A 70,789-nucleotide genomic window follows, 5' to 3' on the forward strand; every position below is an offset into this window, starting at 1 on the left:
TATCAAACGCTTTATAAGATTACACATCGTTATAACTAAAACCATTAAATAACAAAAAAAAAAAAAATAAATTCGCTATTATGTTGAAGCTTAACTCTATTAAAGTTCATTCAAACACTCGACCACACTGACAGCTCGCACTATAGAAACGAGAACCGGCTAGCCATATGGGTGATTTTGGAAATTTTTGAACGGTTTCGCTTTACGATTGATCGTCCTGAATATTGACTGAGTGCAATTTGTCTTGAAAAATTGTGAAATACTGCATTCTGTCCGAGGTCTGTATGATAAATAGTACTGTTTCACCTCAAATGTGATGTATAAAAATTATAAAAGGTTGGTTTAAACACCCCCAGATTTGTTGGCAAGAATTTGTAAAGTAAACCTGTCGAACGCAAAAAAATTCGGGGTGATTTGTTTTCCAAGAATTTGTTTTCGAGGCCTAATCTACTGTGATCTTGAATGTGATCGAAGATGTTTGCTATTTTTTGGGTGTACATATAAGGTTATCAATTCGATGCAAGATGTTTCACTCTAAAATAACTTAGCCTTTCCCTCAAAAGTCACATGAATGTGCCCTTAAGTTAAATGATTTGTGGATTAAAAGTTTATTTTTTGATTTAAATTATAAATTTATTAATTGGAGCTTCGCTTTTAGCTCTGGCTAAATCTATATATTATTCTAATTAATTAGTTGTGATGTAAACAAGAGAAAACGTAGTGCCACCACAATCATTATTTACCCTTGCCAATGAAAATTGAGGTTCGCAACAAATCTGGTATCATAGCGGGGCTCTCTCGCGCAAAGCGCACCAGCGGAGCACCATGGGTAAGAAAATGAAGTAATCTATCCATCCGAGAAAATTTGGTAATCACGTGACCGTACACCGACCGACCGCCCGAGCGACCGCCCGTCCGCACCACAGGCATACCAATGTAAAATAACTCAATCAACAGGTATGGCAACCCAATTGCAACTCGAGGTTATTTTGGCGGGAAATCGCATAGCCACGTGCGTCCTGTAAAGCAGAGACAACTAAAGAGTCAATAAAGACGAAAACGAAAAGCGGAAATTGTTTCTGTATCCCTGTTGTCTAAAGTATTTAGTTTAGACTAATTGTCATGTCCACAAATTTGGAATATAGAGCAGGAGAAAGACAGAGAAAAAGAGAAAGTAGGCGGTAGGCCAGCGAAGCTCAACGAGAAAAAGGGCGACAAAGGTCTAGAGCGAGAGATAAAAAACAAAGGAGACATTTTTTATTGGAAGAATAACATCAAAATTTTGTAGCGGCGGTGACAAAATGGGAAATGCTAGCGGCCACTAATGCAAGGTGAAAATAAGCGGCAGTGAAAAAAAGTGAACGAGAACACGTACGAGATTTCCCCCATAAATCTTGTAACTAAGAAGTTTCTGGAAGTTTCACGTTGTAGTAGTGCAAAAAAAAAAAAAAACGGCAAAGAAAAGTACAAAAAAAGTGTGCTGCACGTGCAAAGTTGCTTTTTTTTTTTGCTAATTACACCAATTGTTGTTTTTCACCATTCTCCGGCGTTGCCTTCGCCGCTTAGCATTACACGATTTTATATTTTTTTGAACAAACTATAAATATTATCGAGAGCTTCGCTTTTAGCCCTGGCTAAATCTATACTTAACTATGTTCGTTAGAGACTGGTGGGGGTAAAATAAGTGCTTCAATGTACGAAGATGTCTTATGGCTTATTTCATAAATAATTCCATTTTTTCTTGTTTATTGTTAATTTTTCAGTAATACTGCTGCTGACACTTCACATTTCGGTTTTTATATCTTTTGTATGTCAAAAATTTTCTCGTCGCTTTTCCCACCCATTCCACAAATCAAAAAGATCAACATGCCTATCTTTCCGTTCCGATAATTTACTGCATTATTTACTGGCAAGAGAAGACGATTAACTTGCACTGACATTCTCCTCAGCTGATCACTGCAAAAAAACCTGCTACTATAGTCTGGCTTCTCGCCAAGTTTTACTTAGCACTCAGTCACCCAAAATACAACTAGTTAATAATATTGTACGCATACCCAGTTTAACGACGGTCGAACGCCGCAATTCCCCGTGTATAGTCAAATCAAGCGCCCTGTAAGAACGTTTAACATGTTTAAAGACAATTATTGGTTTGTCCTTCTTTTCACAGTGGTTTGTTCCTGTGATCCCAAAAACAGTTTTATAATCTGTTGTTCCCTGAGATTTGTTTTCCTTTTCCACCTTTTCTCAGGTAAAATTGGCCAGTCCCCTTGTTCCCTCAAAGCCCCACATACTGTATCTTCCTGATACAGTTCTTATCTCTGTTGCAGACATCCTAAATAACTGCGCTCTGAGGTATTAAACACTAGGTTCCGCAAAACATCTATCTTGTTGAATCATCTTTGAACTTTATAGTGTTTAAGTAGCATCGTACCCTCTTTCAATTTGAGCAATCAAAAATTTCGAGCGAAGGAACTAGCGGTATACCAAAAAACCTTTCAGTTGAATTTAAACTGTACTGAACGCCAGGCCTGGTGTTCTACTCCATCAGGCTGCTGATTGTCATTCACTGAACTTAACGGACGACTTCGTTTAACCTTGGCGTAAAACCCCCCGCAATGTTTTAACGTAGCAGGCAACCGTTGGCAACCACCGAGTAATAAGCATGATAAAAAGTTCTAGAAAAATCGGAATATGTTTAACTACAGAGATTATTTCTTTTCGTTTAAACATTGAGGATGAAGCTTGTCGATGCCTCCTTATTTTTGTACACAAACGCAAGTTGCACAACGATTATTTAAGAAAAGATAAGATTTCGAAAACAATAGATTTGGCGAATGGAATGACGTCGACGAATAGTCGTGGATTATCAATATCAGTAATTACACAAGTAAGAGTTTCATGGACAGTACCGCTCAAATGAACACATGGTTTGAAAGTGTACCCCTTTACTTTTGAAACACTGTATGTTCAATTGACAAACGTTTAAAGTTAGAAGAAAACAAAATCATGAACAGGGCTGGTTATTGCTGGCGTTGCGAAGCACCCTGTACACAACATTGTTCACGATGTGGGATGGCGTATTACTGCTCCAAGAAATGTCAGCAACAAGACAAGTGGCGACATAAACCCGACTGCGATGCAGCAGCGTTGAAAATGCAGTGCTCCGGCTGCAACGCTAAACAGGAGGGAATGTTGAAGTGCACCAACTGTTTGAACTCCTACTATTGCAACGCAGAATGTCAGAGAAGTGACTGGGAGAGACACAAGACTTTCTGTCAGGAGGCTGTTGACAAAACGGTGGTATTAGCTGGAGATATGAAGGAATTACTTGAGATCAAAAAGGATAACCCCGGCCTTCGATTTACTTATTACTGGGGGAATGCGCCTGCTGTTGACCTGCTCAACTTGTCAATGAATGAAGGGGAAGAGTATTCCAATCCACTGGCTTTGTTGCTTTGCGGAGTCGGTGATCCAAGGAATGTTCTACTTACGATTGCTTCGCTGCCTGGTGTTTATACTCAACATGTGAGTTTCGTTTTGAATGACATCTGTCCTTGTACGTTGGCAAGAACAGTTCTGCTTCTATACATATTATACAAAGGTATTTTGGATTGTTCGTTGTCTATTTTTTAACAGATCTACTTGTATGCGTACTTGTCTGACAGTGTCCCTTAGCACCATTAAACAATGTTATTTTCAAATTATGAGATTGACATGACAGTCATTGACATTCTTGACAGCCAGTTAAACTGCCTCTATCTAACCTCCACTTCCTTTTGATACATTCTCCTCACTTCATATCAATATCCGTGGTCTACCAAAACACTTTGATGACTTATCAGAATTTCCTCTTACATTGAACAGGTCTTTCTCCGTTATTGCTGTTTCTGAAACGTGGTTACATAGGTCTAATTCTAATTTATTCCATTTTCCAGGCTATCATTTTATCTTTAGTCACAGATAACATAAAGCGGGTGGCGGGGTTGGTCTTTATATTCAGTCTGACCTAAAATTTAAGCTTAGAACTGATCTCCAATCTTCTAAAAATACACTGTAAGAATCAGTCCTTGTGGAAATACAACCGCATAGGAAGAATATCATTGTTGGCTAATTTAATCGACCCCCTAATGCCTCGGTTAGGCATTAGGGGGTCTCAACAACTCTCTCGGTGGCATCTTATCAACTATTAGCTTTGAGAATAAGCTATCTTATCTCATGGGTGATTTTAATATCAATATCCTTAACTCATAATCCCACCAACCTTCTAATGAGTTCATCAATCTTATGATTTTTAATAGTCTATTGATTTCTAAGCCAACTCGCATAACTTCCTCAACTACAACTCTGATTGATAAAATTTTCACAAACAATCTTGAACACAGCATGAACAGTGGCATTCTCTACACTGATTTATCTAATCATCTCCCAATTTTTCAAGTCATTCATCTAAAATTAGATGCTGAATCATTTCGCCAAAAGAGATTGGCACGCCCCATTAACTCCGCAACAATTGCAGCATTCAGGTCTAGGTTGGAAACCACTGACTGGTCCCTAATCTATAACTCTGACTCTACTATTGATTCCTACGACACATTCTCTAGTCTTCTTATTTCAGCATATCATAAGTCATTTCCACTTAAACTTGTATACCCTGAATCGCGCGTTCTTCAAAACCCTGGTTTTCAAAAGGTCTCTGTACCCTGTAACAGGAAGAATTCTCTTTATAAACAATTCCAAATAAACCCTACATCAATTATTGTAGTTTAATATGGGCATCTATATACTTCATCTATATACTTCAAAAGAAAGCCATTCGTATAATTACGTTTGCTCCTCCGCGCACACCCTCTAAGGCCCTTTTCTCTAAGCATTAATATTCTTCCACTCCACTCTTACTATCTATAAATTCCATGTTGCTTGTTTTGTATTTTCACATTTTAATAGCATTTTACCTACTCCTGTTTCCTCGATCCTACATTTTAATTCTGAATATCACGATTATATGACTGTTCACGCCTTAATCTGCATAAAATCTGTCATAAGTATCAATTTGCCATCACTTGGCAAGCTCCGATTATTTGGAATGATATTCCGTTAACTGTGCGCAATAGCCTTACAATAAGTAACTTTAGAAAAAAAGTTAAGACTGCATTTTTTGAGTACTTGAATTAGCCTATGCATAAATTGTTGAAGGGCCATAGAATTTATATTTAAGTTTATATTTTTATCTAACCTTGTGGGACTATACTAGGTTTATTTGTGTGTATGGTTTATAGGAATATATTATCGAGTATTTGTTAATTTAGTAGTCATAATTAGTTGCTAAGTATTTAATAATTACTTGTTGGTTTAATAAATCTTAAACTTAATTAAACTTGTTAATAATTTAATCAAGTCTCCCGTCACCAATTTTGTATACCTTGTGAAAGGTCGAACCCAGAAGTCATTTCAAAAGTAGGTTGAGTTTTATTGTCCGGGTGAATGTAGTCCTAAATAGGACTGTTTTTTTCAACCCGACGATCAAACTCAAACTATTTTTGTATACCTTGTGGGACTATACTAGGTGTATTTGTTTGTATATGGTTTGTAGGAATATATATTATCGAGTGTTTGTAAACGAACGACAATTTTGCTGCGAGATAACTAGTTCGTCCAATTAAAACTGCAAACCATATTTCTTTAACATGTACGAAAAGTCATTTGTTCAAACATACGTCACAGCAGTTTCCCATCTTTAGGTGGGTACGTATTTGTATTGCGCATGCCTGCTCTTTACAGCTTGCTTTGCGATCATTCAACGAAAAATCCTGTTGTAGGAAATTTATTATGAACAAAATATTCTCCTAAAAAATGAACAGCGCAGTCTAGAAATGTATTAGAACAACTTCGTTTATTTCATTGTCACAAAAGAAGGCTGTAGAGAGTCTTCAAAACAACAATCAAAAGTAAACATGGAATTACGTATGAACATTTTAAAATCTGTTTTGTTATGTTAGCTTGATATCACTGAGGACAACTTTGTATTAATTTATGGCCTTGTCCAATAAGGAATGCAAGACTTTGATTTGTTTAATATCAATAGTTTTGGAAGGAGAATAATTATGTTTTTAAAGGCTTATTTTCTTGTGCACAACTTTCAGAGGGAAATGAGGTCGCTTCTGCAGCATCCTCGGAGACCCAGGGGCAGATAGTGGGGGCGAGGGAAAGTCTAAACGGACGGGAAAATATGGCACAAAAGAAAAGTAAAGAACGGCCAGAAGAGCCCCTGGGGACAATGTCTTACCAGACCAGTTCCAAACGGTTGCCGCCGTTCTGGCTTCTGATTGGTGCCAGAAAAACACAAGTTTTCTGGCACCAATCAGAAGCCAGGACGGCGGCGACCGTTTGGAACTGGTCTGGTAAGACATTGTCCCCAGGGGCTCTTCTGGCCGTTCTTTACTCTTCTTCGTGTCTTATTTTTCCGCCCGTTAGGACTTTCCCTCGCCCCAACTATCTGCCCCTGGGTCTCCGAGGATGCTTCTGCAGTGGTCCGTATTTGGTATTCTGTCCTCATTTCTGAACAAGATTTCACTCTATTGATGTCAGCCCTTCAAGATCTCGTGGCCACAGCCGAACTCAGCACCATCACTGATGGCAAGATGGAGATTTCTGCTTCCCAGCTCAGCCAGCTTAGGACAGTTTGGGCCACCTGGCTTCGTTTGTCCGAACGCAAGGGACCTTGGGTAGCCAAACTCGCTGGATTCAGGGAGAAACAATGGCATACGAAATTATATGCATGCCATCCCCAAAGAACACAGGGTTTCCGCACAACACTTTTTTGACACAGGAATCTTTCATTCCACTACAAATGCTAAGGAAGTAACGCGACAAAATCCTACGTTAACTGGTAGAGCAATGCTTCAACGCTCATCCCCCATGGAGTTTCAGTACAATATTCCATCAGATGTGCTTCCATTCACGGGATGGGATTACAAGGCAATCAAGAAGGTCTACTACGATAAATCACTGCCTTATATGTACACCCTCTACATCTCAAATATCCTGCAAAAATCCTTTAGCAAAATGACCAGTGATCGGCTGAAGTTTCATTTTATTCTCTGTGACTTTCTAAAGATCGAATCTTTCCTTCCTGGGGGACTCAGATATGACCGCATTACTACTTCAAACTTATGGGACTACTGCCTACTTGGAGATTTGCTGACCAAATTCAAGAGGTTTCTAAACAGTGCCAATCCTCACACGGTCATGTTGACAGAAACGCACAACTGGTCGCTAAACTATATGCATGAAATCATTCACATTTTGCCATACTTGAAGGGAATAGATAAACTGAATGAGAAAGCTTTTGAAGACACACAGAATATGGAACTGGTGAATTTATCGGGACTTACCTCTGTTGTGGAATATCTTAACTTGACAGAGGAATTTCTTCGTTCTGTACGCGCATCTCTTTTAGCGACATATACAGATGAGCAGTTTGCTTTCTTTAAAAGAAAAATTAAGATTCCATCTGTTAAGTACCTGGTTCGTTCACTGGGGCTGCATCTTCGAGACTTTGTACGAAACGAAAACACTGTTGCTCCACATAGATGGGCGCTTAATTGTCGTCGAGTTGTCATGATGAGAGGTCATGAAAGAGTTCTGGAGTGGAAACTTGTTTCTGATTCTGTTACTCAGAGCACAGCAGAATGAATTCAATCAAACTGTTTTTTGTATTAGAACAGGTGGGGTTTACAATGTCCCACCAGTCACGAGTGATAATTTTGTCCGGCTGTCAGCCATTTCGCTTGTGTTCTCAATTTTCGCTCTTCCTCAATATTGTTTCCAAAGAAACTTCGGTATTGCATTGTATAACCGCTCTTTGCACTCTATAAGCTGTTAATACTGTCCTCACCGACCAACCAGTAACTTCATATTTTTTTAGTATATTTAGAATGAAATATTATTATCAAATGAAGCTTATAATTGCCAGAGGGTTGTCACCACGAGTCATGCGACCTTTTTTTTAAAAATTTGATAGATCACCTATGCGTTTCCAGTATACCATACCGAAAATTTTATCAATAATATCATAGGTGACGAATTACTCCTTAATTTTGGCGCGAAATTTCAGCGATAATTTGTAATTTCACATGTGAAATTACAAAATTGCCATGGCAACCTTCGGTACGTCTCGGTGTCAAGAAAGCGACGAAGTTTTAAAATGTCATGAATGAAGATGCCAGGGCATAAAAAGACGCTTTAGAAAACCTGAACACACGAAAGAGCACATCAAGAAGGATTCTAACTGGTATTTTGTCGAAAAATTCTGAACTTAAGCCAAATTTAAGCTCTAAACGTTCGAGAGAGTTGAGTTCTCGATCGATACGATCCAGGATAAACATGTCAAAAATCCAAGATTGCTAACGTAATTCGTCACCTATGATATTAATAGGTAATCAAATGGTATACTCGTGAAATTAGGGAATAATTTCATTTGCGTTTTGTCCAAATCCTAATAATTCCCTCGCCTAAAGGCTCGGGAAATTATAAGGTTTTGGACAAAACGCGCGTGAAATTATTACCTAATTCCACCCGTCACCATTTGGTTACACATACTTATAACCAAACAGTATGTACGTATCTTCCTTGTATGGGTAACGAAGGCGCCTTTGGGAATGAGGTTACGGGGTAGGGAAGACTCTGTATTGCGTGCAAATTCTCTTACACAATGTCTTTTCTTTCCTAGATTCCAAATTCTAGTCCTATTTCTCTATTTTTCAACCTGGGGGGACCTACCATAGACTCAAAAAGGGAAAGAGACGAGACAAGGAAATAAAACATGTCTCTGTTTTTTGTTCCATTTCCGATCCGGCGGCTCCCGGCGGCTGGATATTCAACATCGTTCCCAGGGTCCTCTCAGACAGGAACCCTGAATCGAAAAAAGGTCAACTTTTAATTCTTTTATACAGTTACAGTCGAACCTTCAGTAATAGACGCGTCTCTACAACGGCCACTTGTTGCTGTCCCCAAGGCGGCCATTGTGGAGAGGTTCAATTGTAATTAATTAGGATTCAGGTCCCACCACCCATCTAATCTGCCTAATAGCTCACAGCACCTAACGGATAGAAGGGCTTTATGAGGTTATTGTGAATGATTTATGATCAGTGAAAACTTGTATATATTATGTCACCACAAAGCTTAGTGACGAGGAGGCCCAAGGAACCAACTGGGCTTTTAGTCGATGGGCTCCCTTTAACTTTAAGTAGAACTTATGTCTAACGTCTCCAAATACACACCTCTCTCGATTCATACTTAATGCTGGAGAGAGACCTGTCCTCCATTAATTCTAGAATATCTTTAGGCTGAAGTAAAATACGTTTGGTCTTTCACCCTCGAGTAAGGATTCAGAAACCAGAATTTCCCAAGTCCGATGGTTTTGGTAAAACTGGAACCAACGTATGGTGTGTAATTCTCTGGTTCAGTTCAATCATTTCAGCGGTAATGTAGGAGCAGTTCTTTTTGGAAGAAAAATGTATTGAAATAGAACTTGAGCATATTTTACCAGGGAACAGAATAATTCTCACTCACTAAAACGCGCTTAGCCTCCCATCAAAGCTTCCCAGCTAGCAAAAGAAGTTAGCGCCAAGTCGAATTTTGACGACAGTTGGTCGAACTTTATGTGTACGTATAATTTAAAAAAAAGGGAGAGAGCCAGAGTGAAAGAGAGCGGCTAGCTCACAAGGCACTGGAAATGACTTCAGTCTCTGCCAGTAACAAAGACTTTAATCTACGTGGCTCTCAAATACGCGTTTATACCTACGCTTTTCAAATAAAGCGGAAAGCAACTTTGCATAAGATTTATCGGGAATGTAATCTCTCCCGGTCTAACTTCTAATTTTCAGTTATACGGCAAAAGGAAAACTCTCCATAGTTTTACTAGCCCTTTAAAACAAATAGTGAGGCTGAGAACAAGTAATCAACTATTGAGATGAAGTGGGAAGCTTCCACTCCAAAGTAAATTCATCTCCCCTATTCAAGTTGACTCTACGGCAGTTCACAGCCCACTTGAAGGGAAACACAGTGTTTTCATTTCTCACATAGTCACGTAGCTCCAGCCCCAAAACAGAAGAGAGAGTTTTTATGGATGGAACCTTCTGCCTTTGTTTCCTGAAAGACTCCAATTCTGTTTCAGTGTATGACTCAATAAGCGCGGCACGGAGGTAGAGCTGGAAGTCTGGAATAATGTTGTGGTATTCAATTAAGCTCGTCAAGTGCCCTGTCGCCACAAGCAATGGATTGTTTGTGTCCTTCACAGCTTTCGGTGTGAGTTCAGGGGCCCTCAAAAAAATATATCAGCTTTCACTTCGGGCAAATAGTCATCCACCCAATTATGCATTTCAGTCATTAAGACTGAATGACTGTTGCTGACATTCAAGTACCCCTTAAATTTTGTTAGTAAGGAGGGAAGGGAAATGTAGTCGCTTAGATTTGATGTTGCGATACGGTCGTATCTAAGGTCGACAGGCAGGAATTGATCAATCATCATGCAGTCACATAGTATCACCTGCAACTTCACCCGACCACTTCTCATTTTGTCAATGCACTTGTTCATGATATATGATAAGTAGGTGCTGAACATCTCTGGAAGCGAATCATTGTAGCAGACACTCGTCACGGCTTTGTAATCCCAGCTTCAAAAGGGAAGATTGCTGGGTTCTATGTTGAAGTCGTAGTCGTCTTGTTCTCCAGGCTCATACTGGAATAGATAACTTGTTAGAGTTACGTTCTCTCGCGTTAACTTCGATGATGTCACGCATTTTGAGGCAAAAAGCCCATCTTTCATCCACAACTTAGCAGATCTTTTGTGGTCTTTTGGGATCGAGTTTAGATAGTTAAAAATCCCAGCTTCTGATCCAGTATCGCTATCGAAGGCGTCATTCCTTTGTTCAGTTACCCAGGGTCCTGTCAGAGAAGACAACTGGACCCAAACTTGCCACACCTCCTTCAGCTTACCCAGTTGATCAACTGACACCATGTTCACGAAGCCATTCGTTAGCGTGTTTAAATCACTAGCGTCCAAAAGGTCCTGCAAACCGGACATCAGCAGTGAAAAATCGCTTTCTGAAATTCGTAACGAATACCATATCCGGATTACAGTACCAATGCCGTCATTTTGTCCTGCAGGATGAAAAATATTCAATTTTAATTATAATATAACCATGCAAGTAGAAACAAGAGTCTCGGAGGAACCAGTGTTCTTTTGCTGAGATGGACTCTGTTTGGTCCATATTACTTGTCTTTCCTTTGCTTTTTAAAGGCTGCGTAATGAAGAGAAAGCGATCACATTGTCATGACCGTCTCATAGTAAAGCTAATCAACGCTTGCGGTTAAAAGAAGTCATCTTTAAGACAGTTCTGATAAAACGTAGGCATAGGAGTACTTGATAACTGATCCAGATAGCCTCTGTTTTGAAAACTGCAAGCTTATTCATTGCGGGAGAAAAATCATGTCAAAGCTTCAGTTTTGATCTATATCATCCTATATACGTTCTGTGAAATCAAACGTTTTCAAATGTGCAAAAAACCTTCTTAACAATAGACCATCATAGCATGTATGTTTTGTTTTCCCAACTCAGAGCACGTGATGTTCCCAGGGAATTTGCCTTTTGTCTCTCCATAATTTATGCATACATATTCGCTTGGATGCACCTACATAGGACTCCATTAGGCAGAAACAGTTCTCAGGGGTACCATTACGTGGTAAAAAACGTCTGTTAAGGTGGCTCGATACAGTTTTTTAGGGTCAATACCTCCCAAGTTTGAGCATAAACTACGTCGCCATAAACAAATATTTGGAAAAATGGCCACTACAGTTGTATTAGATAAAGACGACAATTTGTTATGATCAGGGTTGCAATGACATCGGAGTTGTCATAGCAATGAAATGACGCTATTACCTATTTTACTTGCAGCAGTATATCTCGGCACTGGGAAGTGTCTTCCAAAATCGTTTACGAGACCTTTTTTCTTCAATAGCGGCCTTGATGTTCAAGTTTAAGCGAAATCGGTAAATTCGCTAATATTTTGTCAGTAATTTTGTGTTTACAAGTGAGAGCTTCTGATTATTCAGGGTATTGTCTCCAAGTTTCTTTTTTTCGTGCACAACAATAGCTAGCATTTTTGCATATTTCAAATTCATTTTTATTTACTGCTGTTCACGTGAAAATGAAACTTGGAGACAATACCGTCAATAACGACAGGCCTTCACTTGTAATGACTAAACTTCCGATAAAAAATTATCGAATTGTAGCCCTTATTTTACTGACTTACAATATACCAATAATCTTGAAACTAAAAGGTAATATAAAAGGAAGGTTAATCTCATGAATCTTAAATTTTTTAAAAAATCTATCGAGCGGTTTAAAAATTATTCGCTAATCTGTTAAAGAGGACCAAAATGTTTACAAAACCGCTAACAAGAGTGCTTCGATACGTACTAATAAACCCTTCTTTCTAGCAATCGGCTGGAGCTATCTGCATGATCTTTCACACACGTTTTTATAAAGATTGAAACTACTATGAGGTGAAAATTGCACGTCAAAAGCGCTTCGTTTTCTACAGAAAACGGCCAAACATCAAGATTTTTCTTTAGTTACTGTGCATGTGTTACTAACCATAAAAACTACATCCCAAAATATCTCGATAACGCTCTTACAGATTTCGCTTAAACTTGACGAACATCAATCGTATTGGAGGAAAAAACTCTCGTGAACGATTTTGGAAGAACAGGTCCCAGTGCCGAGATATACTGCTGCAAGTAAAATAGGTAATAACGTCATTTCGTTGCTATGACAACTCCGATGTCGTTGCAACCCTGATCATAACAAATTGTCATCTTCAAAGACTGTATCGAGCCACCTTAATGAGTTGCTCAATCGGTGTCTCACTCAAGGGAATGCAATCGACGTTTTCAAGGATTAACTAGCAGACGAAGTACTTCTCTTCCGATTTAATATGGCTCGCATTGAACGCAATTATTGTTTTTCATATTTGACCGGGTTGTTGGTAATTTTCAATTATCATCTAATTGAAAAAACGTTAATGTTTTGGTGTTTTTTTGTTTTGTTTTTGTTTTGCATGATGACACTTTGTCATAGCTATTATCTGTTCTTATAATGTCACGATTTTGACTCCAATTAATTTGATTTACAGGCAATTGGTAAAAATTTCTAAAGATGGAGGCCGTCCAGATAAGGAGTGATATTTGGCCCATTATATGACTTATAGCGACTCAACGACTATAGACCTTTTTATCTTGGTGTGTTTATCGCATTATTTCAATTCATGTTTTTTTTAAAAATTATCATTTTAATAAATTATACGTTCCCATGCCTGCAAGTGAATAGGGTGATAACTGAAAAAAAAAAAGTTCAGTGGAGTAATAGCGCGTGTTACGAAATGTAAAAGCCAACAAACCAAGCCGAAATGATCTCTTGCCGTGTTCATGTAGTGAACGTCCTTGTGGACAAGAACAGACAAAAGCTGTCATTTGTTTATGTTTTAAGAGTGGTTGCCAGAGAAAACCGGGCAAAATGTCAAAAAATGTCAACGGAAGGGGGTCAACAGAATAAATAGATAGGTCTGGTGGAGTAATGGACAAATATACGAAACATAGTTTCTTCACTGCTCTTGTATTAGAGATACGAGCATCATTTTATTCGACCCCCTCGGACGCCATTTTTATAAGCAAATTTTCACCATTTTCTGAAACTCACAGAACCCTCAAAAATTTAACGAGCGAAGTTTATTTTTTGTATGCGATACAACACATCATAGAACTACTTTCTAAAACCATAAGATTTGTTAAGTAGCCACGGACAAGACTAAAATTTTCTTATTTTATCTGACCTAAACTCAGTGTCTGCAAACGAGCAAAAAATCAGGCATTTTTGAATTGATCTACAGCGCACAACTAAAACGACAGAACAACTCTGACAGCCAAATTGCAGTCTACTATTATCCATGTAACCAAAACACTGATAATTTTGGGCTATTGAAACAGGAAGAAATTAGAAAACTCACAGTTGTTATAGTTTCCAAGCTTTTTCTTGCAAACAGGCCGATCCCTTCGTGTCTGTTTTAAGTCCTCTACAACAACAACAACAACAACAATGTATTTATTTAAAGAAATATAAAGTTTACAATACTTCATGTCCTGCAAATAGCTACAATGCTAATCTAGGAAGGACAAGACTTTCATATTTCGCTGTAAAGTATGTTCAGCAGCTGGAGAACATATCAAAAACCTCGAAATACTGTCTAGGTTACATTTTGAAAGGGCAAAAAGTGCTGAACAATAGGATGAAATTAGAAAATAACAAAGCAACCCCATCTTGAAAATTCAGCACTCAGGAGGGACTGGCACTAGTAGCTACCTTGTCCACAAGTGATGAATTACCAAACAGATAAAAAGCCAAAACAAACCAACCGGCGTATCAGCGACCTATTACGGTCCTATTTCTTCTTCAATTACTACTTTTAGTTAAATTTAGCTCGTTTTGTGTGGTCGTTTTTTTTTTTGGCGGAGTGATGAGGTGTGGTGAACAGGTGACCAACTGGCATTACTTTATTCAGTCTTCATTTGCTCTTCATTCACTTCATTTTGAGTTATCCCATATAAGTCTTAGCGTTTCTTTGGACTCTTAATTGTATCATCTATTTTTGCGTCAGTCTGCAATCGCCGTCAATGTCCGAAGGTCCACTCATCTCCTGTTCATGATTTTATGATGCACAGTTTCATAGTCTGGAAGGCTTCGCCCGAGGGGTACCTCTTTCAAGCATCAGGTGTAACAAAGGGTAGGAAAATCACAAGTTGAAGTATATGAAAGGAGACAAAAATCTTTAATTAAGTATTCTAAAGGGCCTTTTATTAAAATGCTTCGAAGAAACACGCCTTATGGCTATATCATTTACATGTTAAGGTTACTCGAAAATGACCCGAAGACCTCCTTTCTTACCGATTTATTCTCACGAAGCAGATATATGAGAAGGGTACAACTTTTCAATGGAAGATACTAGAAAGGGGTACCTTTTGTCAAAAATAGTATATTTAAGGGTACTGGACCTCGGGGCGAAGCCTCTCTGGACAAAGCTTTATTGAGTAGCCTCCCACCCCCCCCCCCCTCTCCTTCTCCCTAGGGCTTTTTACAAGTTGCTCGCCAACTTTTTGGCAACTTGTAGTATTTCGAGCAACCTTTTTTTCGTTTCAAGGAACTTTTTCCATAATTTCTGAGCAATTTCTCTTACTAGTTTTCTTCCAATTCTGAGATATCGGAGCAGCTTTTAGTGCTTAAATTGACCTTGCTTCCATATTGCACAGTGTTTTAGTAGACAATTTATGAATTTCCTTTGAAAAAGGAGCCAGATCCTCTCCCCTTGGGGGCAGATGATGGGCGCAAGATGCAGCCGTGCTGCTAGGTCAGAGGTTTTTTTGAACAAAATTCAAAATGGCGGACGTCGATTTACACTTGACTGACACGAGTGTCTGAGGTGAAGAAGGTCATTCAACAATTTTAATGGCTCATACTAGAATTTTTACAAGATTAATATTATTATTGATGTGTAGTCTTTACTCATCCATTTTTTTGTTTTAATTGTGGTTTAAGGGCTCCTGATGGCGGACAGAGTTATCTTGCAACGCTAATTACGCTGCCAAATTGCACAAAATTACTTTTTTATACTCTACCAGGAGCCATCTATATATAACTCGAGGTAGTAGACCGTAACTGGATACCTTTTCCAGGCATGGGGTTGACCCCATCGAAACAGATATCATAGCCATTAAATGTACTATTTTTAGCACATTTTGTGCCATCTCGTTTGACTCGCTCGCGCATTTTTTCCGACTGCGCCGTGGAAAGGATTAACAAACGAAATGGCGTTGGAAATTACCTCCGTAGCAGATGAATAAACTCCATTTCTGTTATCATTGCCTCCTCTGAATTTAGGGCAAGGCCTTGACGATTACTCTAAATGTGAGGACTGTGAACGTGATTCTGCTTGTGTTAAACACCGTAGTGAGACTGTTTTTGACAAATCCAGTGACGAAGAGATGTAGGAGATGTCAACTCTTTCACGGCTACACCAGTAAACAAAAAGGAACCTAGTGGCTGTAAACTTCCAGGTGTACGATTTCTATCAATGATCAATATGACGGAAAAGGTACCAACTCGAGTTAACACTATGACCCCTTTTACAAATTTTTGAACTGCCAAAAACTTGCATGGATCCTTCTTTTCTTTACATGCGACCCGCGGAACCGTGAAGTTTTTGAGCTGCAAAAAGTATTGCAATCTGCAAGAGAATTTGCACGTTCCCTCTAAACGGATTGCACAGGTAAAAAACTCATCCGGACCCGTGGCGTTCATCTTGTGTGGACCCGCGCAAAGAGCATACTGAAGAAGAGAGTGAGCAGGAAAAACAATGAGGGGAAGGTGTACGGAGTGAGAGCCGTAGGAACTCCTATAATGGTACTCTTTAACAAAAGCTCCTTCCGGATCCTTCCGGCATACCAGATTCTGGTAAACCCTAGCAATGGTTTATTTTGACAGCTCTTGTCAACAGTCTATTACCTTATGGAAATGCGAAGTGACAGCGATGAGATCATCAGTTAGAAGGCTATCCTATCTATATTAGTGAGTTCACTAGAACTTAATAACAGTGTAACATAGCTATTTATCTATTTAGTTCGCGTACCATAGAGCTAAATGAGTATTTACCACTTACTTAATGCTATACATTCTTATTAAAAATAACTAACGTATTTGTGGCTATTTTTCCCGTAGCTACATGTAGTTTACGCTCAATGAACTAATGTGTGGTCATTGAAGTACTGGTGTGGTTATTGATCTGTTGTGTACTTATTGAACTGCTGTGTGGTTATTGAACTAACAAAAACAAAACAGGCGGTGTGCTTCACGAGATTCGACCACTCAGAATTCGTTATTTGTAGAGTGATTTTCGCGCTTGGAAAGAGCCTTTTTTAAAGGTATATGCGGTGAAATTTTCGCTTTATGTCGCTTTGTGTTGGTAATTTCGACACTATCCCGCGGTGGAAAGTTGTTGGAACACTTTATCTTGATAGCAGTTGCGTTACTTTTAAATATTTTGCTTTCTTGAGCGTTTGTGACAAGTTTGAATTGCTCGGTCATGTGCGGGCCGCCATGATGATTTGAGTGTTGTTTTTGCCGTTCTTCTTGGATTTATTGCTGGTTACTGTTAGCCGTTTTATCGAATTATTTTGGCTCTTTTGTTACTTCAGCCATTCTTCTTTGCAAATATCGGGGTCTACCCGGGTCTACCCCTGTTAGTTTTCCGGTTATGAACCGTTGAAAGTGTCTTGGAAGTAAGACATCGTCTCAGCCAAGTGGCACAACTCCCGGGAAACGGGCTGAGAAAACATGCCGAAGCGAACGCCGACGTGAAGCGAGTAACGCCAAATCCAGGAAGAGTTTGTTCTGTTTTAAACCAGGAAAGGTAAATAAGTTTGAATATTGTAATAACCTTTGGAAACAAAACATTTTCATAACCCAGTGCGGAAACTGAAAGCGTGACTTTAAAATAATTTGCATGCGGCGTGTGCTATGTGTATGCAACTCTTTATGTAAACTTATGTGAGGGAATAAATTGTTATAAATCTCTACCAAAACACAAAACCGTTATCTAAGATTCAGACAACATCATACAGGATTTTAAAACGGTGAGGTTAGGTTTTACTTTATAACAAAATCGATATACTGCGCTCACTTCAATGAACGCACAGACAAGATCGTGGTTTATTTCTGCGGCTGTAGCTTCGGTGAAATTCCGATTGTGCTGTAGCTGATCGGCTCTTTCGGTCTGTTTTCCCCTTGTCTGATAGAAGATTTATTTGCGCATAAGGATTTCAAACGGGCACTGTTTCAAAATAATATAAACTTGTCGATGAAAATAAAATTGTTATGAGAGACGATTTCTCACCTTGCTCTTTGCTCGCGCTCCCCCTCCTCGGCCGGTAATAAAGTCCATCAAATATATAAACACTTCTAATGGACCTTTTTTTTTTAGTTAAGCAAATCCAGGTATGAACTACAGATCTCTTTCACTATGAGATAAAAATATACATATAAACCAAACAGTACATAAAATCTTATAAGAAGCAGGAAATTAGTCGCCGCTCATTAGTCGGCTAGATCGCACGATCGTCTCCGAATCGCTATAAACTTATTGAAATTGTCTTGTAAAACCAATAGCAAGCATCTAAGGCCACTATGAGATCTTGAAAATTCTCCAAATCACTCTCTTCCGTAACGTTTTTCAGAAAAGGCATCAGTGTTTTGATCCCTGGGTTTGATTCATCTCTCTTACAAAATGCGAACTCGACCGTGTCACGATTGAAATGAGGCACAGTAACAGTTTTACCCATGAACCTTTGTGGATCGTGACGTACACCGCCTGCTTTCAAAAATTACTTCGTCCGCTGTCTTGGCCCCTTTGTGGCCTAAAATGCCCGCTCCGCACGCTGATTCAACTGTTTATGTTACAGTTGGTAATAATTAAAAAATTATTGCAAATTTTACAGCAAGCAATATCCACTGCCCGTAGTTAGCCCGCGCGCTTAGAAACTCGCGAGGTTGATATATAGCAAGTCTAGCTAGTTCGCATGAGAGCGAAGTTAAGTGATTCATAAAGAGACAAAATAGATCTTTAATATTATCTACATTCACGGGACACCTCGAAATGAGGAGGGAATGAAGCAATGCCAGTTAATCACCAATTAACCTGCGATCAGGAGTTCTTCTTGTTTTTTCCTTTGAAAGAAAAACAAGCTAATTTCAACTAAAAGAAGTAATTGAAGAAGAAATAAGACTGGAGTAGGTCGCTGATAAGCTGGTTTGTTTGTTTTTTGTTTTTTATCTTATTGGTAATAGGCTTCTGGTAATAGTTCGTAATAGCCCCGGGGGGGGGGGGGGGGCACTTGGTTATTTTTTGGGTGGGTATGTGCCGCCCGGGACTCCAAGTTGGCACCCCGTTCTAAAAAAAATTTCCCTTAAAATTGATACCCCGTTCTAGAAATGGGCCAATTTTTTATACCCCGTTCTAGAAATGGGCCAATTTTTTATACTCCGTTCTAGGGTGCAACAAGAGTATAACAGTTTGCTTTTTAACGCATTGAACCGTATTTTTAAAAGCAATCTGTCCTTGAATAATTTCAAATGGCTGCTTACAAAACTGGAGCTTTCGTGCGTTCGAAATATTATAACCCGTTCTAGAAAACGCCTCTGAAATGGATACCCCGTTCTAAACTAGGAGCTTCAAAATCGCGACCCCGTTGGGCGGCACATACCCGTATACTGGGAGTACCCCCCCCCCCCGGGGGTAATAGCCAACGTTCGATAAAGAAAAATTCTAACATGAATCCGAGGCTTTCTGGTGACATTTCTATATTAGGTTCGGTTTTCTATGTGCTTAAGTCTCTTTTGGGAAAAACGGAGTCGTGAAAAATTGGCAGTTTTTGTCCGTATGTTAGATATCGAACGCAGCTACTAGTGCCAGTCCCTCCTGAGTGCTGAATTTTCAAGATGGCGTCGCTTTGTTATTTTCTAGCTCCATCCTATCGTTCAGCACTTTTTGCCCTTTCAAAATGTAACTTAGGCAGTATTTCGAGCTTTTTGATATGTCCTCCAGCTGCTGAACATAATTTACAGCGAAATATGAAAGAAAATTCACGAAGAGGACTTAAAACAAACACGAAGGGTCGGCCTGTTTGCAAGAAAAAGCTTGGAAACTATAACAACTGTGAGTTTTCTAATTTCTTCTTGTTTCAATGGCCCAAAATGATTATCAGTGTTTTGGTTACATGGATAATAGTAGACTGCAAGTTGACTTTCAGAGTTGTTCTGTCGTTTTAGTTGTGCGCTGTAGATCAATTCAAACATGCCTGATTTTTTGCTCGTTTGCAGACACTGAGTTTAGGTCAGATAAAATAAGAAAATTTTAGTCTTGTCCGTGGCTACTTAACAAATCTTATGGTTTTAGAAAGTAGTTCTGTGATGTGTTGTATCGCATACAAAAAATAAACTTCGCTCGTTAAATTTTTGAGGGTTCTGTGAGTTTCAGAAAATGGTGAAAATTTGCTTATAAAAATGGCGTCCGAGGGTGTCGAATAAAGTGATGCTCGTACCTCTAACACAAGAGCAGTGAAGAACCTATGTTTGCTATATTTGTCCATTACTCCACCAGACCTATCTATGATGTTAGTATGAACTTATTCTGTTGACCCCCTTCCGTTGACATTTTTAACATTTTGCCCGGTTTTCTCTGACAACCACTCTTAAGCAACAAGATCTTTCAATGTTATTTGCTAGTCTTCTGGCATTCAAAGAATGATTAAAGGAAAAAACGTTACATTTCGGGGATGTCCTTTTTCCAAAATATTCCTACATTTTATTTAAGGAATGTCTTTTATCTCACCTTTGTATAACATATATAGAAGTAGAACGGTTCTGGCCAGGGTACAAGGACAGATATCGTTTAAAACGAAGCTGACTTGCTGTGTATAAACATCAGGTAACGAAGCAGTCGTAAGTAGAACATTCCTTGGATCACCATCTCCACATAGCAACAAAGCCAATGGGTTCGAATACTCCTCACCTTCATTCATCGGCAAGTTAAGCAGGTCCACAGCAGGCACATTACCCCAGTAGTAAGTATGTTCCATGCCAGGGAACAGCCGAGCATTTATGTGGTTCATTTTCATACTCTTCGCCACCTGTATTGTTTTTATTACAACTTCATGACATTGTTCCTTGTGGCTTTCCCAGTTCTTTCCCTGGCAATCTCTATCGCAATACCATGATCTAAGACAAGTAGAGCATCTTAACATGCCTTCATCTGTTCTACCGCATCCCATACACTGCTTTTTCAGCGCTGCTGCATCGCAGTCGGGTTGATGTCGCCACTTGTCTTGTTTCTGACATTTCTTGGAGCAGTAATACGCCACTCTGCATCGCGAACACAGCTGAGTGCAGACTGCCTCGCACCGCCAGCAATGACAAACTCTATTCATGATTGGGATCTCATGCGATTTTCATATGGTACACCGTTATTGTTTCTGCGTCGCAGTAATTAAAGAAGAAGCTTTACAGCTTTACAACTCACTTGTGATCGAGTCTTTTCATGTTCGTTCGTTACGCAACGCTTCTGCTGAATCACCCTTGATTAATGTGATATATATAAATGCAAATTTTCTATCCTTATTGTGAGAAGGAACCACTATGAACCCGGAAGCAGATCACTGAGACGTCAATATATTCTGTTTTCTGAGAATTTCTTAACATATGCTAATTTATTCAGTGGTTCATAGGGTCACCTGTCTTATTTTTAGAATCGCTGCGTAGTTATAGAACATCTCTGCCCTTCATTAAGCACAGCCTTGCGATTAAAACATTACAATTCAACGGCAATCTTCTCAGTTAGTGGCCCGTTGGACAGGACTGCCATGTCGCTTAACAATGCAAAGTAACTCAAGTACTTAGTAGTCTGGGTGGGTGGAGGGGGGGGGGGGGGGGGCAATCAACAAAGTTTTATAGGGGGAGGATCCACCCGGCGGTTCAACCCATAACCTCTTTATTTACCATTTTTGACAGAAAAGGTGCCCTTTTAGTTGGTATACCTATTATTGACAAATGCTACCCCCCCCTATCATATACCTAGTTTAGAACGCTGCATCCCATGTAACTGCTGTAAATGCACTGTATATTTTTTTTTTATCAGAACAAAACACTTTTTCAATAACCAGATAGTTTTCTTGGGTCCTTTACAGACCGAAATGACACACTTCCTTCGCCTTTCATACTCTTCAACGAGTAAAATTTCACCAGAACAAGGTCGCAGTTTCTGGGAGGAGCTTTCCCATATAGGCCGTTATAAGGAGTATCCCGGGTCTGGGACGGCAGAGAAATTCTTCGACGATGAAGGATGTGTTGGCCGGAATCGTTGAAATCGTGCGACAACGGGAATACAAAGCATTCTAGATTAGTAACAGCCAAGGAAATATACTTTCATGGCAAAACGTTCACCAATCACTCCAAGTCTCTTTCATGAAAGAGTCTCTTTTTGATGATTTAAATATATTCATGATTGCGTGAGCTCAGCATTTAAGATCACCAGGCCGAACACCGGGGATTAGCTTCAGTTTTCCCTCTATGAGAAGACAAAGCTCATCCGAATCGAATACTTTTGAGAAGTGCAATTTAACTGTGTTTTTGATGTTACAGAACCGCCATCTTTCCAGTTGTAAATAAACTCGAATGTGATAGCTTCTACAATATTGCTTTGCCACTCGAGTCTGCTTGCACTGCTAATGTATGCTGCAACTCAAGTTCTTGGAAAAACCCGCTCTATTCTCGGAAATCCCTGTGTAGAATGATAAGAAAGCTCCTTTATCTCTCTCTCTTTTTTGATGTGCCACTTTTGTTTTGTTCTGTCGAGTGAATTATCACCCGTATTTACCTCTTGACTTCGACTTATAAAAAGTCTCAAACGGACCCTGTGCCTGTGATAAATGTTTATCAGACATGTTGTCACGGAATGTGGGGGGGGGGGGGGGGGAGGGGGGTAGTGCGGCTTTGGTCTTTCTAGTTCCCAATTCGTTGTTGCATTGATGACTACGGTAACATGGGTAGCTTGATATCAGATGTCATGGTGCCCTGTTACAACTGACATCTGACCTAGGAGTATCAAGTCATTTGTGTGGCATAGCAAATGCGTCATCATCATTTCTACTGAATGTCAATATCTAGTAATGTCTCATCTTATTAGTGATGAGAATATGAGCGAATGAAGGAGGAAAAGAAGTGCACACTAAGCCTTGAAGAAGAAGAGTATTGGTTAGGTGTCAGCTGGTTTGCTATATAACGGTCACGCGAAGACGATATCTCCCAGATTATTTTTAGTAAGTTTAAAATTCAAGGAAAAGATAAATATACCAAGGTAAGTTATCTGATTGAGTGTATTCTTTATCCTTAATGGCAACAAATGTCTTTGTCACTACATCTTGCTAATGATTAGTCTATGAAGTATGGGTAATTTGAGACGCCCAATAACTGATTCATCTTGAGGAAACGATCCCAGTAAGACGATATAAAAGATAACCATTGCCGGCAGGAAGTATAGGTTTGTTTGCATTCCCGAGTATCTTTGAAGGCAGTTGCTGACTCAATGCTCTGCAACGAGGTAACCTAATAATTTCCCTAATATTCCAGAGACAACACGTAGCAGCAAAGATCATGAACAAACCCAACCATTGCTGGCGATGTGAGGCAATCTGTACTCAACAGTGTTCGCGATGCAAAGTGGCGTATTACTGCTCCAAGGAATGTCAGAAACAAGACAAGTGGCGACATCAACCCGAATGCGAGACAGCAGCGTTGAAATTGCAATGTTGAGCGTGCGATATTGAACAAGAGGGACTGATGAAGTGTACCAACTGTTTGAAAGCCTGTTATTGCAGCGCGGAATGTCAGAGAAGCGACTGGAAAAGACACAAAACGTTCTGCCACGATGCTGTTGACAAAACATTGAAATTAGCACAAAGAATGAAGGAGTTTCATGAGATGAAAAAGGATAACACAGGCCTCGGAGCTACTTACTACTGGGGTAATATCCCAGCTGTAGACCTGCTCAATTTGTCAATGAATGAAGGAGAAGAGTATTCCAATTCACTGGCTTTGTTGCTTTGCGGAGTTGGTGATCCAAGGAATGATCTACTTACAACTGCTTCGTTACCTGATGTTTATACCCAGCAAGTCAGCTTTGTTTTAAATGACATCTGTCCTTGCACATTGGCCAGAACCGTTCTGCTTCTATACATGTTATATAAAGGTATGTTTAATTATCAAGATATAAGTTGCTTAGGGTATACCGTAAATGATCGATTAAGCGCTGCAGCGCTTATTTAATTTTTTCGTTTCATTTTTTGTTATAGGTGCGGCGCTTATTTCAACTACGGGTAAAACACTGAGGGGAATATAGAGAGTGTTAAATAGGGCGCGTACGTAATAGGTATGTTTAATTTAGTATAAAATATGTACACCTAGAATTGTTATGTAAACCAGGTTTGAAAAGTTTCCACATATTAAAACTTTAGAACTCACGATTTGGTCGACGTCTTATTTCTCAAGCGATATGGTTTTGATATCTCTTTATATCAAGCGCTGTAACAAAGGTGGCGCGATAATTTGTAAATACCCCAATTAGCGCTGCGGCACTTATTCGAGTGTACGTAGTGGCGCTTAATCGATCATTTACGGTATTTTACTGGGCATGAAGCCTTTTTTGTACCTCAAGCTTTTAACTTCAAAAGGAGTGCCCTTAGAGCTTTCCTTCCTAAAAACACTTGATTTATTGATCTGACATTTTTGTTTTCGTAAGGATAATTTTTTAAGATCCAGTGAAAAGGGACTGTAGTGTACCTTGAATCAGTGGGATGGAAAGCGCCCTTTTGTTGTGGGTAAGGGAGTTAATGAGACCAAACGCTGTATCGACAGTCCCCTCCTTACGTGCATGGACATCCTGAAGCACAGTATCGGATTATTTTTTTAACTGTTTCGCAAGGACGTCAATGGCAAGGTTCCAGCAACGGGAAAATTTTTCTAAAGTTTTCTAACTGCTTTACCAGCATCAAGTGATTTTCACGTAATCGCAAACACAAAGTGCAGCTGTAAGTGCCATACGGGGTTATTTTTTCAAAGAGGCTTAGCGGTTGAAATGTATAATTCCGTCATTGCGTATAATAGTTAATTCATTTGTTTTGAGAATTTACGCATTTATTCCTTTTTTATTTATACGATGCCTTCATTGATCATTAAGGGGATGGTGAATGTATCCCGGCGTCGCCAATCGAACGTTCGGTAATCGAACCCCGATTGAACGCCAATCGTTTGATTGACTTCGATTGGGTTCGGTAATGGAACTTATCGAACTCACCCCAAAATTTTGCAATCAAACACTGCAACAATTGAACATAAAACAAGTTTCGTCTGGTTTCAAAGAAGGTGTTGCGTTTAAATAAGTTGTATGTATTGGCTTCAATTTCAAACACGAGTACGCAAAACAGCAAAGAATTCACCGAGGACGCAAAGCGTCAAATGCATAATTCTGAAAGCGATGGTTAAAAGCTACCACGAGTGCTCTTTCGCCGTCGGTGTCGATGAAATATTTAGTGGTCCTTTATAAATTATCGAAACTTTATGGAAGAAAGTTTGACTTTTCTGGTATCCCTAAGGACATCACGGTCGGTAAAGTCCCATTTCACATGGTTTTTTCTGTGCCGTTCATGTTCCCAGTATTGATTTGAGTGTGAATTTATCGATTTTGAACCACTTTAACAATAAGAATTTTAGTTCCGGGTTAATTGAAATATTTTTGTTTTCAAACTGCTTCACATACATACCAGGGAGATCTTTCCGATTCAATTTAAACTGGCTACGTTTTGTCTTTCTGCCAAACAAAATCGAACTAATCGGGTCGATTGAGTTCGATTAGTTTGATTGAGTTCGGCTATCGAACTCACGATTTCGATTAATCGAGCTTACCGAAAAGGCCCAGTTCGATTATGTTCGATTACCGAACCAATCGAACAACAATCCAGCTGATTGGGTTCGATTGATTTTTGGTTCGGTTTCGTTCGATTACCTATCCCGGGATGTATTCATAGGCTACAGCTGAAAAGTGTCTGCACATTACAAGCAAGCTCTAAGTTTATGTCAACAAAGTTTTTTGCAATTTCATGAGTTAACGTAGCCTGTGCCAGGTTTTCAGATAGTAGGGTCCTCACGAATATAAATCAAGCCAAGCAAAAATAAGACGCGCGCGATCTAGGGAAGGGGGCGGTGGATCACTTTTTGCTGCACGACTGCACTACTATCTTTGAGGCTGGAACAGACCATCGTAAACGGTAAACAAATGTTTCACTAGCCTTTAGCGAGAAATATTCCGCCTTGGTGCTCGATATTAACCAGCAAATCTTCATCTCTAGTTAAAATTAGGTATTCAAAATTACTTTTAACCCGTCTTAGGAGGAGCTGACGTCACTTCTGCAGTGGTCCGTATTTGGTACTCTGTCCGCATAACTAAAAAAGACTTCACACTGCTGACGTTAGCACTTCAAGACCTTGCGGCTACAGCTGAACCGAGCACCCTCACCGATGGCTTGATGGAGATTTCTGCTTCCCAGCTGAACCAGCTTAAGATCGTTTGGTCCACGTGGCTTTGTTTGTCAGAACAGAGAGGACCCTGGGTAGAAGATCTCAGAAAAGTGGCGATCAGGGCGGATTCAGGAAGGGAAGATGGTTTAAGCCATTACCTGCATGCCATCCCCAAAGTGCACAGGGCGTCTGCACAACACTTCTTTGACACCGGCATCTTTCTTTCCACCAAAACGTCTGACGAATTAACGCAACAAAATCCTACGTTGAGGGGTCGCGGTTTGCAGCGACTTTCATCAACCTCTGAATTTTACTACAGTATTCCTACAGATGTGCTTCCATTTACGGCGTGGGATTACAAAGCAGCCGAGAAAACTTGCTATGATAAATCACTGCCAATAATGTACACCAAATATTTGTCAGAGATCCTGCACAGATCCTCTGACAAAATGAGCCGTTGTCAGGTAAAGTTTTATTTTATTCTGTGCGACTTTCTGAACATCGACACCTTCTTACCTGAAGGTTTGAGATATGATCGCGTATTGACTTCTAACTTGTGGGACTATTATCCCCTAACGGATGTGCTGACAAAATTCAAAAGACTTTTAAACAGCACCAATCCTCATGCCGTCATACTAACTGAGACACAAAACTGGCCGCGTAACTATATGCCTGAAATCGTTCATCAATTGCCGTATTATCACGGACTGAACGATCTCTTAAGAAAAGCTTTGAAAGACACACAAGATCCAGAACTTGTGGAGGAATCGGGACTTACCACAGTTGTAGAATATATCAACCTATCAGATGAATTCCTTCTAGTACTGCGCGCATCTCTGCTAGCCTCCTGTACAGAAAACGAGCTAGCCTTGTTTAAAAAACAAAAGAAGATTCCATCCGTGAAGTCTCTCGTGAATTCACTGGGGGAAATCTGGAGGCTTCGAGTAGCGTGCTAACCGCTTGGCTGCGATGCTCCCTAAACGGAATTTACTGTTCTAATTCTCAGAAATATTTTGCTTTCCGAGAATTCATGTTAAATCTCCTAGGGGGAGGGAGTGCGTGGAGTAGCCTACTTAAGTATTCTGTGTTCTAGAATTCATTTTACCAACTAAGAAGGTAGATAAATCTGCTTAGTTTAACTTCTCAACAATATTTTGAGAGCTTGTACAAGAAGATGTTACCTAGTTGGGAAACCTCTTCACTGCTTACTCAAAAAGGTCACAGGGTCTAGAGGTCCTACTGCACCCTCAAGGCCGGTATACTAAAATTTCTCGGAAACCATTTTGTGTTTCCGAGAACCGGAAATGTCATCATTTACATATATTTATACTAAATTACAGTTTAGGACATTGTCCATAGCTCTCTGGTTTAAGGGTTGAAGTTTCAAGTAACTGGGTATAATGCTCAAAAGAGATCAGTGTTGGCGCTGTAATGCTATTTGTTCGACTCCGACTTCGAAGATCCTTTGCAGCAGATGCGGTGTAGCGTGTTATTGTAGCGATAAGTGCAAAGGCAGTGATGAGTTTCGGCATCAAGTAGATTGTCAGACGGCTGCTTTGAAGCGGAAGTGCTCTGGATGTAACCAAGAGAAGATTGGGTTGAAATCGTGTGGCGGCTGTCGTGAAGCGTGGTACTGTGATAAAGAATGTCAGAAGAAAGCTTGGCCGACGCACAAGCATCTCTGCCGACAGGTTATAGCAACGATCAGCGAATTGTCTGAACGGTTAAACGATATCTTCGATTTCAAGAAGAGCACAAACTCGCATGGGGTTGGAACTGTGTATTACTGGGGGAACACCCCTGCCACAGACGTTATCAATCTTCCCTTGAATGAGAGATGTGAATATTCCAAACCTTTGTCGGTTCTTGCCTGCGGTGTTGGAGACCCAAGAAATATTGTGCGTTCTCTGTGTGATCTTCCTGAAGCTTATAAAGAGGAAATAACCTTCACTTTAAACGACATTTGCGCCTGTACACTCGCCAGGACCGTTCTGATTCTTTATTTTCTTTATAAAGGTAAGTGATGAAGGCCGTCCCAACGACAATGTTCAGTATTCATAATTGCAGGGGGCGGTGGAGGGAGTTTGGGGGAAGCATTTTTTGTAATACCTTTATTTGCAAAATTTCATGACGTAATGCCTTTATTTTCAATATCTGTATGACCCCCTCAGTGCCCGTTAGGCAACAATAAAACTTGCCTTATAACCTCCCTTTCCGCCATACTTTCCATTTTCTAAGAGAGAATGCCCCGGAGACGAGGTTAAACCCCTGCCCCAACTATAAATAATGAAAACCCCCTTAAGGGTAAAAAGAATCCTGTCCGTACTCAGCTGAGTTTATGATGGCCTAAAGGTATGTCGATTTACCTAGAGTAGTTTTGGAGGCGTGGAAACATATCGATGTTTATTTTTCGTAGGAGGGGAAGAGGTTGCAAGTTCAGTGACACAGATTTGGTATTCTTTGCGTCTCAGCGACATGGTCTATCGGCTAGTGATTTCCATGTTGCAAGAGCTGGTCGAGGCATCCAGTCTTGAGGAACTGACAAAAGGAACGATGAAGATGAACCAGGGCCATTTTCAAAGGCTTGTTGAAGTGTGGCGCACCTGGCTTGATCTCAGTTCACGCCAAGGAGACTGGATAACAGAGGCTCGAAACAAGCGATTTACAAGTTTTGACGCACAAGAGGGAATGGATCTCTACTTGAAAGAAATTCCTAAGAAACATAAAGAATCGGCATCTGATTGGTTTGCGAACGGAATTCTTTCACCTAAGGAATCGCGGAAAGAACTGTTGCGAGAAAATTTTACACTCACCGGTTCCGATTTCCAACTTAACCGAAACAAGGGCGCCTTCTCTTACTTAATTCAGTCATCTGTCCTCCCATTTGCTGGCTGGGACTACAATGAAGTACGCCAATGGGGTCAGTCAGCGTCGCTCCTGAAAATGTATAGTGAGTATGTAAGTCACCTGCTCAAGAAATCTGCCTTGAAGCTGGCCACTGGGCGAGTCAAGTTTCACTTTCTGTTGTGTAACTGCATGGAGATTGCAAGGTTTGTTCCCCAAGGCAGCAGGTTTGACCGTGTGACAACCTCCAACATCGCAGACTTTGTTCCCTTGCCCAGCATCCTGGATACCTACAAGCCACTCTTAAACGTATGTAATCCCTTCTCGGTCATTATTACAGAGTTTTTAAATTGGTCAGTGTACACAGATGTTAAGAAAGAGCTACTTGAACGTGCTCACTTCATGCCGAAGGGTGACAGCTTTCGCCAAAAAGTTCTTGAAGATACTAAGAATCCTGCCATTGCCTACTCTAGAGCTTATCAATCTTTAGTGGAGTACCATGACCACAGTGGAAAGTTCCTCCAGTTCCTTCGCGCGGCCGTGCTGGTCTCTAAGCCCCCGGATGAGCGTAATCGCAGGAGCACGTGGAAGTCAGTGGCTAACTACAACGGGCTGGTTGCGCGTGATTTCAATCGATGCCAAAATCGAGTCTTTCCCGCCAAGTGGATGTTGAATTGCCGCCGAGTTTCGTTGCTCAATGGGTTTGAAAGAGCTGTCGAATGGATTATTCATCAATAATAAATTTAAAACAGTACTTACTTTACCTGTGTTGTTTTACCCATGACTTTTCAAGTAATGAGTGCGCTACTCATTGTGTTAACATAGTAAATCTTGAGGACAAAGAGTAACTATTTTTTGCCCTTCTTCGTAAGGCTTTCACTAATTTCGACACTTATTATCGATTTTTCTTGTTAAGAACACTTGCCCGTGGAGATCAGCAAAACTGGGCACGTGTCTTAAGACAGGTTCAGACCGGCGCCGTATGATCGAATTCAATGGAGTAAATTCATGAGAAGTACGGATACGACGTCTGAAACAATATGAAGTAGCTAATTGAGTCTGGATCGGCTCAGCTGTTCTTTACACTTGGCTCTGCGGGGAATAACGGCTGTGGACCGGCGTTGATTCAGACGCCGAAGTTCATATAAGCGGAACCAAATGTACAAATTTCCGTTAAATATGGTTTTACGCATTTTGATTTTTCTCCATTTGAATTTAGGCCACGTTCACACGAATCCAGAGATTTATGAAACCGCACAAATCGGCCTTTTGTCCACAAGAAATCACTGAATCCGCTCACCGAAACCACATCTGTTCAAGACACTCTCCAGATTAGTTTATGGCCTCATCGACACGAATATCCGGCTAAAGAATATGCGGTTTAAAAAAATCCTCGGATTCGTGTGGACAGCCGGGGCCTTAAAATAGCTGGGATAAAGACCGGCGTCTGCATCAATTCAGCCTCTCTAAGCCGTTGGATAGGTCTTTGAATTTAATTTGGCTCGTGTGAAGTGGCTGTGTTGCCAGGAGAGCTGCCTGGGTTGAGCAAGATTCTAATATTTTTGATAAGCTAAGAGCTTCCTTGTTATATTGCCTACCCAGCATAAAGATAAATAGATGGAGTGATCCTAAAGAAAAAGATAAGCATGATATTTAACTATATTTGGATATTTTTCTTGTTGAAAAAAAGAAGCGATTCTTGGCTTTTAGAGGAAGCAAATAACATGAATTCTTTACGTTTAATGCGGTGCGCTTATGCTTTACTTTCACGGAGGCGTCGTTTATTGGGTTTGTCTTTCAAAAATTAACGATATCATGACTGTATAGTAGCCTGATTATCAGGCCTTCCTAAGGGGACAGGGGAAGGCAAGTTTTAGAGGGAGGTGGAGGGGGCCGGGAAAATGTATTTCTTTCAGTTGTTGATTATATTGTTTAGTTCAGTTTTATAAACCACTCCTTGTGAATTTCACACCACTTGACGCCGACCAGTTTACTCGTAGCTGCTTTTCGCCTTTTTTCGTTTTCTTACGTATGAGGTTTATAGGTATACCTACGGTTAATTTGTACTCGTAGTTTTGCATCGCTTTTTTTAAAATGATCTGACACCGTTTACTTTGTTAATACCTTGTTAGCGCTTATGATGTATCTTAAATCTAGCTTTTCTTAGTGCTCTGTATCTGTGTTTTTCACATATATCCCTTATATTCTCAGTGATGCTTTTGCTTTAACTATCATTGGTATAAGCAGTGGCGGATCCAGACCTTCAGTAAAGGGGGGCCCGGTCATCCAGATCCTGAGATAGGGGGGGACCCGGTCAAAAAAAAAAAAAAGGCCCTTCGGACCTCAGTTTGGTCTAAAAAGAAGGGAGGAGGGGCGGGCCCCTTCCTGGACCCGCCACTGGTAAGAAACTCGATTGCTGGCGGCTCCCTCCATTTATCATTGTGTTATTTTGTCTCTTCATACAAGAGAAATATTTTCTATTCGGCTGAGCGTAGCGATAGTGAATAGAAAGTGATTTGTCTCCGCTTTTCGCGTCTCTCTTCGCCCTCAATCCCCCAGAAACGCCTGCTACCAAAAGTCATTTTTTATCTTTCGCATTTAATTTTTCACTCAGGAAAGACTTTTGGTCTACTCACAAAACTTGCACGACAAGTTTAAAACAATTCGAAAAGATAATCTTTTGGTTTGTTGATCAAAGTTAATGCCGTATAACCCACCTCTACTTGCGACGGATAAACCACAATTTATGGGTCAGGAAGGCTAGAAGCTTACGTTGCCAGTTTTCCGCCACATGCGTATCTCCCCCTTTTTTCCGTGTTTCTCTTTCGTAACCTCATAATACGATATAGGATGGTTAGGAAAGAAAGAGAGCAATTGTCTACTAAGAAATACGTTTAACAGTGACATGGATGTTTAGTCTTAGCCACAAAAATTTATTTGAATGGTCTAAAAATCTTTCCAGAATGTCTCCAAAATTTCTTCAAAAATCTTCAGTTTCACCAAATTCTCTAAAAAATCCCTTCACATCTCTAAAAATCCGGAAGTTTCCTAACTATCCCGTAAAACTCTCTTAATCTATACTAGAAGCCTATACAGGTTTGGAATTACAAAAACGGTTCCAGCGTTAAGTAGTCTTGTTTATGAAGTCAGGACAACAACAACAACAACAACAACATTGATTAACAACGTTTGATCGGAAAGTTATTCATAAACCAAAAATTTAAATGCTAGTAGCATAGTATGTCTCCCCGATTAGTTTCAGCACTTGTGCTAAGCTTGAAGTTTGAGACGTAAATAAAGTTATTATCATCATAATCACCATAGCCCATGCATTTAAAGCAAAAGAGGAAAAAGTGTGGTGTTTGGCAAATAATCTTCGTAAGAATAAAGAAATTCTGTATGTTTGAATAAATTTCAAACCTTATATTTTCAAAAATAGTGATAAATGAACAAATAATAAACAAATTCCAAACATCTCAAATTACTCAAAAGTATCATCACAATGCTGCCTAATATCATATATTTCCATGCTAGGAAATTTTTGTGTATTTCCTATTTTGCGATCTTGGAAACTAGCTTTATTATGAACACCATTCCAAGTGCAACTTTGTGCAAAATTTTGAACGCTTTTTCATATATCACAGGAACGGCTCGATAGTCTAGGCCACTTCCGAGTTCCAAAACCCCTCACTTTCAAAATGAGGCCATATGCAAAGCCTTTCTTGTGGAAATGTGTTTTATTCGCATGAGAATAACAAATCATTTTCATATCAGAGGCCCAGGGGAACTCGGAAATGACCTATTCTATAAAAATCTGATAACGTAATGTTCATATATAACTGATATGCATAATGATGTGTCAAACTTTCATTAAAATTGATTCACTGCAACACCCTTAAATCCCAAGCCTAACCTAGCCTTCAAACAGGCCAAATTCTCTGCTTTCCGATTAGCACTGTTCTGACTGTATGCTAATTTCTCAAATTAGTGCGCACTACATACCACCATGATCGATACATTTCAGAATGATTTTCTATGCATCGCTTGAATCGGGGATATCCTTTTTTACGTAAGCGCACTCGTTCGTATTCGAGCATTTGCCCTCTGGCTCCTCCCGTCACCTTATTGCTGTTTTCAACATTTGTCGCATACCTATAGTCATGGCTCTCCCAAGCAAAGATTTCAGCTAGCAAACTCTTTTTCCGTTCCGAGACTCTTCTACTGCAGTAATTTTAAAAAACGCTAAAGTAAAAAATGTTGCTTTATAATTCGAGTCAAATAATGACACTGATATATATGAATCGTGAGGGTAGTCACGTGCAAGTGGCACGCCAGAGCAAGGTGTGAAGAAAGAAAAGGAGAACTCTTCTTTTCCTCCGCCACATACGGCTTCGTCGCTCACTCGCGCGTTCGCTTGCCATTCGAAATGGAGATGATGCCAATCCATAACACTTCTTAGGGCCTGTGTACCTGGAGGTGAGGGACCCCAGGTAGGTAAGGTAACCCGCTTAGGTGGGGTGAAAAAATAACCCTCCTTTACGTGCAAGCTTACAACCCCGCCATCCCGGGGTGCACTTTTCTCTAGATTATTGAATGGTCGCTAAGCACGTAAACAGGAAAAATGCTGGCAAACCACATGTTTTGGCGATTAATGCTCTTCTATACCCAGATGCTGGTCTTGCTACAACCTTCAGTGCTATGGCTTTCTATTGTTACCGTTAATAATGATGCAAAGCCACTGTGTGCCAAAGTGTATTTTGCACGAATATGACATATCACTAATCCGACCGCGACTAGTCGGGTTACCCCACCTTGAAGCGTTTACCTGGCAAAATTTGACCCCTTTTCCCCACCCTCACCCTCTGCAGACAAGAAGTCATTTCCAGTCTAGAATAACAACAACAAGCTTTATTTGCATGACTGTAACAATGTAATACAGCATTGCAAAAGCCACTTAAATTTAATTCTTAGTTATTTAATTAATTAAAATAACTTTGAAATAAGAAAAGAGAAAAAATTCAGTCATCACTTATTTTTAACCATTCTTAAGTAAAGAGTAGTTATTTTGGAACATAGTTTGTCTCTCAATTCAAAGCAAGATGAGATGAATGAAATTTTTTTGAATAAAATAATCAGTAGAATGGCCCTTATGCATGTTTACGTCAGACTAGCAATTTTCACCACCAAGCCTCTTTTGTGAACAAAATTCTGGTCATACGTACTGTTTTGAAATTCATACATGGAAGATTTCTTAACGTTCATTGTCGGCAAAACGTGGCTTGATGCTTAACATAACATAACATAACATAAACTTTATTTATACTCGAATGTTAGAGTAGCTAACAAGCTAATATCTTCGAGGTGACTGCGTAAAATTATTCGTCTAGGGTAAACATACATAAGGGCAGTTCATTAGATTTGATTACAAGGTCTCATCTGAAAGTAGTCGTTATAGAAATGGGATTTTAGGATCTGTTTTAGAAATTGAAGATCATGTCTCTTGACGACGAGTAGCTTAAACAATTTAATAACAAATGAGTTTCATCTTTAATTTTCATACAGTTGTAGTGACTACCATAAATTTTCGTCACTAGGTATATTGTCGTATCTACGTGTTTAATCCCTTAAAGTTAGTGACTGCTAAATTTCATTACGTTTGAGGATGTCCAATACTCGCCACTTGTTCAGGTCGTGATTCCGATTGCTACAACTGCTACAACTTGTAGGAGTGGTACAAATCGCGATAGTGGGTAAAGCCTTCAGTGCATTTGTGCGATTCATACAAGTGGTGAATAAGATAAACTTCATTGAAATAATATAAGGTATTACTAAACGTTAAACCCTATCTCATTAGCGACGCTTAGAATTAAGGGATGCAGAGAGGGAGCTGTTTTCAAGTCGGTTACGACTCGTACAAGTCGTGCAACTGCTTTAAACTACATCTCATCTGGGACACAAGCATGTGTATTGTAAGACACAACTGTCCTGTTTTTTACAACTGAATATTCTTCGAGCGACAGCTAATAAACTTTTTCTCCTAACAAGAAAAAACTGTAAAAAAATTAGTTATAACCCCGGCATCAGGAGACGGTTTAAAAGTTAGTAAAAATCACTGTAACAAATAATCTCAAATGAAACCTAGAGTTGAAAAGTTATTATAACTGACAACTGTATGTGAATTATTTCATAAACAAAAAAGGAGTTGTCCATCTCAAATGCTTATCTTATTGTATTTAGGTATCAGAGACTCAGTTTAAATCTACTATGTATGACATCTTTACTGTTGCACTGAACAAATCGGCACTATGTTTATCATTTCATTGTTTCATTGACAAAAACGCAAAGTTTATCTTGTATTTGTACAGACAAACATGAGAGAGTTGGCGAAAACGACAATCGTTTTGTTTATCAATTTCTACTGTCCTTTCGATAACCTTAACTTGTGAAAATCCAACGTGACGTTGTCTCCAATAAGCATAAATGGCGCCCACTGCGACATCTCGGAGTAACCGTTTTCTCTCATCCACTTCATGGCCTGTTGAAGGGATTCACTGGCGCTTTCCCCGCGAACAAGGTTCTCGTAGAAACGACTCATGAAATCCTTTGTTGCTTCGTCTTCTATGGCCCACAGTGCCACCAACACTGAGCGGGCACCAGACCCTAAAAACGCGCGAGCAATTCCAACAACTCCCTCGGCACTGATTTGTCCTTTTGCACTGTGACAGCAGCTAAGGACCACCAGTTTGGCTTGCAGTTGAACTTTCGAAATGTCCTCCATAGTCAATAAGTAGTCTTCTTCTTGAGGTGTCCTATCAGTATCAGTGAGGGGTGGAGGGGCAAGAACAATTTCACCTCTTTCGGCATCACCGTGACAAGCGAAATGTATCAGAGACACAGAATGAATGTTTTGAAGGACCGCCTGCTTTGTGGCCTGTTTTCCAAGCAGAGGTTGAGTACCGCACAGTTTTCCAATCATCTTTGCTTCTTTCTTTGCAGAAGGCAGCCTCGATATCTGCTGAAGGTCTCCCTTGTACAACACCTCACCCACCTTAGGGTTCCCCACTATAAGCACACCAGTCTGACTATGATAGTCTGCCGGACTGTCCTGAATAAGCTTTAGAGTCGTCAAAGAGGGAACGATACGGATCCTGAAAGACTCTGATAGACACTTTCCACTTTCGTCTTCTAGCGCTGCAAATGGAACTTTGTAAAGGTAGCGATCAGGAACAATGATGATTTCTTTCTCATCAAGACAGTCGGCTACAGGAGCAATGATCATTTTGTAGACACGAGCAGGAGTACGCTCGGGTGGCTGGTTTTCATCTTCTCCAATTAGGCGTTCACACCCCTGCTCCCAGTAAACGTCTGAGGGAAGCCAGGATCGATCCTCGCACTGTTCAGGAGCTAAGCAAAGTACGTCTCTGTAAATTTCGCGACAAAGCAATTCAGCCACTCTGCAAACTGATCCAAAAACATCATTTACTTTTATTTGCCGGAAAATTAAAGAGTTGTCTGCTTTAACAACCCAAAAATTTATTAATTGTCCGTAGTATGATATGTAAAGACAAGCACAGTTGCATTCTTTCTTGACGATACTTTTAATATAATCCCATGTTGGTGCACTGACTGGAATTTCGTTTTCTACACAGTACCGAGCTGCCATTAAGTCTGTAAGGGCCCTGGCTCGCCTAAATTCTTCTGTGTAAAGAGCCTCATAAGTAAAACCAGCATCACAAAGAAATTGACTGAGCCATCGATAATTCAAACTAAAATTTTTGTCAAAATACGATATCTTGAATGTATCATGAACTTGGAGACGTCGAATAACGTCCATCTTCTCAAAACTGACAAAGGCGTTTGATTTACCCTCAGATTTGTTGCCTTCTTTAAACATAAGAACTGAAAGAAGAAGGTGACAATATGACTCGTCCGCGCTATTCCCATACTTTCTGTTCAATTCAAGGGCCTTTTCGAGGCATTCTTTAGCCTTGGCATTTTCTTCAAGCAAATGAAAGGTATGTCCTAGCCCGATATAGCTCCTGGCTTTTATTTCCCTGTCGCCAATTTTCTCTGCGATTGCAAGTGCTTTTTCGCAATGTTCTTTAGCCTTGACATGTTCGCCAAAAACATTAAAGATTTCTCCTAAGTCTGCATAGCATTTGGCTTTTACTTCCCTGTCGCCAATTTTCTCTGCGATTGCAATTGCTTTTTCCAAATGTTCTTTAGCCCTGACGTATTCACCGAGAAACGTAAAGATTGTTCCTAGAATTTCATAGCATCTGGCTTCTGTTTCCCTGTCGTCAATTTTCACTGCGTTTGCAAGTGCTTTTTCGTAATGTTCTTTAGCCTTGACACGTTCGCCAGCAGTAAGAAAGTTTTTTCCTAAGTCTGCATAGCATCTGGCTTCTGTTTCCTTGTCGCCAATTTTCTCTGCGAGTGCAATTGCTTTTTCGTAATGTTCTTTAGCCCTGACGTATTCACCGAGAGACTGAAAGATACTTGCTAAGTGTCCATAGCATTTGGCTTCTCTTTCCCTGTAGCCAATTTTCTCTGCGATTGCAATTGCTTTTTCGTAATGTTCTTTAGCCCTGACGTATTCACCGAGAGACTGAAAGATACTTCCTAAGTGTGCATAGTATTTGGTTTCTGTTTCCCTGTCGCCAATTTTCTCTGCGATCGCAATTGCTTTTTCGTAATGTTCTTTAGCCCTGACGTATTCACCGAGAGACTGAAAGATACTTCCCAAGTCTGCATAGCATTTGGCTTCTGTTTCCCTGTCGCCAATTTTCTCTGCGATTGCAGTTGCTTTTTCGCAATGTTCTTTAGCCTTGACATATTTACACCGTGAAATAAAAAGCCTTCCTAGGTGCTCATGGAATTTGGCTTCTGTTTCCCTGTCGCCAGCTTTCTCTACGATTGCAAGTGATTTTTCACAATATTCTTCAACCTTGTCATATTCGCCAAGATCAAAAAACATCCTTCTTAGGTTTCCATAGCATTTGGCTTTTGTTTCCCTGTCGCCAATTTTATCTGCGATTGCAATTGCTGTTTCGTAATGTTCTTTAGCCTTGACGTATTCACCGAGAGACTCAAAGATACTTCCTGTGTGTGCATAGCATTTGGCTTCTGTTTCCCTGTCGCCAATTTTCTCTGCGATTGCAATTGCTTTTTCGTAATGTTCTTTAGCCTTGACGTATTCACCGAGAGACTCAAAGATAATTCCTAAGTGTGCATAGCATTTGGCTTCTGTTTCCCTGTCGCCAATTTTCTCTGCGATTGCAATTGCTTTTTCGTAATGTTCTTTAGCCCTGACATATTCACCGAGAGACTGAAAGATACTTCCTAAGTGTGCATAGCATTTGGCTTCTGTTTCCCTGTCGCCAATTTTCTCTGCGATTGCAATTGCTTTTTCGCAATGTTCTTTAGCCTTCACATATTTACCAAGTGAAGTAAAGATCTGTCCTAGGTGTTCACGGCATTCGGCTTCTTTTTCCCTGTCACCAGTTTTCTCTGCGATTTCAATTATTTTTTCGGAATATTCTGCACACTTGTCATATTCGCCAAGATTAAGAAACATCATTACTAGGTTTCCATAGCATTTGGCTTCTGTTTTCCTGTCGCCAATTTTATCTGCGATTGCAAGTGCTTTTTCGTTATATTTTTTAGCCCTGACGTATTCTCTGAGAGACTCAAAGATACTTCCTAAGTCCGCATAGCATTTGGCTTCTGTTTCCCTGTCGCCAATTTTCTCTGCGATTGCAATTGCTTTTTCGCAATGTTCTTTAGCCCTGACGTATTCACCGAGAGACTCAAAGAAGTATCCTAGGTTTCCATAGCATCTGGCTTCTGTTGTTCTGTCACCAATTTTCTCTGCGATTGCAAGTGCTTTTTTGTAATGTTCTTTAACCTTGACATGTTCGCCAAGAAGATGAAAGTTTGTTCCTAAGTCTGCATAGCATCTGGCTTCTGTTTCCTTGTCGCCAATTTTCTCTGCGAGTGCAATTGCTTTTTCGTAATGTTCTTTAGCCCTGACGTATTCACCGAGAGAATGAAAGATACTTCCTAAGTGTGCATAGCATTTGGTTTCTGTTTCCCTGTCGCCAATTTTCTCTGCGATTGCAATTGCTTTTTCGTAATGTTCTTTAGCCCTGACGTATTCACCGAGAGACTCAAAGATACTTTCTAAGTCTGCATAGCATTTGGCTTCTGTTTCCCTGTCGCCAATTTTCTCTGCGACTGCAATTGCTTTTTCGTAATGTCCTTTAGCCTTGACATATTCACCAAGAGAATTAAAGATATTTCCTAGTTTTCCATAGCTTGTGGCTTCTATTTCCCCGTCGCCAATTTTCTCTGCGATGTGTATTGCTTTTAAGTAAAGGCCTTCTGCTTCACTGTATTTACGTTGACTTTTGTATAATTGTGCCAGTGTACAGGTTGTGCTTAGTTCCACTTTTCTCGCGAAAACTTGTCGAAAAGTGAAGAGAAGTTTTGTGCCGTGCTTTATTGGGTTACTGTGAACATTCTCAAAACGTTTGACACACGTTTGGTCGATATTTCCCAGTGTCTTATGGTCGAGAAGAAACAAAACATCTTTACACATCTCGATAGCGTTTGGAACCCGATTTGTATTGCAAAGATATTGGGCAACAAGGAACAAACTTGTCAGCAGAACTTCGTCTTTGTTGTCCATATCAAGTTCTCTAAGAGAATAAAACCGATAAAACAACGAAGAAGAGATTTAGTTATAAAATCATCCAATCGTTCTTGAGAATAATAATAAACCCCTGCCATCGTACATTATTTGTAAGAGTAATAGTTCAAGATTATGTCATTTTAAGCTTAAAAGAATTACAATCTTCTGTTAATTGTTTTGAATATGTTACCATGTTTGCTAGTGAGAACAGAACACTAAATGCTCTAGCCTTAGAGTTCTGTAATCAGCCATTGCCTTTCTATACAGCTGGCACACTATAAGCCTCGGCCCCGTCTTTTTGAATTTATACTTTATGCTGTGTATGGCAGGCCATGAAGTTCCTAAAATCTCACACCCCATACTATTAGTTAGTTATTTCGCCCAAGCCTAGTCCGGCCCCAGACTTTCTCTCTTGGCTCGTTGTCCGAACAAAGTCTGGGAAAGGGTCTATGCTAGTCTATTTCAGTGACGTCACGTAGGGTTCATGTTTCACGGAACGGAGAATGCCTGGGGACTAGGCTTATATCGTTCCTCTCTTTTCTAAAGATGAAGCGATGAAAATATCATGCGAGCAGAGGCTACATTTTCGCGGTAATAGCTGGCGTGCGAAAAGTAGCCTCTGCCGACAGCCGTTCAATTTTCTATCGTGCATGCGCAAAATTCGTCACGCGATTCGCAAGCAATTGGTTCGTCAAATCTGCGTGAGTTTTGCGGGAATCAAACTTGCGAAAACTACCTGCGAACTACTCTCCTCGAGCTTTTGTTATGTTTTTCTGCTTTGCCCCCTCTGGTTTTAAGTATTTTAGCCGCAAAATTTCCGCGGATCGTCTTTTTTAGGAAAGTATTTTTATCATGCTATCAACTGTAGTAAGTTCTGTCTGTTTTGCGGGGAGCACATTTTTCCGGCTTTAATATTACCTATGGTAATAGTTGTGCTCAAAGTGAAAAATGAAATTCGCCGACAACGCTACGCAGAAGTGATGCTTGAAATAAATTGGTTGCTGTAGTCTAACGATCGTGTTTTAAACCAATGTTATGAATGAACATAAACAGAACAGTAGTCAGAAAAATTATTCATCGAAAAATTTTATTCGCAAACCTATAATTTTATCCTTAAAAGCAATTCGCCTAAAACTAACTGGATCGTGGATCATTTCACGCAAGTAAAAGCTGCCGAAGACATCAAATCCGTCTCAAGTCGTATAAAACATCTACGAAACAACTACAAAAACTTAAATTTCCATTTAAAAACGGAACTTCCTTGACCATTAATGTGCAAGTCGTACCTGAAAATTCTTTAAAAACTTTGCCGCTTTGGCTTCTTTTCAGAACAGGACAAGCGTTCCACCGTGAAGAGAGCCAACCAGGTTGAAGTCCTTGAGGACGAATCAGTGTTCTGCTAAAAGCTTTTTTTCTGCTTTTTCCACTAAAAGAAAACTGATTGATGATTCTTTTGAACATTCCGGTTCCCATTTGTGTCTTAGAACAGTGCATTTAGCCTTGCATTGAGAGGCGACACAACAAAAATCACCGCAGTATCCATTTTCTTTTCCTAGCAAACAAGAACTACCATATGATAAATTAACGATCTTTACACGGTCCCGTAAGAGGCACCGGCAGCAGTTTGTTTTGGTATTCCAACAGCTTTAAAATACAGAGCTTATTCAAGTTGTTGACGACACTCTTGAATACATAAACAGGGATTTTTGAAATTGTTTTGACCTTTTCCTGTTGCTACGTTTGAGCTGCGTTAATCCGCGTTCGTCGTATGCGAGAATTTGGCGCGAAGGGATGCATGAAGGCGCAATAATGGTCAGCGTTCATTCGCTGACGCAAGACTCACGCAATGCTCTAAACCGGTCAAGAAAAAGAAAACTCCAGTTTTTTTTAATTTGTTCGTCCAGATTTCTGGACGGATTTGAACGGTTGTCGGCAGAGGCTACTTATCGCACGCCAGCTCATACCGCGAAAATGTAGCCTCTGCTCGCAGGGTACGATGAAAAAGACTATCATGTTGGAAGGCAAGCCCGTGTACATCCACCCCTTCCTCTCAAAAAAAAAAAAAAGGAGAAGGGGCCCCTTCTCCGACTTTTTTCTGAGGTGAGGGGGCGGCTGGATGGCTGGCTTTTGTGGGTCCGTCTTAAAAATTCACACATGATGCTAGAACAAATTGATCAAAATCGAATTCCTTTTGTTAGATAAAAACTAAACCATAAACGTTACCATAGCCTCAATCGCGGCCCAAACTAATTTATATCCCAGGGGAGCCCTGCTCTGAGGTTTTCTATTCTTCTCGTTTGATGCCGCAGAGAAGATAAAAAAAAAACAAGCTTTTGAAGGACGGTGAGGGTAATACTATATGGTGTCACTGATGTTGTAGATGCAACAAAACAAATGTCAGAGGTTTTTTCGATCAATCTTAACTTCCAGGAATATCAGAAATCAGGAGCCCATCAATGATGGGCTCCTGCAGAAATATATATTTTTTTCCTTTCGCGGTTCTCTCGCTAATTATTCGTAAAATTTTAAAGCATTCGCAAAGCACAAAATAAACTGATTGATAAATTCTTGAGCTATTTGCCTTCTTGATCTGATGGACCTAGAAAGGTTTATGATTTTTAATAAACCATCTTTCTCAGACCAGGAACAAAGGACTTCAGACCGTCAGACAGTATGGAATGACAGGTTTGCTTAGAAAAACTGGTTTGAAAATTTAGGTGCTCTGATATCTCTCATTTGCCCAGAAAATTCTTGCAAGTTTCCCAAATTTTTACAAAACAGTCGAAAAGAAACGAGGGCCATTCGATGCGACAACATAGGCCGTACTGGCATATGAAAGTAGCTCAATACAGTTTTTCTGCCAAGTTTGAGCATAAGCTACGTCGCCATAAACAAACATTTGAAAAATTGCCACCACAGTTGTATGAGATAAAGATGAAAATTTGTCATGATCAGGGTTGCAATGAGATCGGAGTTGTCATAGCAACGAAATGACACCATTACCTATTAGCGGGGCTTCAGCGCGCGCGAAGCGCGCGTGGGACAGAGCCCCATACTCATGGGATATGGTTAACCTCTTTCGTTTGGTTGTCACGTGATTGACCGAGCGTACGTACGTACATGCCTACGTACATACGTACGTACGCGTCTACAGATTGTACGGGTGGGGTAGGGGAGACTATCAAAAGGAAGGAAGGGGTGTCTCAGGCGTGTCTTGGCAAGTCCACATCTTTAATATAGGATTTTAGTATAGGACATTCACAATATGGTCAATTGACAGCTGTCAAAACAGGATAGCCACTGACCAGTATCACTTGACCATATCGCGGGCTCATGTGTCAACTTATTGAGGTGACGTGATTTATTTGGAAGCTGTCCGCTGACCAGTTAATTATTTTACTAGATCGCGATCAATGTTCAGCCTCATACTTTCTAGCTAGTTTTCAGCTAGTTTGGTATCGGAGCACAGGAAAACTGATACACATATTGGACATCAATGTTGTGATCAATTGACAGCTGTCAAAACAAGGTATCCGCTGACCAGTATCACTTGAATGTATCGCGGGCTCAGGTGTCGACCCATCGAGGTCAAGTATTTTTTTGAAGTTATCCGCTGACAAGGTACTGGTTTTCAAATGATCGCAGGCTCAAGTTTAATTTTTGTTTAAATTCATGTGAAAAATGTTGTGTTTATGTGCTGCACAATTAAAATTTTGATTTCAAACTGACCTCGGACGCGAAAATTCAGCCAGCTGCTACAGGCAGGGAAGACAGTTGCTTTTGACTTTTCTCGCCATGTTCACGCGTTGGTAACGGTCTACGTCCAATTTTTATGCTCTGATTGGTCAAAATTTGACAGGTGAGTTCATGCGGAAAATTTATGCAGCATCTTGAATCTTGTTTACTTTGACAGCTGAAGCTGACAGAGTTTTGTGTCAACTTGTGATGTTTTTAACTTTCTTTTTCTACTGGATGTACAAAATGAAATTCAGCTGCTATCAGGAGTCTTCTGTTATTCATGGCTACTTTGTTTATTGGGTTTTCGGTTGAGTCAAAGTCGGAAATCCGATTTCGGATGGCATCGTTTTCGTTTTCACCTTGCTTAATGCGTAAGAGGGTTGCAAAGTCTGAAGCGATACTGGCCTTACTTGATACCTTTCAGGAGCTGCATCTCGAGTGGTAAGCCTAAGTAATTATTGTATTTGATGTTTGTTTTTTATTCCTAATTTAATGAAGTCGAGTGTAGTTTATGCGGCTATTTTGTTTACGCACGTTTGTAAGATTTGAGACAATGATCGATCTGACCGAGTATCAGGTTTGTTATAAGCTTACAGATCTTTAAAAAGCCTTTAGACATTTTCTCACCGCAAATAGAAAAAAAACAAGGAATATTTAGTTATAATTCTGGCAGTAAAAGAAAGGTTTGAGCGATTTCCTTGCCTCGAGTTCCTCTTTGAAAAAAGCAAACACCGGGAAGCCGGCTTAAAACATAAACTTCAGCTTTAACCTCGAAGACTCAGGATTTTTAGAGACACTTTAATACTTGTCTTCCTGAATGAAAATTGTCGTCTCTGTGTATGTTTCACCGAATTATATTTCTTTTATTGATTGTTAGTACTGTCTCTTGCAATTTTAATCGCTGTGCCGATTGTTTACAGTGAACAACGCTTCCCGGAGTACTCAAAATGCCGCGCGTTTAACAGTTTTAAAATAAAAAATAAACATAATAAATTCTTTATTATGTTGGAGCGTAACTGTGTTAATGTTCATTCAAACACTCGCCACTGCTAGCACTGCAAAAGTCAGAACCGGCTGGCCGTATAGATGATTTTGACATTTTTTCTTAACGGTTTAGCTAAAGCCCACGCGTGCTGCGATCGTCCTGAATATTGAATGATAGCAATTTGCATCGCAATATTGTGAAATACTGCATTCTGTTGTCCGAGGTCTGTATGATAAAAACGGTGCCTAATAGTACTGTTTCACCTCAGATGTGATGTATAAATGATATAAAAGGTTGGTTTACACGCACCCAGATTTGTTGGCAAGATTTTGTAGAGTAAACTTGTCGAACGCAAAAAATTCGGCCGGAATTTTTTTTCCAGGCCTAATTAATCTACGGTAAACAAGAGCCATTATGGCTCTTAATAAATGTCATCGAAGATGATTGCCAGTTTTTGGGTGTACTTATGAGGCTATCAACTCGATGTGAGATTTGGTTCACTCTTGGGCTGCTTGCAAATTATTTTTTGTAAAATCACTTAGCCTTTTCCTGAAAAGTCACACGAATGTGCTCTAAAGTTAACTGAATTGTGGAATACAAGTTTATTGTTTGATTTAAATTATAAATTTATTAATGGGAGCCTCGCTTTTAGCCCTGGCTAAATCTATATATTATACTTGCAGCATTATTTCTCACTGGTAACTGTTCTTACAAAATCGTCCACGTAATACGTAAGAGCGTTATCGAGATAGTTTGGGGTGAAGTTTTTATTGTTAGAAATACGGCAAAAAAGAGAAAAATCTTGAATTTTGGCCGTTATCTGAAGAAAACGAAGCGCTTTTGACATGCAATTTCACCTCATAGTAGTTTCAATCTTTTTTAAAAACTTGTGTGAAATATCATGGCGCTCTTGTTAGCGGTTTTGTAAACATTTTGGTCTACTTTAACAAACTAGTGAATAATTTTTAAACCGCTCGATAGATTCTTTTGTAAAAAATTAAGATTCTTCTCGTAATTAAAACTGAGAATTAGTCAGCCACTTCCTCACTTTAACTTTAGACCCATTGTTGATGATATCTGCCATACACTGTTTTACGAGCGGAGGTGATTCTAGAAAGTTACTCGGGAGTTTATTCTAATCAATTCACGACTGAAAATAGCCTACACCAGTTAGTGCAGTGCAGTACGGTGCCCAACAACAAAAGAAATCAGCATATGATATCCTTCCCTTATAACCAGAAACTCATCATGTGCTAGGCAACCACTGTCTCGTGTGAATATAACTGGGTTATTATGCCGACTTTAGGTTAAAATAGAAAATATTTATCTCTTGAAAATAATAATAATAAAAAACATGGAAACGTCTTTGAGAAAACTGGGTTTGCTCAAATATTGTCTTGCTGCCCCAAAAATCTAAGTTGCCCAAAATTTGGGGGTGGGGTTGGAGGGGGGGGGGGGGGGTGGGGCTGCAGCCCCCTCTCGCCCCTCCGGCCCGTACGCCTTTGCATCGTGATATGATATCGCCCTAAATAAATTTTTCTAGGTATTTCATGTCAGAAATCCTCTGGTACCTTTACATATTTGCGACTGATGTCATGTCATCATATAGTGCTATTATCCTCACTCTGTACACGTTACCTTGGTAGTCGTGCATTCACTTTCATAACTTAGGATACCGTGATGCGGTGGCAGGTAGCAATCAAGACAAAACAAGAACGCAAAAAGTGTTAAACCTCGCTTGCTTGGAGATTAGATAAGAAATGAGGAGGCGATTAATTCTACAGGAAACAGGATTTTCTCGCTAAAAGTCTTTCACCTCCTACTTTATCGATGGTCGAGTATTCTTCAGGATATTTACTTTTTATGTCGCATTCGACGATTTGTTTCTGAATTGATTGAGTACGCGTGTATACATACACGAAAGTCAAGGGCCTCGAAATTTCCGTCATTGCCAAAAAGCAAAAACGTGATGAACATGGCGCGTCATTTCAATAATTGCCGAAAATAAACCAGGCATGTTCATCACAAGACTCATTTGCATACAATTAAGTCCGACACGTCGTGATTCTTATCCCCAGTTTCCACGGTCTCTGCTACAAACGCCAGGGAGCATGACCTCCTTATGGCGTGCACACATGAAAAAAAAAAAAAAACAAAAAACAAAAAAAAAAGAAGAGCAAAGAAACGCTTGCATTTTTAGAGTCTCGCTTATAAAGCAACAGGGACTAATAACTATATCCTATCTTGGGGTTCACGCTCTGGACTTTTCTAGTCAAAATAACTGTATGAGACACTCATAGATACTTACAGTTCCATCTTCTTGTTGTGTCCCTTTGAGTGAATGACGGTCTATTGAATTCAATCTACTCCGGCTGAAATTAAACGGGGAAAAAAGGAAGTTACACTCTTTTTTGTATACGTATACGGAATGTTGTTTTCCCGGCCCGGGCTGAATATTTTTAATTTCTACTGATTTCCGGCTGAAAATATTCTTGCATTATTCTTAAATTTATAGCTGATGACATTTCCGTTTTAGATATAAGAATACATTGGGGTATCAATAATAGTTAGTGCGGTTTTTTTCGTTTTGTTGGCTAGTTTTGCTGTTTAGAGAAAGGAGTAAGTTAAAAACATATTATTGTATTGCATTTATAGATTTTCACCACACAAACTATATCATTTTCAGAGCCTCAGCCCGGGGTTTATTCTTAAGATATTTGTAAAATTTCGCAAGTTTCAGATTTGATATTCCTCTAAAATATATTCTTATATAAAAAAAAGGGTTTATTATGGCATTAGCATCAAGGTAGGTATGTAGGTAGGTGGATGGTTGGGTAGGTAGGTAGGTAAGTAGGTAGCAAAGACTTTTATTTTGAGAGGGTAACTCATAAATGTAACCAAAAATTACTGACAACACTGGTGGCCCTCTAAAACGCAAAAATACAAATTAAAACAAAACCACCCCCACAATATAGCTATTTACAATAAAGCTGCAATTCTAGCTATCGAAAAATCTGATAATAAAACTTAAAAAAAATTTAAGAATAGTCGATAAAGATGGAGATAACGATAATAGAAAGCTGTCTATTTTCAAACTTTACAAAATTATTTCTGTGCATGTTGGTAATTAAAATTGCGTCAAAATCATTCTTCTGTTTTTTTGGTCAGCGCCGCTGACAAAAACTCGGCCAGAAGACTCTGGGTACGAGATTGCGTCAAAATTATCTCGTTGCCTGCCATCCTTTTGGTCAGCACCAGAGCATCACCAACCACTAGAGTAATGAAAAAACTAAATCTTGAAAAAGGCCATCTCTGATTTTCTGATAAAAATGTTTTCATGACATGCAAATTAACCTGTAAATTAAAACACCTTTAACACTTCGTTTTGATTTAGACATGCCATTTATGTGATCATCAATAGTCCGAACGACTTGAAACTGTTCAGAAAACAGTTTTTTTGTCATATAAAGCAGTTACGAAAGCACGCTACAGTGGCGTTTGGTAAAAAAATTCCCTTCGTCTTAATTTTTAAGGGGCTTCATATGTCATTATGGGTTCCTCTTTTTTTGGTCAAAGCTGAGCTGAGATTTGATGTAACTAAAGCTAACTAAGTATTCTAAGTCTCAATCATCTTTTACCATAGTTGGAACTCTAAAAGAAAGGTATATAACGGATTTTATCGAAAGGGAAAGAAAATCATAGTTTTGGGTCATTTTTCCACAACACAAGGCCATTTTTTTTCGGTTGCAATCTGTTTCCATCATGGCCTTCGAAAGTTAAAGACATACCCTTATAGTTGAGGCAAAGTAGTAGAGTAATTTTTTATAAAACTGAACGGCATTATTTCAAGGCCTACTTTTCGTCCAAGTTTTTTTTCTGTTGTTTAAGTAAGTGACATACCTTTTTTAAGTCGTTATTTTAATGCCATTTTTTTTTTTTATAGAGATCAGTCTTATGCTTACAAGTGACTGAAAAGGTCATTATCTCCTTCATTTTACTTTCCTCGTTGGATTTGTGAGCTTCCTAATTTACAGACTTGACAGCTGTGCTCGTGCGAGCGCGAAGGAATTTGTGCCGTCATTATTGAAGAATGTTTCAGTTGTTGGAAACACAATGTAACGAATGTCACAGTTGTTGGTTTACAAATGGATCACTCTTGTAGCCGCGTTTTAAAGATACTTTTTGATTTTTCGGTCTCCCTCTACAGTCGTTTCAACTTCCTTCTTTTACTAAATACTTCAATTGAAGGCAACGAAAAGAAAACTGATTTGGAAAGAATATGCGAATGAAGCGTGGTTTTGTGAACAGTTTCCTTGAGAACGTCCGTAGGTCGGCAGGGATGGGTAAGCAACTGCACTTCACTCAGGCGCAATTAAACCGGAACAAAGATTTTGTGGATCCGGTTTTGGATTCTTCCAGAGCGGTTCCTCCGGACAAGGGTAAGAAAGGCTCAAAACGAGATTGGCTTCAAAAGCAAATATTGGGTAAGATCGTTCCGGTTGTCTTTTGAAAATTTTAGTTTTGATTTCAATAATGCATCTTATTCCAAAATGGCGTCAAATTTTGTTATTCTTTTGTCTTTATAATAATTGGCCCTCGATGCCCAACTTCAAGGTAAAAATTCTTTTGAATTCTACAGGTGTAATCGAGGCAAAGAGTTTAAAACACGAGGCGAGCCAAGCGTTTCAAACTTGATATATAAAACACGAAGTGCAAATGGCTTCAAAAAGTTCTGATCTTGCTCTATTAATATTTGAAATAATCCTTAGCTTTTTTATTATGTTCCATCGTCATGCGTGGATGAAGTGACAAATGTTTCGCATTTTTCTTGCAACAATTGAGATGGATTCTTTATCATTATTATTACTTTTTAATCGGGTCTTTCATTCACTTTTGACACACTGTAAATTCTTACCCAACCTGCCGACAAAGAGGGGGTAAACTTTTGCGAGAGGGGTGGTGAAGAATAAAGAATGAAGAACTCTTCACCCTATGATATTGGTGCATATACGGAACTAAAAGCCTTTACAAATGATATGCCTTCATTAGACTACGAGTAATGTCTGATTCAATATGACTTACCAGAATGATGTGGTTACTATAGTTGCTGAGGTTTTTAAAAACTTCTTGTCAGTGTAGCAGTGTGTCTTCCCTACTAGCAGAATTAACCGAAAAGGAGAATCTGCTAGCAGGGAACAGCGTATCACAAACTATCAAGCACCTCTAAGATCTGGATCTTGATATTGCTCTGTGGGCGAATTAAAGAACGTTATTACTTGCCTACAATAATACGCGCGTTCTGATAAAGAGGCCATGGAGCGTCAGTGTAAAACGGATGAAAAAAACAATAACTTTTCTTAATTTCTTAAATTTTATTAAATTAAAATTTGTTTGAAATCTTCGGGAAGGCTAGTCGATTACAATTCACTTTTATCAGACCGCACGTTTCGTCGAAATATGAGATATCTTAAAAATATTTTTAAATATGTTAGAAAAATTTGTAAACGTAACATATTTTCCGGCGGGGGACCCGCGAGAAGATTGAGATAGAATTTCCCCCGCGGCCTCGCCACTCGCTTAGCGTGGCAGCTCCTTGTTTCTATTTTGTTGCGATATTCTGTCACGGAACGAAACTAAATAACGCTTCTAGTAAAACAAAAGTAAAGACCGCATTATTAGAATAATTGCCTGTACTTACCAAAACACCTTCTTTCCTGCAAGTAAAGCACGATTGAAACTGGTCCTTAATATAGTGAGATATTGAAAGTCTTTCTACGTTATCATTGGGCTATTTCTGTACATTGAGAAGCCTATTTCATATTTTTTTCAGTTTCACTGATTTATAGTTTTTCACATTGAAGGGAAACCAGGAAAAAAATAGAAAAGTACACAAAACGATATACAGTGGGAAATCTATTATTTTTTAACAAGGGATAAAAAAACAGCAGACTGCAAATAATGCGAGTTTATTACTAACTTAAAGCTACTTAAGGTAATTATAGCACTAAGAAGATGCTTGCAAAGACCCTTTTGTACGGCTTTTCGTGATGAGTTGTGGCACGTTGTTTTTTTTTTTTGTTTCGCTCTGGTTTTTTCTTTCATTGCCGTAAAGTGGCCCAAAATTGCAAACAGGCCAAACAAACAACCGAAAGAAACTATCGTTTATAGAAAATTCGTTCGTTTCATGAAAGACTCGAAAATAAAAACCCTTTCAGTATATGCTGGCTTAGTGCATGGGCCTATAAATATTTTTCTTCTTCTCTTTTTGTCTCGCATAGCTTTCACTATCAGAGCCGTCACTAGTTTAAAAATGGAATTAGAATTAGAGCCTGCGTAGCCGGTGGCATTGTTGTGCCCGAGGTTAATTTCTTGGTGGAGGAACCGCCACACGAAGAGAGAGCGGCGAAGCCGCCAGAGATTTCAATTTGACTTGCTCCCAATCTTGACATAACTAATTTTAATTAGTTATAATTTCCTTAAAAGGCAATTATAGCACTAAGCAGATGCTTGCAAAGCCCCTTTTGTACGGCTTTTCGTGATGAGTTGTGGCAGGTGTTGTTTTCGTTTCGCTCTGGCCTTTTCTTTCGTTGCGGTAAAGTGGCCCAAAATGGCAAACAGGCCGAACAAACAACCGAAAGAACCTAGCGTTTATAGAAAATTCGTTCGTTTTATGGAAGACTCGAAAATGAAAACCCTTTCCAGTACATGCTGGCTTAGTGCTAGGGCCTATAGATATTCTTCTTCTTCTCTTTTTGTTTCGCATAGCTTTCACTATCAGAGCCGTCACTAGTTTATAAATGGTACAGCACTCGCTTCGAGTACAACCAGCATGCGGACGCCATCTTGACCGAGCAAGTTATGCACATGCGTTGAGTCCTGTGGAAAGAGTTCTGGGTCAATTCCTGTAGGATCCAGGTCCTATGAATGTGACAATAAGCGGGCAGAAAATTGATTTTGTTACTTAAATTTGCCTGTAACACACTGATTGCCGGTCAAAAAAGTTTTTTGCGTGATCAATAAATGACAATTTTGTGCTGAAAACTAGCCAAAAGTGCGAATTATGCTGGCAGTGCTTTTTTTCGGAAAATTGATGAAACTTTTACTCGTAATAACGAATTATAAACAATTATTGGATGAGGTTTTTGTGATATCCGGAATATATAATCAAGATCGAGGTAAGTGTTATCAGCCGAGCCGAAGGCCGAGGCTGATAACACCTACCGAGACCTTGATTATTCCGGATATTACAAAAACCGAATCTAAAAATTGTTTTATTATACGTTGTTTTGAAATAAATAACGACAAATACACCGATTTGACATTACTCTCGGAAATCATGCATTGCGCGCGCAATCCGGATTAGTCACTTAAATTATGCTAGCTCAATCTATCAAAGCCTACTTACTTTGTACCTTTTCTTTCTAGAAAATATTTTAAGTGATTTTGAGGGGAGTCTTCGTTTTCCCTATTTTATTTATTTATTTTTTTTTTTGGGGGGGGGGGGGGTTGGGGGGTGTAGAAAACGAAGACCCTGATCAAATTCATTGAAAATTAAATATCTTGTTATTTCTTACATATCTCAGGTCGAGATAGCCGTTTCCCCCCAGGTTTTTAATTGAGATTGCCCAGGAAATATCAAAGGTTCTTACTGATGTCTATCAAGACTGTATCAATACCGGAACTATGCCCAGCCAATGAAAACAAACACGTATTTGCCATTCACAAGAAAGGAAAGAAATCGGATTCATCAAACTATAGGTCCGTATCACTTAATTGCATGGCTTGAAAAATACTTGTTTTGAGCACATTGTGCACAGCCATGTTGCGAAACACCTGTCGCAATATGGAATGTTCACTGATTACCAACGTGGCTTTAAGGCGAAACGATCAACAGAAACACAGCTCATATGTACCATTCATGACATAGCAAGTGCTATTCAGTCTAACAAAACAATTCACGCCGCAATCCTTGACTTTTCAAAAGCGTTTGACAAAGTTCCTCATCGTCGTCTTTTGACGAAACTTGACTATTACGGAATTCGTGGCTCACTACTTAACTGGTTCGAATCGTTTTTAACACAGTGTACCCAATCAGTAGTAATTGAGAGGACGTCATCTGCTCCTGTAGTTACGACATCCGGCGTTCCCCAGGGAACGGTCCTAGGACCGCTACTGTTCTTACTGAATATAAATGATTTACCTGATGGTCTTAACTCTACCGTTAGACTTTCATGATGCATTCTTATATGGAACAATCTGTTGTGGTGAAGATGCAGCTGATCTTCAGGATGATCTATATAGATTAGAAGCTTGGTAACAAAAGTGGAAGATGGAAGTGTAAGATCATGTGCTTTACAACCAAGAAAGATCCACCAAAGCAGGAGTACGTATTCTGTGGAGAAATTCTAGAACTGAAGTGAATTCTCACCCTTATCTGGGAGTAGGGCTTGATAACAAAATGAGGTTGTCCCCACGCATCGAAGTAATCTCATCTAGGGCAAATATTGTCTTAGGACTTATATAACGCAATCTATGGAACTGTCCAAAGTCAGTGACAGAAACTGCGTACACGACACTTGTGAGACCAAAGCTCCAGTATGCCTGTGGTGCATGGGACCCGCATTACCAGAAAGACAAATCCGCTCTAGAAAGGTACCACGTAAAGCAGCACGCTTAGTCACGGGAAATTACGATCGAGCGTGACGGGAATGCTGCAAGATTTAATAAAAATTGTTTTTTGCCCGCAAAGCTACATTTCGATATGGAAAACTCCGCAAACTAACGATAATTTTCAGTAAGAGTAATATTTACTGGAAAGTTTTGTGTCAACCGAAGCAAAAGATAAGGAGTTAGATAGGGAGGCTAATTGATACAAGCCCCGCAGAACTCCATGTTAAGCCAAAGCCAGAAAAAATTAAGGGGGATGGCGAATTTTGAAATTAAAGACGACTACGAGCCGAGCGAAATATTCTTAATTCAACATACACATCAGCGTATAGCTAGTCACCCCAGAGTGTTGCAGTGTGGATGAAAATACTTGTCACGAGACTTTTTGAAGCACAAACACCAGCCCGTGGCCACTACTCACCTTAACTGTTGAAGTAACTCACTTGGACGTCAAAGCTCCAAAACTTATTTTGTAATCCCAAGAAAGCCCCTTGGTTAGAGTCTAGCTGGGCCTTACCGAGCTTTTGGGAGTGTCAAATATCTAGGTCACGTCAGGAGCCCACAACCTGGAGCTAACAACTTCCATGGGCTCGTGTCACGGCGTTTTTCACGGATCAGTTTATTTTTTTAGAACGGTTTTCACGCGAATTTTGATTATCTTTATATTTGCATTAACCAGTCAACAAAACCTACAGACCTAAGAATGAAATTTTTTGCCTGTTAATAACATTTAGTTTTCCCGTTTGATATCTTATACCTCGAATGCGCTCATAGACATGGTGGAGATTCTATTTTCGCGGGAAAAGGTGCCCTAAAATGTGTCTAAAAATAAACTCGTCCTTAAAAACGCCGTGATCATAGGCCTAGTATGGGAGTTGCACTCTCCGGGTTATGAAATCCTGGTCACGTGACACAAATCGTTCTCTTAAAGTGGGACACATGCATGAGAAGACACACAAGGCTGTTTTGTATAAGATGTACGGTGGTTTCCTAGATGGGAAATGGGAGGACCGTTTGATTCCAAATAGAGAAAGGAGAACACCAGGAAGCCATGATTTTAACTTTTTTTATTGTACCGAAAGGACATAAGGAGTATTTTTAGATTTTCCTTCTTTCCCAGGACAATAACTGAATGGAACAGACTCCCAAAAGAAACAGTCACAAGCCAATCTCTGTCTATTTTAAAGAGCAAACTTTTTTAGGTTATCTTTTATCAGGGGCACCCAACGACGATTTCCTCCTTAATACATTGAAAACACTTTTTAGCCTGTCAAGAGTACTTTAAGATATCTAAAAATGCATTGCAAGCGGCGCAATAAAATTTGTATCTGTTAGGTCATCCTAGGGGAACTTGAGTCTTTTCGAAATTTCAAGGGCTTCAGTATTATTTTCCCGACTGAATTTTAAATGCAATTTAACGTCTTAAGAAAGTGAGAATTTTATCTATTTTCCTCTCTCCGTTACATTTTTGAATCCGAAAATGTTAGGTTTCATTTTTCTACGAAAAATAGCCCAACATGGAAAGTGAAATGTGAAGGAATAAATTTCAGAAAATCGCAGGAAATTTATTAGACAAGCTTCGAAAATTATATGTGAATGGAACGGGCATCTAGAAATTTTTAGCCGTCCTAAACCAATAGAAATTCTAGGCCATGTTTGCTTTTCCGAACAGATATTTTACAGATCGAAAACAGTCGTTGGATGTCTCTGTTTTATTAGTAGTTAATATATGTTTTATTTGTAGTTTTAGCTTTTATTACTATAATTACTATTATTATTATTTTTGTATGTTTACGTGTTGGCGTGATGTCCGCTGGATGTAGAACTGTTGCAATCCTTAAAAGTTTTGCCAACCTCGTCCCCAGGGCTTTTCCCTCAAAAAATGGGTGGGGCGGGAAAAGGGCCTTTTCCTGCCCCACCCATTTTTTGAGGGAAAAGCCCTGGGGACGAGGTTGCTGTTTTGCCCGACCGCCTCGTGTTGAAGTACTTTTCATTCTTATCCACTGCGGCCACTGGAGCGATCTAACTTGTTTCAGCATCGATTACAGACTGATAATCAGTTTTCTTGCAAAAAGGAAGTAATAATATTTTCTACGCTGCCTCAAATCAGTTCCCCCAGATCTTGAGCAGGAGCTTGATTTGTAACGACAATAGAACGCAAGTCTGAGCAAACAAACCACAAACAAGACACTTTGTCAACCCTAACCCTAACCGTACCCCGACCCTGCGTTTTACTGAACCCCACGTGCACGTGTGGCACGGAAACTGCGAACAAAATGTTTATTCAAAAGTTAAAACGGCCTTTGAATGGAAGTAAACCTTGTTTAAGTGATTTTTAAATAATTTGATACCAAAACTCGTTGTACGTTTTCTTTCTGAATCGTTAGAGCGCTTTTATAAAACGATATATAGGGCGTTAATTTCAGATGTGACAGAATTTGCTCATTAAAACGATTATATCTTGCTGGCAATCTTTAAAGTATTAAATCTGCTCTATACATGACACACTAGAGGTAGTTTTGACCGATCACTGTTTATTAATAAAACCACAGAGTGCTGTTTTCTATCCTTTCCGCAAAATTGGATGCAAAATCACGATTTCCCAATTTTGTAAAGCATTACCGCAAAGCGCGATCTTCCAAATAAAAAAAAAACCTTCCCAAGCTTCCATCATTCCACAATGTCTCTGTACAACTAGTAACATTAAGCATAGCGTTTACTACCATGAAACGGCAAGTGAATTTGCACCACGTGACCAAGTTTCCTCTTTACTGTGTCGTTTAGCGTTCATACAAAAATAGGTAGACTCACGCCAATTCTATCCATAAGAATTCTTTTAAGACGTTTTTATCTGCTCATTTCTCATTTTCAAAATTTCCAAACTTGAATGTTACGTTTGGCGTTTGCCTTAAACGCGATGCTTAATCTCTCTATTTTATCTAAGTGGCCCGTAAAACAGTACACGTTTTAAAAGATGTATCACAAGCAAAATTTTGCCTTACGAATTTATGCATAGATTGGTGTCGCCGCGGCCTTGATCAGCGACTGGGCCGCATTGCGTCGGGGCAGGGGAGGGCAAGGTTACGAGTTTACATCAGGGAAGGAAAATTAATTAGGGGGATGAATTGTTCTTGACAGACATTTTTTTATGTCCTTGTCTTGCAAAGTACTATTTTTTTCCCGACTACTGGCAATTATTATTTTTGCCCAGTTAGTGACCTCCGTTGCTAATTTTTGTGTAACTGCACCTTTGTTATACGACTATGTCCGAAGTGTAGTTGGAAGATTATATGATTATGATCTTTTAACATGCCTTGCGCAATATATTTACACTGGTTCAATCCTTTAAGGACTCGAAAATGGTCCCAGCCCTCCGGTAGTCCGGGATAAGTAGATTTTCTTGCTGGGCAAGTGACTTTGGACAAGCGGGTCCAGTCTAGTCACCCTCTAACAAAATCATAACTAAGAAGAGCAAGAAGTGGTCCCGGGAGAACAAAAGTGTGAGGCTGGAGCAGGAGCCGAAGTAATCGGCTCCTGGCTGAAGCGGTAAAATGTTGCAAATCAAACTGAAGTTTATTGCAAATACTTTCTTTGCCAGTTTTGTTTTAATCTTATCTTATCTTAAAGATCGGCTTACTGTTTTCTACTTCTTATTCAAGATGTTTACTGCTCCAGGTCTTTATAAGGTATTTGTCGCCATGGTTTTGCCTTCATTTAGATTTTTTTATTTAGAGGCTGGGTAATAATTGGCTTGTTGCCATGGAGTACAGTCTTTATCGGGGATTAGCTTTCAGTTTAATTCGGATTACAGGAAAAGGGATTAACCCAGAGATTAGACAGAATTTCCATTCAGTTCCGCTAAATTGTTTTCATAAGTTACTGCTTCAATGCATTTTTGGGGGTGGTGTAGTGAAAATTGTCTCGCGTGCAACGCAATGTGGTAGACAAGAACCACGAGAAAGTACATTCTTTTCGGATTGTCAAATACGAATAGAAACAACGATAAAGAGAGAAGGTGAAAATATGAGCTACATCATAACAAGAACTATGTCTTTGATATGCAAATCTAGTGTAATTGAAAGTCAGACAATTGCAATAAATAGACACCATTAGCTGGTTATTCAGAAATAGAAAGGTCATTAAGCAACCCAGGTAGAAGGGCGTTGTAAATGAAACAACCAACGCGAAATTTAGGTATTTAAAATAGAATAAACTTAGCCCCTGGCTCAATGCCGAAAGGGAAACCGTAAAGTATAGATGGTTTTCACAGTGACGTCATCAAATTGTAAAGTCAAAATAGCGAGGTTTTACGAATTTTTATTTACACTAGGTTGAAGATAAACAAAAAGTTAATCTTTGTACAAGTTTTCAGTCCCATAGCATGTTTCATTTCGAAAATACAGCAATTTGAACTTCCGAGTTTTCACAGTGCGTGACACCAAAATGGGAATGCTGTCTCGTTGAAAATAAGTCTCTCCTCTTGATTTTCAGCAGTATAACCATTTCAAGTATTAGAAGATATGTTTATGCGCACGTAGGCTAGATCTCGAGTGTAAAGAAGGAGCTTTTATAGAACAAGTGAACTCCAGATGTTTTTGTTGATTTTCGGCGGCCATATTGGTGCACCAAAACTGTGCACCAATATGGCGTCTCCATACAAAGCTCTACAAAGATGCGTGAAACGTTTCGGCAAGTAACTCGGAAACTGTGGGCCAAAAAGACCTGAGACTTGGACAAATTGTTTAAATATTAGTTTTTTATAACATGTCATTTTCTTGGCTTCTTTCACCGGACGGTTTTCAATTTATTTTTTTGTTGCGTGACAGTGAAAACGATCTATTAGCCATTGAAAGTCGCTAGTCAAGTTGACACCTGATTAATGCTAATTATAGCAGTTTCCGCTCTGCGTTGCCTAGCAACAACATTAGCAAAAAGCAAAATCAAAGGAAAAGCTTTCAAAGGAATTTCAGATGAGGTCGGCGGCTCGAGAAAATGAACAGCACGATGAATTGAGCATAATTGATTAAGTGAAGTTTTCGTTTTAAAACACCATGGAAAATGATACAGCTGATTTGTTGGACAGCGAGGAAAATAGCGTGGAACGCAATTTAATCGAAAAGCTATTAGAATTTAGCGAGCGCCAAAGCCAAGAGATCGAGGAAGAAGACTATGATCGTGTTGTGTTCACGAGCAGTCTGGACGAAGTTGCTTGTGGCTGGAAAGACGCTGCGCCGAACGTTCGATATATTTCTTCAGCTGATCGGAAGAAAAAGACGAAAGAAAAATACTGGCGGGTTAGCCCTGATTCCGAGAGCAATTATTCGAAAGTTAAGCGGCTCGTTGGAATGATCACAAATTCGAATTCAAGCAGCGGGAGTGAAATCAACAACGTGAAAGCTGGAGGAACGTGGCCAGGGAATAGACAATTAAAAGCGAATATGCGGAATTTTCAAAACGCAGATGTATTGTCTTATGATACTCCTTGCTGGAGATATATCATTGACCCTCGAACATTGAAGTACGTGGAGAGAACCCCGCTACTAGTTTTGCGGAATATGTTTACGTCACACAAGTATCCAAACCAAACGCTTGTTCTCGAGAACGGTGGCATAATAACTTTTCAGGAAACTAGCAGTGGAGGGATTGCAATTAGCGATCCTGCTTTGTCGTTCGATCGTCGACTTCTTGAAAGCTTTCTGGCCGGGGAAGATTATCGGCTTTGCGCGGACAAGGTGTGCAGAATTCCCGGCAGTTATGAAACATCTGTACCTCTCGTAACACAGTTTAGAACAGAGGATAACAAAATTAAAGTTGTACACGCGGTGCCGCCTAGGAAGGAGAGCAACCCAACTCTATCCGTCTGTGAATTATGCAGGTTTAGAGCTCATGATTTATCAAAGTCAGACTGCAGACTTGAGATAAACACAAGCAGCTGTACTGAGCTTAAACCATTACAGAAAATAACACCAATACAGAGACAAACTGCTGATGATGCCTTCCTGGCAAGCAAGGCTCTGCAATCACAGACTAAGCTAAAATCAGACAATTCGTCCTGCTCCAAGGTTTGCAGGAAATCCAAGGAGCACAAGTCTCTGAACCAGAAAAAAAGAACAGGGCCAGGTGGGGAGGGGAAATTGGATTGGCTGCCTATTACTAGAAATACTATAGGCTATCCATACCCCACATACCCATCAAGTTATATGACGGCAAGTCACGGTAAATTTCCAGAGAGACCATCAGCAGGGTTTTCAAAGGCATTCTCTCTTCCAAGGCACAATAAGAAGGGAAAGAAACTGACTCTTAGCGAGGCAGCAAATCTGGTGCCCAGTAAAGGAAAGTTAAATGACGCTTTGGAAAAACTGACCCAAGAGCTGGACAGAAAGGTGGAAAAAGCCAGAGTAACGATTTCAGAGACGTTATTACCAAGTGTATCAGGAACAAAGCTGGAAGTGGCTTTGGCAAACTATTGTGAGAACTGATTATGCTTTCTTTGTCCTTTCTTACATCCTTGGGTAATGCCATGTCAACTTATCTTAAAGATCACCGGATCTACTAGACCCCTCCCAGCTTAGTTGACCTAAATTCGAAATCAACCCAGGGAAATCCCAAGGATAATTTTCATGTGCTAGAAAAAAAATCAATCCAGGCAATCAGTACACTAGAAAGAACTAGTTAAAGGACTTAAAATGACTCAAATGCTTTGGGATTTTTGACTAAACACAAAAAATACTGTCCTACTTGTACATTAGTACAAGGCTAAACTGACTGGATCAAGACATGGAATATACCTTTATTTCAACTTTGTTTTAAAGAGCAATAGTAACCAAAAAAGGCTCTGTTTTTTTCTACAAAGGAAACAGCCAAAAACCATTTTCCTCAAGTGAAAGCTACTTGACTTCTTACTACACAGTAGTTTTGCAGCTTTTCAGGGTTCAGTTTTATAATATAATATAATCATGCAAAGCTCCTTTATCTGCAAGAAGACTTAGCAGATGTAAGCAAGCAAGAATATGTCTCATCACTTTTTATACAGACTTCTTTCTGTCTGGAACAATGTGATACAAGTTCTGAAATATGGCTGTGGAAGTTAGAAAAAAGGAATAAGGTCAACTGGATGTACATAGAAAATGTTATTTTGTAACACTGTCACAGTTATTGGAAAATACAAATTGGTTGTACATAGAAAATTCATGTATTTATTGACAAAGAACTTTCACTTTCAGGTGTTGATGTAAGTTTTCAAAAAAAAAGCAGGATATTTTGCAAAATTGTACATACACACAAGATGTAAAGTTCCATAATAAAGTTAACCTTAAGTAGTGTAAAGTAATACATAGTTTAATTATCTAAGGTGACTTAGGGCAGGGGGGGGGGGGGGGGTTTCCCTTCAGGTTCAGACTCATACCCATTTACCCCTTATTTATTATTGCAAAGGCACATGGAAAGACAAATTGATGCATGCAATGCCGCTTTTTTCTTCTTTTCTTCCGTTTGATGCACTGCAAATTCACTACATCGTTCCCATTAAACACAGTGTGGATACAGAGAAACAACTGGGTATGACTCTGCTACAGGCTTTTTTTCTCCCCACCCCACCTCCCTCCACTTTTATGTCTGTTTTGAAGGCTTATTCAGCACCAGGTAATCGTACCAGTCCAGGGGGGTACTCCGGATTTCAAGTTAAAGGGAAGATCGAATGGGGGCAAATATAGAAACCACCCAAAATCCCTAGGGCTTCAAACAAAAAAATCCCTGGACCAAACTATACCCCCCCCCCCAAAAAAAAAAAAAAATCCCATGCCAAATTCCCCAACCATAAAAATTTCCAGAGGAACTACGCAGTTGGGATACGCGGGAACTATTACGAATCTTCAGATTGTTTTGAATACCCCCCAAAGTCCCTACTGAAATCAAGCTACCCTGAAAAATACTTACCAAAATTTTCCTACCCGAAAAATCCCGATATTGAAAAATTTCAAACCCAAACAAATTCTTTGATCATCCCTGTCACTTGAAATCCAAAGTATACCCCCTGGGCATAAGAGTATGAAAAGTGACTCAAGTGAGAAAATGCCGTGGTATATATCAGAAGCATATTACATGCTTCTGTATATATGTTACAGGTCAAATTTGATTTCAGGTTAAATTGTTTTATTAGGTTGATTCTCATTTTCCTCTGTCTCTTAGGACGAGGAGACAAAGGAATTGAGAATCAACCTAGGTTAAATCAAATTTAACCTAAAATCAAATCTGACCATTTTAATGCCAGTCTTATTTCTAAACAGTTGAACCTGGAACATGCCATAGAAGCAAAAATTTGGGTCTAGAAAAGGCTGTCATTTCCTAGGAAACTGTCCTGGGTTGGGAGGGGGGGGGATGGTGTTACTCCCTTATATAAGCCATTAAGCCAGATAGGTAGGTGCTGCTCCAAAGGGTATGGTTTTTGGGCCTTGTTGGTCTAAAAACGGGCTATACACTTTGCCCATTTTGGTCTGGAATCGGGTATGGTTTTTGTGGGAACTATGGGAGCGTATGAACCTATTTATTGTCAGTGTCAAATCCAAATGAATAAGAAAGAAATAGAGATATACAAACACAAAATGCATTTGAAGAAATTTTTTGTTCGCCCCCTAATCCAAGCAATGATGACATAGGTCTGAAAATGGGTAGGGATTTTAGAGGTCAGGTCTGAAAACAGATGTGGAAAATGACATTTTTGGGTCAGAAATAGGATCAGGATTTGGAGAACCGGGTGGCATACCCCCACCAAAATAATTTTCCTAGGAGTACCTGGGGAAACAGTTCCATGTAATGTCTATAAGAACAAATAAAACAGGTACTTTTCAGTGTTGCCTAGAGCACAGTGTACAACCCTGGGGTGCAAAAATCCTGCTGGACATGATCTGTAGAATACGAGTACAGTACATTATCAGCAGCTTATCAACCTAAAAAGGACACAAAGTATCTCCACCCTGGACCCCATGGGGTACTCCCTTAAAATAACTATAAAGTAAGTGTAACCAGACCTTGGTAATCCAGATCTCACATCATGGGTTATCCAGTTTACATTTAACACATTAGTAATATTTTTTCTGAGAAAGAGGGTTCATTTTGAAATGCAGGGGAACATCACAGCATTGGTAGCGCAATGAAAGATAGAAATCTAGGGGCACTTTCTATTTGATAAAACTGTCTGGTCAGACCTGTCTAGCTGTAAGGAGAATTCCATTATTTATCAGAACCATTCAGCCAGATCAGTCTACTCTTAAATGGTATACTTGGCAGTGGTGGGTTTTTATGGAAAATTTTGAGCCTAACATTTTCAAAATGACTGTTCTGTCAGCCAGTTTTAACTTTTGGCAAGCATCGTTGGACAGACAGGACCCTATTGCGCCAAAGCCTCCATCTATTATGTAAGGTCTAGGACAGCAGAATGGAATACAGCAGGATTTTTAAGATCAGTAAAGTATGAAGTGAAGAAAGATTTAATATACTTAGGAAATGAGGAGCAAGGAGCCTCTGCCTGGAAGATCAACTGTCATTTTGGATTGTGCAAAATTTGCAAGGAAAGAAACTACACCCATGTCTAATGTGTAATGGCACTTTAATAGGAGTTGTCAACAGATGCCCTGGGGTGATTGACTTCTCGAATAAAGGGATTAGTCTATTTCTAAAACATCTAGCATTACATTTCCATGCCTGGATTTGTGCAAAATCAGCCGATGTTAAAGTTTGGTCGCAAATTTATTGTCTTTACACTCTGTTTGTGTTTGACAGCTTGTAGAAATGAGAGAGCCATTGCTGACCTGTCCTACAGTCTGTGCCACTTGAGCCCAATGGGTGTCTGTCTGAGCACTTGAAGACAAGACATTGTAGCCACCAAAGTCACTTTGTAATGTTTGAGTTTGAGAGTTGGCAAATACTGTGTCTCCAGATAGCTCACTAAAGTCAGACATGACAATCGAAGTCTGTGTGTGTATATCAACTAAATCATCAAGCGCTTTGTACACAAAATCACTTCCACTACTATCGAGACCAGGAGAGGTGAGTGGGTAGTCAGAGAACCATGTTTGGGTTTGAGACTCTGTAAGTTCAATATCTTGAACACAGAACAAATCATCAAGAAAGTGCTGCGTCTGAGTGCCCGAGTCAATAGAGTTAGCAGTGTCGATGCCCAACAACGAAATTAAAGTCTGTGTTTCATTGTCTTCCAGGGGAACCTGTTCTAAGCCACAAGTCTGGGTTTGGGTACTGTTTAAAGGTCTAAGCTCATCTGTGTTGGTGAGATTTGTTTGTGTTTGATTGTTCAAACATAAAGGATCAATGGTCAGTGTCTGCATAGAGTTCTCATTGGTAGAAACAAATGCAGACCTCTCCTGTGCTGCGACAAAAGTGGTAATAGGAGGAAGCTGTTCAACTTGGGTATCCTGTGGAAGGTTTGATGCATATTGAAAAGGCTGTCTTGCTGGGTGTCCTGTAATACACCCTAACTGTGCCAGGAAGCTATCATCAGTACCTACACCAAAATCACATTGATTTGCAAACATGGCCACTTGCGTTCCCACTGAAGCTTGGCTCAAGCCTAGTTGAAGATTGTCCGCACTGGTATTGAACTGAAACTGCTGATTATTAGTTGGTGGGGGTGTCTGTGTGAAGGTGTCGCACCCCTGCTCTGCATTTGGCCAACATCTGGGTGTTTGAGTATGCATGCTATGCATTCCCAGTGGTGTTTGTGTTTGCACAGACTTGGCAACTTTTCTTATAGAGTAACCTTCAGGGCCAGGTTTAGGAAGAATCAGACATGGTTTCATGCTCTGTTGGCCTGGTCTCCCTTTCTTTCCAGAATTCTTTTCCCTAGTTTGACTCACAGGGTCAGCTGTATTGACAACAACTAAAGCCACTGTTTTTGTAGCTGGAATTACTGGTTTTGTGCTGGAAACAAAAATATTAGACAGTCTTAGATTTGAGGAGAAGGACAACTACCAGGACTACATTTAATTTTAAGTTTTCTTGCCTGTTCTCTAAAAATAGACACCCCAGAAAGCATAAATTGTACTATTTTTCACCACAAAAGTTAGTTCACTTACATGCATTTCCGTTGAAGGAGGTTAAGCCCTCTGCCGATCACTAAGTAATAAAACATTAATTTGATAACTTGTTTTCGCCACTATGATATCCCCAGAAATTAAACTTCATGTGTAAGTCATGGTAAAGAGCAAGGTAGAGGGTGCAGAAGCCACTCTTGACAATATTTTGCAGTTATGGTTAGAAAAAAACAATTGTGATGATATAGGAATTGTTTAGATGCAAGCTAAGGATGAGTAAGAACGACATTAAATAATGCACCTTTCTTTCTTTGTTTGGTAGCATTCAGGCACTTTATGCATCTGCCTTCTTGCGTGAGTGAGAAGTGCTTCCAGTGTTGTATAAGGACATCCGCAAGAGCAGTTAAACAGCTGTCCACACTTAAGCTCATGGCGACGACAAGCATCTAGTAGACCAAATCCCTTGCCACACTTGCTACAGATATTCTTTTTCTCTGTGTGAACTGTCATGTAGTGCTGGAAGAAGAATGAAAGTAATAGTGTAAGTTCTACCAGAGCACTAATAGTCTGTTACCATAAATAACCTTTGATGTTATATAATGTCTTTGTCAGTGACTTATAGTAGATTTCATATACAAACTGCACCATCTCGAGGTAACTCTTCTTGCTAGTACAGTATGTAGTGTAGTATGCGTGTGAGTCTATAGGCAGGATTTTCATCACAAATTCTAGTAGCAGGAGAAAGGTGTAACATCACAGGAGAATATTTTGAAAGAGGCCCCACGTCTGAATAAAAAATAGTAATAGGCTACCTAGTGGTAACTGGAGAATTCTCCTATCTCCGATGCCTAATGATCACCCTGCTATAGGGTTTTGGGAACTATGCACTGCAATTGGCTTCTAAATGATGCCATCTGCACCTCTTTGTCGCCACCTTTGAAAAATTTGTCCGAAGGGTCAAAATTTTGTTCTCCATATTTTATATTTCTCCTTTTAATAATTGATCCTCTACTCACATAAATTTAAAAAAAAATCTGGCTTCATTTTGTTTGATAATATTACCTGCTTCAGCTGTGACATACGAGGAAAAGGTCTTTTTGTACCCTGTCCTCGCACACAGTGCTTCACTGGGCAATAATAATGTTTTTTAACTGTAGTCTTCTGCCCACGAATATAACGACCTCTTTCTTCATCATTCGCAGCGACGCCATGAGTTTTAACAAGGTGCATTCTGAGGCATGGACGATTATGGAATACTCTCGAACATCCGGGTGTAGGACATTGAATAGAAGCTTCGCTTTCTCGTTGTGTAAGTGTTTCTTCCGACGGACAAATCTCTTCCACGGTAGTCGCCATGTTTTCAACTGTGATGGCTGCGAGAAGACTGGTGTTAAATCGATCCAGGTCCCCACATTACTCGGACGCTGTCTATCAAATATGGCCGACAATGGCCGATGGAAGAAGGTTCAGCACGCCGAAAAGAAGACTCACGATTGAAAAGGGTTCATTTCAGGATAAGAAGGAGAGGTACAAGGGTCAAATAGAAGACCACGTTTTTAATCATTCGGTGAGTTACTCTGTCACCGTAACTAGCCAGCCAGCAAGTTATGGCCCTTGTTTGTCTCCCGTGCTAGCGAGGCGTCCTACTTTTGTCCACGTGATGCAGGCAGGGTTATGGTATGGTGCGTGCAACATTTATCATGTGTAAATCTAGAGCTCAATGAAGTTAGTCATATGAGCTCTTATTATGCCGGGGCTGTGTGAAGATATGCGAAACAAAGTCGGTGTGGACTGACATGTCGCCCTCCCCTCACTGCCCACTGCCCTGAACCTTAAAACGTTTCATTTATATCCCGAGCGGGTTGGGGGAGGGGGGGGGGAGGTGGGGGGTATACTTCTGGGAATTCTTCGTGGGGGTGTGCCGCCCGGTTCTCCAAATCCTGACACTATTTCAGACCAAAAATTTGTCACTTTACAGACCTGTTTTCAGACCAAACCTCCAAAATCTATACCTGTTTTCAGACCTGTGTTATGGGTTCCTGACCTGGCCTTTAGGTAAAAATTACATCATCATTACTTAGATTCAGTGTGCAAACAAAAAATTCTTCAAATGAATTTCAAACTCGCATATTTCTACTTCTTTCTTATTCTTTTGGAATTGAAACAATAAGTATGTTCATACACTCCCATAGTACCCTTGAAAACCATACCCAATTCCAAACCAAAATAGGCAAAGTATATACCTGTTTTCAGACCAAAACCAGACCCGGTGGGGTGGCTCAAACCTATATAGCTTGTATAAGGGAGTACCCCCCCCCCCCCCAGGATTTGTATGGACTCCAGGGCTCTCTTAATGGAATGTAGTAAGGCTGCATCAGGTATGGTTCCTGGGCAGAGGGACAAGTCTGATAAAAAAAACATTTTTTATGGGGCACTGTAAGGGTTAAATTCCAGAAAGTAACATGACCCTAGTCCCTGAAAAAGTGACAGATGAAATGTTAACAAATGACACAAAGATGTTTTTGTTTATGCCACTAATTTTGAAACTGCGACAGCAATGAGGACCAGCACAAATGCAGTAGTAAAATACTGACTTGAGCATGGCTTCCTCCTCAATGTATAAAACAACAGGATTTGAAATTCAGACTGGGGACATGCTAACCGGACCTCTTCCTCCCAAAGGGTCAGGACTCTCATGTGAATCTTTGGGAACTGCAACCTCATTCTCAGGGTTTGTCCCAGGGAACAAGTAGGAGGGAGTTGTGGAAATGAGGTTCTGGGAACTGCTCCCATGCAAATTCCCACTCATGATGATATAGAGAAGCAACAAGATTTTAAAAAGAAAATGTATACTGAAAGAACACAAAGGAGCTGAAACCAACAGTTCAAGAAACTCAATGGAGGATAGATTGAAAATATTCCAAAATACTTATAAGAGCAGATGTCTTGCTGAAAGTGAAAAATTTCTGTAGGCAGCAAGCTCTAAGAACAAAATCTAAACTTTTGTGGCAGTACTGATACTGGCATTTCAGAATCACTTTCTTTTGGTGCAAGGGATCAGTCCTCTAGCATTGGCATGAAGTCTTGATACGCTTTTAGTTGAATGGGAATTCATACTCCTGTGTAAAGTTAGGGATGTATTTTCCAGTAGGGTATTCCAAACCTTTTTAGAATATCTGAAAAAAATAAGGCAATGTATCTTTAAAAATATAATATTCTGCTTTTGCTTGAATATTGACTTGGTATAATTTATGCAGGTGCAGCTTGTCATCCCAGACTGTTCCTTGGACAGTGCTCTTCAGTGCTTTCAGGGTGTGACCCCAACCCAGGATCATTACTGTTTGATTGAGATTCCTTTGTATGCTTTCACAGAGGTGGAGTTTATCAAAACGTTTATAAAGAAAGGTAATGATACTGTTAGTTTATTTTCACAATTGCTAATCCACTTTGTTTGAAATGACAGCCTGGATATATAGGAATTTGTTTTTGTCTCTGATAAGAAGAATGCTCACTTCAGTCCAGTAATTAAAATTAGATTGTTTTGGTTTATGATCAGTTGTAGGTTTGATTTCTACCACTTTCTTAGAAGAGAAGAGATGGTTGGATGCGTGTCAGCGATCATGTCTGTGACATTAATTCATAGTTTAATTTATGCATCATTATGAAATGCTGGAAATGGGAATTGTCATCAGATACCGAACATTAGTTGTTGTTTTGCCTCTTTATTACTTTGATCTTAGCCTATAAACACATCCAGCAGCAATACCTACTGATTTAAGGTATTTCCATTGATCTTGTATTAGCGAAGTTGGGCGTGAAAATAATAAAAATAATAATAATAACAAAAGAATTTTTGGCCTGGAAATATGTCTCTTTCACTATGGCTGTCAACAACCATTGATGCAGACTGGATTATTATTGTCAACTACATGTATTGACAATTCAGCTCCAGTTATTGCTTGTTTCTTTCAGGTCAGTTCATTGCTCTCAGCTGGGAAACGTTAGTTGATTCTGGTAACTGTGCTGCTGTTCTTCCAACAGGTATGAAATGAATTTACTGTACGCTTTAAAAGGTACATTATGAGCCAATTGCACTTGGTATTCTTTCTTTAACAGTGTGAAGCGCCTACCAGGAACATAACTTTACTGTATCCGTGCCCTCTAGCCTGTATAGTTAGGGTTAATATTAAACTAAATTCAGGTTAAAACCTATGAACCTAGATAATTATCAATTTCCTGGTGTCTTCTAGACTATGATTATCCATGAATATTAAAGGTGTAAGAGAAAATGTTCTTCAGAATCAACTTAGGTTAGTCACATTCCCCCCTGGACAATATGCTAGTTCAACACAGGGTTAAATGTAGCCTGCGTGACAGGCACTGATTATTATAGTTTTGGTTAGTTTTTATAGAGTGCACAAGGGAACATGTACAGAGTAGAGGAGGTGTCTGGAGCATAGGCCTTAGTGGCATACTACAGTGCATAGTATGGCATTTGCTAAGAACACCTCTTGATTGAGAGTCAGTCTTTCACCTCAATGCATTGTTTAAAAGAGTGAAACTTAAGTTCCCTTCAAAATGATTGTAGAATGTAGAATGGACGTTTTAGACTTTGCTCCCCAAATGTTTAAGCTCATAAGCTTACCTAAAAACAACACAGACATAATTTGGAAACTTGATGGCTTAGCTTAACTGACTAATAAGCTTGACAAAAGTTTACACTGTTGTAATAAAATTTAACTATATTTCATAACTGAGCTAGTATTCACTTTCTTCTTTTTGAAGTACCAAAACCACTTTGAATTTCTGAGGGTGGTAAGAAGTCCCTGTTCAAAAATTCTGGAAATTCCTGGGGGTAGGTGGGTCCTCAAAGACGCACTGGAACGGAAAATCCTGGGGGGTGGGGGCGGGTATGGATATTTTCTGGAACCACACATTATTTGTCAGTCACTGCAAATTTGCGTCCTGTAAACAAAACACATATGCAGCACATTTTCAGAAACAAACTGGACAACGGCTGAAGAATTTCTTGAATATTGGTATGTAAGAGGGCAAGAAGGTGGTTATTAAAGTTAACACCCTCTCCCCATCCTCCATGGTATTGTATTGTGTGGACAATTGTGAGTATTTTTGTAATAACACCTCTGAGCAGTAGATAGATAGATACTTCTTTTAACAAGTGATTCACTTGATATCCACGGATAATTTAGGTGTGGCCCTCAACAAAAAAATTAAACATAAAAAAAATAATAAATAAAAATAGAATATACATAATTCTAGAAAGTCTTACTTATAAACAATATTTACAAAGATTATTGTCAGTTTCAGGGAAAATGTACTGACTGACTGGGCCTCTTTGATGTCAAGTAGTGGGGTGGGGAGCTGACTATGCATATAATAATTTGTTTATCTTGTTAATGCCAAGTACTTACAAGATTATTATTAGAATACTTGTTTTTTTAATTTTTATTTTTTAGGAGTATTGATTCTTTCTCTTGACAAAGACACCTATGAACTCTTGGGTCTTACAGGGAAGGCATCAGCTTTTCAAAAGAAACACAGATTCAGTGAGTATGGTTTTAAGTAGTATCATCAGGTTTAGGTTTGTTCTTTTTATGTCAGTACCCACATTTAAGGTTACAAAATTCTGGTACACTGCTTCATTGAACCAGACCAGAATTTTTTTTGGCTTCTCTCCCATTTCTTGCCATTCTTGCACTGTATTTTCTTGGGCCTCCCTTTATGTAAGTGTTTGAGGAAACAGGGATATAAGAAAATAATATTATACTGGCTTATTTCAAAGGTGGTTTACCACAAAACGGTCTGTTGAAGAGACAGCTGAAATAAAGCCTCATTAATAATAAGTTATTATGACTTCAATAATTATTGTTGCCAGACCAACAAAACTATAAATACTATAAAATGTTTCTGGAATGTTATTGTATCGCAAGAAAACGCCTATCAGGCGCGAGAAAACTAAACTGCAAGCAACAATGTTAGTAGTTTTGTTGCTAGCTTGTGTGTTCTTTGTCATAACACATTGAATATTCCTGTTAAAATAATATTTCCAGTGTTCATGGTCTTGTTGATTTGACTGTAACTACATGTATTGTATCTACGAGTTTCCCCTGACACTTGCAATTTGTGCTGTATATCATGGAAATCAAAATAATGGAGGTGATATTACATCAGAAGTTATTTTGGGCCTTTTAGTCTTTAACTACAGTATGTTTGAAGTTATTTAATATAGACATTTGGCCTTATTCAGTTGTAGAAGTTGACCTGGCATCATCATATTTTGTTCCTGGTAAGAAGCAGTATGAGAGGGTGAGGTGGTGTCTAAAAGATAACCAACTTTTAACATTCAAGTTTCTTATGAGCTGGACATGTGAAGGTTAGCAAAATAGTACATAACAGTATAATTATTATGCACAGTAGTTAACTATAGGCAGTCAATTCTTGCAGCCTATACAACTATGGTGATATTTTTTAGTTCAATCTTTTTCCTCTAAAATTTGGGTGATAGGTCAAGGCAGTACTAAAATAGTTTTCATTGGAATACTGGAATAATCATAGTTCAAGAGGCTATT

The 70,789-nt window shown here is 39.5% G+C and overlaps 7 protein-coding genes and 1 pseudogene across 7 annotated transcripts in view; 5 read left to right on the plus strand and 3 right to left on the minus strand.

Annotated features, from left to right (window-relative positions):
* The first annotated feature begins 2,644 nt into the window (after positions 1-2,644).
* Positions 2,645-9,694, plus strand: LOC140926039 (uncharacterized; annotated as a pseudogene).
* A 981-nt stretch (positions 9,695-10,675) lies between these two features.
* On the minus strand, positions 10,676-21,162 carry LOC140926041 (uncharacterized). Its single transcript, XM_073375847.1, has 4 exons — positions 20,493-21,162; positions 14,064-14,129; positions 13,458-13,523; positions 10,676-11,160 (listed from the first exon to the last, which is right to left on the minus strand). Exons 1-4 carry the CDS (start codon positions 21,085-21,087, stop codon positions 10,676-10,678), a joined length of 1,212 nt encoding a protein of 403 aa, XP_073231948.1. The 5' UTR covers positions 21,088-21,162.
* A 1,947-nt stretch (positions 21,163-23,109) lies between these two features.
* On the plus strand, positions 23,110-27,183 carry LOC140926042 (uncharacterized). The gene is made up of 2 exons (XM_073375848.1): positions 23,110-23,903; positions 26,099-27,183. The coding sequence occupies exons 1-2, from the start codon at positions 23,495-23,497 to the stop codon at positions 27,181-27,183; spliced, it is 1,494 nt and encodes a 497-aa protein (XP_073231949.1). The 5' UTR covers positions 23,110-23,494.
* A 404-nt stretch (positions 27,184-27,587) lies between these two features.
* On the plus strand, positions 27,588-31,325 carry LOC140928293 (uncharacterized). Its single transcript, XM_073378030.1, has 2 exons — positions 27,588-28,243; positions 28,644-31,325. Exons 1-2 carry the CDS (start codon positions 27,628-27,630, stop codon positions 29,807-29,809), a joined length of 1,782 nt encoding a protein of 593 aa, XP_073234131.1. The 5' UTR covers positions 27,588-27,627; the 3' UTR covers positions 29,810-31,325.
* Positions 31,326-34,104: 2,779 nt separating this feature from the next.
* Positions 34,105-37,538, minus strand: LOC140926824 (tetratricopeptide repeat protein 28-like). Its single transcript, XM_073376509.1, has one exon. The coding sequence runs from the start codon at positions 36,963-36,965 to the stop codon at positions 35,487-35,489; it is 1,479 nt and encodes a 492-aa protein (XP_073232610.1). The 5' UTR covers positions 36,966-37,538; the 3' UTR covers positions 34,105-35,486.
* A 20,569-nt stretch (positions 37,539-58,107) lies between these two features.
* On the plus strand, positions 58,108-60,474 carry LOC140928294 (uncharacterized). Its single transcript, XM_073378031.1, has one exon. The coding sequence runs from the start codon at positions 58,206-58,208 to the stop codon at positions 59,631-59,633; it is 1,428 nt and encodes a 475-aa protein (XP_073234132.1). The 5' UTR covers positions 58,108-58,205; the 3' UTR covers positions 59,634-60,474.
* A 2,315-nt stretch (positions 60,475-62,789) lies between these two features.
* LOC140928296 (uncharacterized) lies at positions 62,790-65,579 on the minus strand. Its single transcript, XM_073378032.1, has 3 exons — positions 65,262-65,579; positions 64,501-64,715; positions 62,790-64,086 (listed from the first exon to the last, which is right to left on the minus strand). Exons 1-3 carry the CDS (start codon positions 65,553-65,555, stop codon positions 62,880-62,882), a joined length of 1,716 nt encoding a protein of 571 aa, XP_073234133.1. The 5' UTR covers positions 65,556-65,579; the 3' UTR covers positions 62,790-62,879.
* LOC140928297 (ribonuclease P protein subunit p40-like) overlaps positions 65,561-70,789 on the plus strand; it is an 8,286-nt gene continuing 3,057 nt past the window's right edge. The window contains exons 1-5 of the mRNA XM_073378033.1: positions 65,561-65,766; positions 67,457-67,604; positions 68,172-68,240; positions 69,677-69,766; positions 70,468-70,593. Coding sequence (XP_073234134.1) covers positions 65,569-65,766; positions 67,457-67,604; positions 68,172-68,240; positions 69,677-69,766; positions 70,468-70,593 — 631 coding nt within the window. The 5' untranslated portion in view covers positions 65,561-65,568. The remainder of the gene's footprint in view (positions 65,767-67,456; positions 67,605-68,171; positions 68,241-69,676; positions 69,767-70,467; positions 70,594-70,789) is intronic.

Source organism: Porites lutea, chromosome 2 (assembly GCF_958299795.1).
Source record: "Porites lutea chromosome 2, jaPorLute2.1, whole genome shotgun sequence".
Classification (NCBI taxonomy): Eukaryota; Metazoa; Cnidaria; class Anthozoa; order Scleractinia; family Poritidae; genus Porites; species Porites lutea.

Bases quoted from the DNA above. Each gene is read 5' to 3' on its own strand.
- LOC140926041 (XM_073375847.1), bottom strand. From the start codon at position 21,087: ATGAATAGAGTTTGTCATTGCTGGCGGTGCGAGGCAGTCTGCACTCAG. The intron at 14,130-20,492 runs GTGAGATAAAAG...TTGTTGTTGTAG, and splicing joins TCTATATATGTTATACAAAG to AGGACTTAAAACAGACACGA. The intron at 13,524-14,063 runs GTGAGTTTTCTA...AACAAATGACAG, and splicing joins GCTTGGAAACTATAACAACT to CTTTTGTCTGTTCTTGTCCA.
- LOC140926042 (XM_073375848.1), top strand. From the start codon at position 23,495: ATGAAGTGTACCAACTGTTTGAAAGCCTGTTATTGCAGCGCGGAATGT. The intron at 23,904-26,098 runs GTATGTTTAATT...AACCCGTCTTAG, and splicing joins TCTATACATGTTATATAAAG to GAGGAGCTGACGTCACTTCT.
- LOC140928293 (XM_073378030.1), top strand. From the start codon at position 27,628: ATGCTCAAAAGAGATCAGTGTTGGCGCTGTAATGCTATTTGTTCGACT. The intron at 28,244-28,643 runs GTAAGTGATGAA...TATTTTTCGTAG, and splicing joins TCTTTATTTTCTTTATAAAG to GAGGGGAAGAGGTTGCAAGT.
- LOC140926824 (XM_073376509.1), bottom strand. From the start codon at position 36,965: ATGTTTAAAGAAGGCAACAAATCTGAGGGTAAATCAAACGCCTTTGTC.
- LOC140928294 (XM_073378031.1), top strand. From the start codon at position 58,206: ATGGAAAATGATACAGCTGATTTGTTGGACAGCGAGGAAAATAGCGTG.
- LOC140928296 (XM_073378032.1), bottom strand. From the start codon at position 65,555: ATGGCGACTACCGTGGAAGAGATTTGTCCGTCGGAAGAAACACTTACA. The intron at 64,716-65,261 runs GTAATATTATCA...TTCTTCTTCCAG, and splicing joins GTATGTCACAGCTGAAGCAG to CACTACATGACAGTTCACAC. The intron at 64,087-64,500 runs GTGCATTATTTA...TTTTGTTTCCAG, and splicing joins TACCAAACAAAGAAAGAAAG to CACAAAACCAGTAATTCCAG.